Below are 72,089 nucleotides of genomic sequence, written 5' to 3'. Positions count from 1 at the left end.
TGGCACTTTACACATATGTTATATAACATCATTGACAAAGTAATAATAAATCTACATTCTGTATCTAAATTATATGCTCTTAAACAAACTTTGAAATAATCAATGACAATCCTCCAATAAATGCATGTTAATATATATCACTATTAGATTTGTTGTAACAAAAGGGCGCAAGAAACTGGAAAAGATAATTTCTCGTGCCTCTCAAAATTCTTATATTGAATAACTCAAGAACTGATTTTCTAATTCATGCAGTTCATTATGGACCATATGTTAAGAAGTAAGTCGTATTTCCCACTTAGTGCTGGGAGTAGTATGAAAACTATGTGTCAATAAAAGTAATTTAAAGAAAAAGATCTATTTTAGCAAAGGGAAACAAACTCAAAGATAAAACATTTCCATGTAAGTAATAATATAAAACATAAATTCACAAAATTCATAAAATTGATGTAAATCGAGAAAATAGTCAATTCGATAAGTTACATAAAATACTGTGTAAAAAAAGTATATGATTAAAAATGATATAAATAAACTTCACATATGTTTTCTTATGTTATTTTAAATTAGTGATTACTCTCAAGTGGCAACTTCTCCATTTGTGAATAAAAATAAAAGATTCTCGAAGGACAAGGAAATCTTGAAAAGAAAATCAAGTAGAAATTAGTAATGTTCTGCAAATACAAAGAAAAGTTATTTGTTGAAATAAGGAGGGAAATTATTTCTGTTGTTTGTCCTTTTATTTTCTCATTTGCTTAACAAATATTTTGAGCATTTGCTATTTGACAAGTCCCTTACTGCCCCCCATTGTGGTACAGAGGTTTAGTGACAAACACCCAGGAAGGGAACCATCAATTTTCATCACCATGTAAATTGTGGTGGTGGATGGATGCTTGGAGAAAGCTTTACTCACCTCACTGGGATTGGAAAGAAGGTCACTAACAGGGAAGTGATTTTAATGATTTATCATCAATTTTATATTGTGTGAGGTGGGAAGAAATTAGATTGGTGTCTATAGAGAGGTGGTAAGACCTAGGGTTTTAGTTTCCAGTGTGTTGAATGACTGTAGGAAATAGAATATTGGAAGGAGAAACTGAAACACTAGACTGAGGGTCAGAAAGCTGAATGTGGAACTGAGATTATGGGAGGAGACCGTTGAAGTCACCTTAGTCATAGCCACATGACTAAGATAGTGGGTGGCTGAAGTGAGGGTAGAGAACATCACTGAAGGAGAAAAGGGAAAGGAAGTAAGAAGTCAGCTTTTGGAGGATCTGCTTCATAGACTTTGAAATTGTCATTTCTCTAAAACTCATTACTACACTTAAACTCCACATGCTAAAAGCATTATATAAATTTTTGGGAACATAATGCTATATGCATGTTTCCTTTTAGGTAACTTCAAATTGATTTTTTTTTTCCAGGGCCGCACCTGCAGCATGTGGAAGTTCTCAGGCTAGGGCTAGGAGTCAGATTGGAGCTGCAGCTGCCAGCCTAGGCTACAGCCACAGCAATGCAGGACCTGAACTGTGTCTGTGACCTACACCACAGTTCATAGCAACATGGCATCTGTAATCCACTGAGAGAGGCTAGGGATCGAACCTGCATCTTCATGGATACTAGTGGGGTTTGTTACTGGTGAGCCACAACAGCAACTCCTAGAATGATTTCTTATACAAACTATTGTCCTGTTTTGCTGCATTATTAAAGATTTCTCAGTGTGAGTTTAGATGTCCTGAATCACATCAAATTGACACTAGATGAGTTCCCTTGTGGCACAGAGGGTTAAGGATCAGTGTTTTTACTACAGCAGCTTCGGTTGCTGTTGTGGCTTGGGTTCAGTCCTGGACCAGAAACTTTCACATGTGGCCAAAAAAAAAAATTAACATTTACAAAAACAAAATTTCCACTTTTACTTCTACTAATGAATCTTAATGCTTGTATCTAGCACTACAAAGCCATGATGTCCAGCAGAAATATAATGTGAACCACATACATATCTTAAAATTTTCCATTAGCCATGTTTAAAGATGTAAGATGTATTATTATATTTATTAAACCAATATAGCTAAAATGTTATTCTTTCTGCATGTAATCAATATAAAAATCATTAAGGAAAGTTTACAAATTTTTTCTTCTTGGATTGTCTATATACTTCTAACATTTCATATATTTTGCATGCATCTAGCATATCATCATTCAGACCAACCCTCTTTCAATGGATCAATTGCTACATGTGACAATTGGCTATAATAGTGAACAGCAAGGGTCTAAATATCATGTGTGATTTTTATGTTAGGTACAAAACATAAATGATGAGTCATTAAAAAAGTTTTATTTATTTCATTTGTATTTTCTAACTAATGTTAGAATAGTTTTATTTTTCCATGAGGGTCGGGGGGAGGGAGGGTGGGAAGGAGGAAGGAAGGAAGGAAGGAAGGAAGAGGAGACATCCTATATACACCCGCACCCAGGTGAATTAAACAAATAGGCGTATTTAAACCTTGATTGCCTCTGTTTTTGCCAGGTTTTAATTATATCAATAGTTCATCCTACTAGAGCTAGTTTTATTTGCTTCGTCCTTTTGGACTCCCATTGATGGAATAAGAATAGTTTTGTTTCTCTGCATCCTTTAATTCATAGCATTGGTTTTCTTGATTCTGTGAGTTAAACTAGAAAATACTGTGAAGAGTGTAAGTCAGTAAAAAAAAAAAAAGTCAACTAGGTGTGTTCCAATTTAATAACTGAATACAGATTTTTCTATTTTAAAGCCACCCCTTGATTTCAAATCATTCAGTGTTAATTTGGTGTGATTTTTTTAAGGGCACATTGGTTCTATACCTTTTAATTTGCTTGTGAATTGAATAAGGGGTCATTCAGCTTTTGCCTCAGTGCTTTAATATGAGACTCATATAATTGGTGAAAGCTACTTTCACTTTATCCACACTATGTTATTTAAATTGCATATGATAATGTATTTTTCTAGTATCCTATTTTCAATATTGTAGATCCTTTTTTGAGGCAAGTTATTCATGAAAAAGCTTCTCTAAGGTTAACTGCTCTTTCTATTATTTGAATATTTTCCAAATCTTTTCTTCCTAAGCCCATGAAATTGTTCTATTCCTTTTTAAGCTACCTATTTTGGAAGATAGGTATCTATATAGAGGCATCCTGGAGTTTTTAGTTGAGATGGCATTATTTACTAAAGCCTTTGTATCACTTCAGTAATTTCTTGGGTAATCTAACATGAGTCTTGCTAGCAACATAGATGTCCTTTGAGCCTAGCCTTTTCCTCATACCTGGCTTCTGTGTGATGGTTCCCCAGCTAGTCACATTATACCTTCCCTCTCTGTTATCTACCACTGTTTCCTGGGAAGATGAATTGACCTCCTCAAGTTATGTGGGTGGAAACACATGAGTTCACATTGGCATAAGAAGCATGTGCTACATAGAGAACCAGACACTTAGATAAAGTCTTCTTTTTTTTTTTTAATTTTTCCTTTTGCTTCTTCTTTTTTTAAACACCTAAAAGATTTAGAGCACATGCATATTAGGTAGTTTTTCAGACATTTAATATCAAGAAGTAATGTGTCATCCAAAGTCATCCATCTAAGAGAAAAATACTAAGAGTGGGATCCAGCAGCAAGATTTGGGATCTGAAGGCACAAATAGATGCCATTTTCTGTGGGCTTCTCTGCCTGCTGCATGGTATTTATTTCACACTTTTTCCTTTATATTGTTTTCATCAAGTTCTTAAAAGTCTTTAAACACTGCCTTTAAAAGTTGTTTAAAACATATTACTTCCCCAAGAAGTAAGAATGAGCAACTGCTCAACTTGTTCACTGAGGCTCTGATACTTTTCCAATTATTTTTTTTCAAGATTTCTGAATGTTCTACATAGGAGAAAGAAAATGGATGAACTTAGAAATAAAAATAAGAAAACTAACTACTTACACATGGTCTTTCATCCTACTTATTTGTGTAAATGTTTTACATTTTTTACTAGCACCATTCAGACTTTGTACAAAGCATAAGACCTTGAATATCATAGACTCCCAGTAAACACCTCATATAAATTGGTGTGAAATGACCACGAGTCTCAGGCTGCCTAGTCACTCTGATGATGTTGCTCAGTGCAGTTAACAAGATCAAGTTTGTATCTAGGACTTGCATTGGGAAATTATCAAGTAGATTTTTTGCCTTTGGCTCCTTCCTGTGTTTGGTTCACACAGTCTCTATCCTAAATCTTTGCACAGTCTTTCTCCCAACACTGGGTTTCCTGGTATAACTTTGAAGTGCAACACTTGTTCCTCTCAAACAAAATTAAAATAAATGTTTACAAACCACACAAATCCTTGCTCCTAATTATTAGAATAAAACATAACTGTGTGAACTAATCTACATCAAAGGAGCAACTGAAAGTTGAATTAACATTTAAAATTTGTTTTTAATTTAATATTAGTTAAATGAATTAAATTTCTGAGAATATAATTTTAATAAAGGTTTTTATTGTTGTTGGCTTTATACTTGATATATTCAAGACTCTCAAATTGTACCAAACACTCTTATTCTCAATATCTGATATAGTTATAGCTTTCATGTACCTCTGAAAACCTAGTAAAATAGTAAGAAAGCCCTGAAATTCAATTTCATTAACTAAAGTAACACGTTATTTCTTCAACTATAGAATATATTAGAATCAAGGTGCCCATTGCATTTAGGTCCCTGTCTTCCCACAGGGACTGAATGGGAGAGTCAGAGAGTGAATTCCCTGAATATTTGCATTTCAAAGAGTGGTTTTCCTCGTCCTTAAGGAAACAGTTTTAGGTGATAGATTTACATCTGAAAGGACAGAAAAAGGATTTAAAATTGGAAGATTTTTCAAGTAACTGCTCCAAGAGGGGGTTCAGAACTTGACCTGGCTGTCGTCAAGTTTTAGCTGGAACGAACAAGTTTTCCTGGCAGCACTGAGCTTTCTCAGACAGGCATTTAAGGGGAGGCCTGAGGTCATCATTGAGTCCAAGCTTCAAGCTCCTAGTACAAAGATTTGAACAGTCACTATCTGCTGGGAGTTCTGAAGTTCTCAATATTATAAACATTTATTAGATTTTTTTCTTCCTTTCATAGTATTTTATCTGATATATCTCAATTTTAGTATGAATTATAACTACAAAACACAAAGTGAATCTGATAATAGGTTAAATATAAAATAACATATTTGTTAAAACATACAACTGTCTAATAATTCTACACCAGGTATCAATATTTTTTCCATTTTTTATGGTTTATTTCTTTGATTAAACATTGCATTGATCGAATTATCATCTTATAACTAAAGTTGAAATCCAGTTTATATATTTTTATCCTGCCACGGTGTGCCCATAGGGTTTCAGCGTAGTGTGGGGGCCGCTGGTTGAAAAGGAATAGTACAGAGTTCTAACCAAAGCTCTAAGTTAAGTCATTGAGTGAACTGAGGGAAGAGTGTTAGTATTTATGCCTCTGCTTTTTGATCTAATAGATGAGGGATATTAGATTAGATGATCTCTAAAATACACTTTTAGGCTCAAAACTCTGTAAATTTATGAGCCTAATTTAATGACTTTATCAATGCCATCTGTATGTCATAAAGTACACTAAAGGCTATGTGGCAGGCAAGAAGAGGCACCATTTCCCCAAACTTTAAGAAGTAAGTAAAGCATAATGGCTTTATGGATATGCCTTTTGTGGGAATTTCTCACTTCAGAATAATTGAGGTCAGTCACAAGGATAACCTAAACTCCTTCAATTATTTGGAACATTCCCTTCTGCACTACCCAACATGATATAATTTATGTCCGAGTCAGGTGTTAACAGCTGGAATACAGCATTCATTCATTTGTGCAATCACCAAGTTCTTCATTTAGTCATTTTTGTTCCACAGCTTTTAAAAAATTTGTGATTCATTACACAATATTTTGTTGAATAAATATATAGAATTTGATGTGATAGTCCATATTTAATGCAACTGCCTGTATTCAGGAACACAGATAAAAATTAATATTTGGGACATAAAATATGGATAGTCACCAAATTAAATTCACTTTGGGCTAGTCATTTTTTCAAGTACTCACATAAGAAAGTTATTTTACCGCTTTCATTTTCAGTATTTCCCTCATCTAACAGGTTTAAACATAAGTATATATTAGTTTTTTTTTGGTAGCATATTATTTTCTGATTTAAAAAGCCATACATATTCATTGCAGAGCATTAGGAAAATGAGGTAAACATTTAATGAGGATATTTCCAATGAAAATATTAATAAAAAGTGGTAGTATCGCATTAACCATTAAAGATTTAACCATTAAAACCTTAAATGGTTAATCTCCATTTAATGGAATATTTTCCACTAATGGGCACCATCTGCAGAACACTATAATATGCTACTGGCCCAAAAACTGGAACTAGAGTCCCTAGTAAGCTATATCAAAAGAACAACCGGACTTCTAAGACACACATCTGATGTGTCAATTTATTCTGTGTATGTATGTGCCCTGACTTTAACTCAGCTGTAAAATTTTTACTTACATGAATTTTTCAATGTCCGTCTCTTTTCCAATATCTAAGCATCCACGATGAAGCCCATCAAGTTGTAAATTCTCTCTCTTGGATCTTTCACTCATCTTGGCCTTGTGCATATGGGTTTGGCTTTACTTGTCGGTAACCATTCAGTTAGCTTCAATCACAACTGCTTCCTTCCTTATAAACCAAGTCTTCTCAGACCTGGATCATGGACAGAGGTTTAACAAATGCTGTATTTTCTAAGGGTCTGATGATGAATCCCTAAGTCTTCTATAGAGAAGAACGAGGTCATGAGACAAAGAAAAACAACAAAGACCTTTTCACTCCTTAAGACAAGATGTAATTTCACCAGAACCTGAGTTAAGGAGCTTTAGGTAATTGCATAAAGTGGAAAATACCAGTTCCACTGGCATATCTCCATAACAAAATTTGGGTATGATGATAGGTTTATGATACTGCATATTTCATTTAGACAGATTTAAAATAATCAGAGCAGTACATATATCCTATTTTATAAATACATTTAAATATGCTTTATTTCCTTTTTCTTGTCTTTTTTAATCTTTGTGTTTTCTGAGAATCTTGGTGGGTCTTTGGGGGGAAATGAACCATTATATGATATACATGAGGAGATAAAATGCCAAAGAAATACTCAAACATGAAGAGACACTCAATAAAGAAGGACATGGTCTAGACTGCATATTTCTTTTAGAACTATTGTAGTTTACAGTGATTCAGAACAAAAGACAATATAAATAGCATTAATTAACTTTTAGTTAATAAATAGAACATAAACATTGTTCTATTTATTTTTTTGCTAAGAAAAGTCTCTCTTCTCTTACAGCATTTGATGTATGTATTGTATTACAACATTGATCATGTTGTATAACATATCTGTGTTTCTAATAACTTTATTAGATTGAGAGTCTGAAAATTAATAACCTTGCAAAAATGGAGTAAGGAAGCCAGAAGGGGGAGCTCTCACACAAGCACCACTTGCCCTCATTACAGAGCCCCACAAGAAGGGACACACCTTGCACCTCCCCCAGGAAGTAGCAGTATCAGTAGGAGTAAGAAAGGTTTTCTTCTTGCCTGGAGCACAGCCAATGAGCCTGTTACAATGCAGCCAATGAAAAGCCACTGTACTTTCAACCTCCAGTTTCTTTCAATGGACTTTTTGTTATAAACAAGTCGCTCCCAACTTTCTTTTCTCTGTAAAAGAGTTTCTACCCCTTTGCTTTATAGGAATTGCATGTGGTTCACCACAGTTGCATGTCCCAAACTGCAAAAGTTTTTTAATTTCTTAATAAATGTTATGTAAACAAGATTCAATTGTTGATTGTATTTTAGCCAATATCCATTTATCTATTATTTCATTGTTAACTTTTTTTTTTTTTTCAAACCTGGGCCTATGGCATGTGGAAGTTCCCAGGCCAGAGATCAAATCTGCCCTACAACAGCAACATGGGCCACTCCAGTGACAAAGTCAGATCCTTAACTCATTGTGCCACAGAGGAATTTCTATTGTTAATATTTTAAATTGTATTTTACTTTAGTCCTTCTACCTTCACATCTGTTTATTTTATTCTTTAAAGCATGCAATAGAAAAATTTGTGACGCTAAAGTTATGATGCATTTGACAGAGCAAAATATGCACCAGATGAAGTTGAGCAGGTAAGAAAGATTTTCATTCAAGGATATTGAAATAGAGAGAAAGAGAGACTGAACTCAACTCCAGTAGAAAAAATGTTGAGAGAGATTTTAGGACCTGGGATTGGAGGAGATCATAGACCATCTGTATTTGCTATTTGGCTTTACATAAAGGAAAAGTAAACTTCCACTTCTTGATGGGGGGCAGTTTTACAACTTGCAACAAGGTGTCCTAGGAAATTATAAGTTAGGCCACTTATTTTTTATTATTTTTATTTTATTTAATTAAAATTTTACCCATACCCACGGAATGTGGAAATTTCTGAGCCAAACCTGCATGACAGCAGTGACCTGAGCCACAGCAGTGACAACACTGAATCTTTAACCACTAGGCCACCAGGGAACTCAGGGTTTTTTGTTTGTTTTTTAAACAAGTTTCAGGTCCAAAGGAGCAGAGAAAGAATTTACAAGTTTTCTACATTAAATGCTCTAAGAAAAAGAGGTTGAGTCCCAAAGTCAGGAAAAAAGATGTGTAAAGTTCAGTCTGGCTGAGGGGAAAGTTAAGGCTGTGTTGATAAAAAAATTAATCAATAGTTGATCTAGGAAAGAAGTGGAAAATTTTATTCGAGCCAACCTGAAGATCATAACCCAGGAGACAGTCTTTCAGAAAACTCTGAGGATTCTTTTGCCTATCAGAAATCAAAGCAGTTATAAAAGTTGTTGAGACAAAGGGTTATATGTCAAGTGACATAATAATGACAGTTTACACAGTCCAGAGGAACAGGCACAAAGAAGAACAGGCACAATGGATTGTTGTGAAAATGTACACCTCAGGTTGAGACTCAAACCTGTGTGCTGGGACTCTAAACCAGGCTCAGATTGGGACTTGAACCCATGGGCCAGGACTCAACCTGGCCCAAAGCCAGATTGGAGCTTGAACCCACTGTTTTTTAATTAAAATCACATACCCAGTCCCAGGACTTATTGAAGTTCAGGTTCTTTACGTCTTAGCACAGAAGGAATTCAGCAAGAAGCAAAGTTACAAGTAAGAAATAAATTTATTAAAAGGTAGACAAAGGTGGGCCAACTCAAAAGAAGAGAGAGCAGCCTTGGGAGAGACACACTCCAGACGGAGTGTGGGCCATCTCAGAAGGCAAGAGGTAAGCAGGCCAGAGGCCCCAAAATACGGGTTGATGAATTTTATGAGCTGGGCAATTTCATAGGCTAATGAGTGGGAGGATTATTCCAACTATTTCTGGGAAGGGGCAGGGGTTTCCAGGAATTGGGCCGCTGCCCATTTTTTGGCCTTTTATAAAAGTTTGGCCTCAGAACTGTCGTGGTGCCTGCGGACATGTCATTCAGCATAGTAATATGTTACAGTGAATGTATAATGAAGCTCAAGGTCCACTGAGGATCAAACTATCCACCATTGTGGGCCTAGTGTGTTCTAACAAGATTTTTGTCATATCCTCAAGGACTGTGTCATTCTTTTAAGGGTTGTGCCCTGCCCCCATCCTTCCTGTTTGAGTTGTGATCCCTTACAAAATTAAGAAAGAAAGTTATCTCTTAAAGAGTGGTGACTCTTCGGGAGATTAAGAAGGAATGTTATCTCCTAAGGAGGTCTGGTTAATGCAGATGCAGAACACACATAGGTGGGAGAAGGACCAAAAGCATACACACACAAAAATGCTATGTTTAAAATGTTCTTGTTTGGCTATAACATAGGAATTTTATTTCATTGGCTGTCTTGATCATGTTTCCTGCAACAGAAAGTGCCCTCCTTAAGGACAGTGAGAGACTGACTATACAAAGGAACAAAGAACAGGTTATTTATAAAAACAGGACTCTGCCCCATAACCTCTACAGAAACAGGTTAGGATTTGTTCAATAATGGACAGCTTCCCTAATTTTTGCCCCCACTTTCATTTTAGCATCATTCAGAGAAACTCAAACACATTCTTCTTAACCCATCTCACAGGATGCCTCCCTTACTTCTTAACCAGCTCCAGCTTCTCCATCCTAATAATCTTCATCAGAGCAGACTGGAAACCTTCCCCCTTTTTTTTTTACCACCAAGCTTTCCCACCCCTCATTTGTGCCTTTTAGTCTCTAGCAAAAACAAGTGATTGTGGCTGACTCCCATGCTATACTGCCTGTGTTAAGTAAATAGTCTTTGCTTGTTCTCATTTGCTTGATCTTCATTTATCTGCATAGAAGCAGAAAATGAGCATCTAAAACTGGGGGTGATTAATAATATCAACTGAATCCATTACTAAGAGAGTTAGCTCCTATGTAAAGACCAGCATCATGGTTTACTAAAGAAAGAAGTCAATGATACCATTTAGCACTCAACCTGAATCATTTTATTTTTTGTGACTTTAGACAATTTAAAATGTAGGATCCTCTATTCTTACCTCTATTTTTGTAGTATTAATTCAGTTTAGGAATTATTTGCATATTAAGTTAGATAATGTTTGTGAACACCGTTCCCTGTTCTCTGTGCAGGAAGCCCAAAATTTGGAAGGAGCCACTGTCCCAGGGACTTAATGCTAAAAAGGATACAAATCAACCTTAAAATGCTGCTCAAAAATTTGGTTAACAATTCTTTGTTTCTATCTATAGAGACCGTGCCTGAAGAAATTTAAATTCTTGTACATTAGCTGAGAAGAGGCTCCAGGGAAAAATGGTCAAGAAAGAGGAAACGACAAAAAAACCCTCAGGCCAGCCATTGTTATGCAACTGAACCCAAAAGGGTGCAGATAACATTCTTGGGCAACAACCAAAGCCTCCTGGTTGTTCTACTGCTAAAGACTTATAGCCACTGAATCAGTATGCAGTTTTTGTTTTTTTTTCTTTTCTCCAAACTGTGTCTTGGTAGATAATAGAGCACATGATTCACAAAAGCAAACAACAGAAAAGTATAAAGAGTTTTGCCACATCTCTTCTCAACAACCCTCAAGGGTCCCGATCTGGGAATCCCATCACTAGAGATAGGCACTTTAATTCTTGTTTAACTTTCCAGGGTACATTTTAAACAGCAAAACTATATATTCATGCTTTCACTTTTTAAATGGGAAACATAGGACAGAATACCTTTTGCTGGACACCCTGCTTTTTTCACTTAACATTATGTTTTGGTGATCTTTACCTATCTGTACTTAAAAATCTTCCTCCTCCTTTACTTACTTGTGTATAGGTGTGTGTAGGACATATTTTTTAAAAATATTTGATTGTTAATATATGCTGCAGTTTATTTCACGGGTACCTACTCATGTGCATTTAAGTTGTTTCCAGGCTTTAGTTATTGTGAACAATGTTTCTGTGAATAAATGTGTGCATTGGTCGTTTCAATGCTGTGCACCCATGTTCCTTCCTAAAAGCATAATGCGTGTCTAATATCTCTAGAATTAATTCTGGTAGTGCAGTTATAAGTTATGTATAGTTAGAGACCCAGATTTAGACTTAGACCTAGATATAGATATAGACATAGCTTTAGATACACACACACACACACACACACACACACACACACACACACACACACACACACACACACACCCCTGCAGAGTAGAAGTTATTCTATGGGTTCGTAACTATCAAATTTCCTCATGTTCTGTCATGGTCTGTGCACGTGGGTCGGAATAAGAATTTTCCAGCATAGTGAGAGGAAAACAAAACAAAGAAGAGTTTATTGAGAGAAGGGATGCTGCTAGTGCAGTGGGATGGATTTCCTGATAATCAGGGAGAGCCGACCCAGACTTTTGGTCCTGTTTGCTTTTATAGCCCAGGGAGAGGAGAGGTCTCAAGATTCACCTGTTGACCTGCTGGTTGGTTGGGAAAAGAGGAGTCTTACTATACACTTGCTGGTTGGTTGGGGTGTATAATGCCCCTATAGGGATAGGGGTGGAATAAGGAGTGGGCCACATACCTTTCCTAGTGGAGGGTCGGAAGGAGTAGACCAGGTTGCTCAAGACGGGGGAGGAGGCAAGGAGATGGGTGGGGTGATGATAAGGGTTGGGAATTGTTGTCTTGGCCAGAGGCTTTGAGTTCTATCCTCTTGAAGAGGCCTTGAAGTCCAACATGTTCCTCTCAGCTTGTTTCTACACTTGGCCCAATCATTAGGTATTATTCAACATTTGTCTTTTACAAAACTGACTGGCAAAAATCAGTATGTCAATGGACTGTTTAAATAATTAAACAAAGAGGCCATTAGACTGAGGGGGCTCTAGTGCCATGAGGACTACAAAAGCAAACTCAAATCTAAACCTGTAAATGACTCAAATTTACAAAATCAAAACACTAAGGACAGTCAATTACAAATAGCCAGCTAGGCTATGATTTTCTTGCTTTGCTTCCACTCTTTTTCTGTATGTCTCTCCCTAAGCTCCTGTTACTTGGGCACTCTTCACCACTTCGGATTTGATGTTGCCCAATTTGAATCCACTTTTGTGCAAATAAGCTCTTAAAATTTTGAATATGCCTCAGTTTATCTTTTATATGCCTCAGTTATCTTTTAACAGTAATTTTAAATTGCATTTGCCTTATTCTGAGGAATATCCAATAATTTTTTTCTAAGTTTAATTTATCTCTCATTTGGGAACTGTGTTTTCATAGCTCTGTTCATTTTCTATTTTTAATAAAATAAACTTGTAAAAGCTCTTTATTATATTAGGAATAATAACATATATAATGAGTGTAGTAATATTTTCTATCAGTTTCTATAACTATAAATATATTTATCTACATTTATCTCTAGATAGCAAATAAATAGAATCCGACTAGGAACCATGAGGTTGCGGGTTCGATCCCTGCCCTTGCTCAGTGGGTTAATGATCCGGCGTTGCCGTGAGCTGTGGTGTATGTCGTAGACACGGCTCAGATCCTGCGTTGCTGTGGCTCTGGTGTAGGCCGGTGGGTACAGCTCTGATTGGACCCCTAGCCTGGGAACATCCATATGCCACCGGAGCGGCCCAAGAAATAGCAAAAAGACAAAAATAAATAAATAAATAAATATTTCAATCTTTTCTTTCTGGCTTTGGGGATTTTTCCTGACTCCAAGACTATAAAGGAAGTCTCCACCTTTTCTTCTAGCTTGTTATGATTCATTGTTTTCAATTTAAATACTTAAGTATTTTTGGAGTTTTGCTTCATCTTATAGGTTATTAACTTGACTAAGTTTTTCCGCAATGCCAATTAGTCATCTCAAATACATTTATTCCCACATATTGAGACAATATCTTAAACATAAATTGGCAGATGCATTTAGTTGACTTTATAAATTTTCTCTTTCTTCCCATTATTTCTAATTATGTGGCAATAATACACAGCTTTAATTGGCCAGTCGTTTTTGTATGTGTTTAATTCTGTCATATTGTAAGAATTTGATTTTTTTTTTTTTTTTGGCGCTTACAGTTAGATCTTTTATAGTGGTGATACATTAAAGTCATTTACTTATATTGGCTCTATGTAATTATATAGTCTCATATATTTAAAAAGGTCATATATTTTTATCTTAATAGATACAAATTATAAAGTGGTGGGTGTAGATGGAGAATAAAGAGGGGGATTTACCAAATTTGCTTTCTGATTTAGGAAAAAGAAAATATCATAATTTGTGGTGGTTGTTATTATAGTCATGGCTCTTAGAAAACTGTACAGATATTTATGATTAAAAATGTCAAAAACAATTTCTATTTAAAGGGGTAGAAATAAGTAAAATGTAAGGCTATTGATCCTGGTAAGAGTAGTAAGGAGTTTCATTTGCAGGTGCTTTACAATATCAGGTTATTGCACTTAGTGAATAACTATGCTTTAAAGCTCAAAAGTGTATTCACACTATTTCTCAAAAATGTTTTGGAAAGGAATAACGACAATAAGTGGATTTAACTTAATAAGATATATTCATTTAGAGTATAGAATTTTGTCAAAGAAAAATGTCCAAGTAATCTCTTGTGTTATACAATCTTGGTTTCTGATTGTATAGTATTGTAACATGTAGTGGTTTATAAAAAAGCCACTTTTACATTTATATGGACACTGATTCAGAGTCAACAAATATTGATTAATGCTTGCAGAATGGGTAATGTGGTGATAAGCACTTCTACATCTTTTATACATTTAAATCACTGTGACTCTGTGACAAAGGGAATATTTTCAATATGTTATAAATTATTAAAATAAACTAGGGAAGTTAATCACTAGCTCCCAAGTGGAGGAGCTAAGATTTTAATCACTGTTCTGGAATTTCAACCTTGTACTCACTCTCTCCACCACAAAGTTCCCTTTTTTTTTGGAAATGATTTAAGTGATAATAAATGTCATGCATTACTCTTTAATGATGCTTCAAGTAATTATTAGCATTGAGAAGAAAATATTTTGTTCATTTTCTTTTTTAACCTAGGCATTCTAACACTTAAATAACTGCATTTGTTATTTACTAGTCAAATAAACTGGGTGTTTTTAGCCTAGGGTGGAAACCAAAAACTTGCCCCTGGTGTTACTGTAGTGCCCAATTAATGGAATAAAATATATCTTTCCTTACCAATTCCACTTTAAAGTTAGGGATTTTGTGAGAATGTAAGCACTAGCACATTGTTTTTAGGTATTGTTTAACAATAGCAAAATGTGAGAAAATTTTAATATATTTAGAATTTGTAGTTGGTGCATTCAAAGGTTGTCAGCTATCAACATGTAAATTTCTGTTTGCATCCATGTCTAAGGTCTTAGACACAGATGTGAATAATTAACTTTAGATGTTGATCAAGTGTGTGTATGTATATATACATAATTTTTTTATAATTTAATATTTGATTAGGTTATATATTTACAAAATTCAAATTCAAAATAAGTAGTAAAATGTAATCAGTGATGAGTAGAGTCTCCCTCCAACCCCTGATGCTCAACCCACAGTTTGAGTTCGATGAGAACTGAAAGGTCATCAGTGCAGAGCAGGGTCTTCCTCCAACTCTCATCTCACAATCACTACCAATTATTAATAATACATCTCTTTAGAAAATTTGAAATTGTAAATATATATTATATTTAAAGAAAAAAGTAGCATTCCATATACACTCTTTTTCATCTTATTCTTTGAAATTTGCTATATATGTTGGAAATTTACCCATGTTAATATATGAGAATTTTTTTGGTTTTTAAGATGATTGTATTCCACTGTCCCAATATGCTGTAATTATTGAATCCATTCCTATTGCTAAACTTTTGCTATTACCAAAAAACAGAAAGTTAAAAAAATACATGTATCTAATTACCAAAAATTACAAGTATCTAATATAACTGTAGGATAAATACTTAGAATTATAATTGGTAGATATTCCCAATTACCCTGAACAGGATTTTGTGCCAATTTGTTTTTAATTCAACAGTTAATCAAAGTGCCTAAATAGTCTGGCCCACTAAAAACTTAATCAAACTTTTAGCATGTTGTAAAACTGATTGAGTGCATGTATATATGCATGTGCTCTATGTATAATGCATTTTAGCTTAAATATTAATTGATATATACTAATACACTGAAAAATTAACTAAAATCTCCTTATAATTAGTGAAACCGAGTATTTTACATATTTTAAAGAGCTACTTGTTTTTCATATTTTGTGCAATGTCTTATTTATGTAGTTTGCTGGTATTTCTACTGAGTAGTAAGTCCTTTGTTTATTTGCTTTGTAGATATGCTTTAATTATTAAAGAAGTTAATATTTATCTGTAACATATGATTCAAACCTATTTTTCTGATTGTTTCTTGCCTTTGATTTTGCTCGTGATATTTCTTCAAGTTTATATTAGTTGTTTCCCCATTCCCCATTACATAGTCTACTTTTCTAAGCTTTTCTTTCTTTAGTTTGTGGAGTTTTTTTTTTTTTTTTAATTTTTGGTATGTGTTTTGTGGTGGGTATCATAATTGTGAACAAGTTTTTTATAAACATAGGTTGGTAAATTCTGCCTCATGGGACAAATCTAGTTCACCACCTGTTTTTATAAATAAATTTATTTTTGAAACACAACCATACATATTAGAATATACATTATTATGCTTCAGTGGCAAAGTTGAGTAATTGCAATAAAAACCTTATGTCCTGCAAAGTGTAAAATATTTTCTAACCGGCCCTTTCAGGAAAAAAAAAAAAATTACTGTCCCTCACTTTTTGCAATTCTATGAAGTTCATATTATCTTTATCCATATTTTGCAAAGATAAAAGTTCCAGACTAGGGGAGGCTAAGAAACATTTTCAGGAATTTGAAACATTTTCAAAAAAAAAATTTTCAAAAGGGAGATCTGGGCTTTACTCAGGTCTGTCTGACTCCAGAACTGAATTTTTAGTAACTATGCACTTGATCCCATTATCTAATGATTCATTTGTGCCCTTAAAGTATAAATGTATTCCATTTGGACATAATAAAACTCACATCTTCCCACATAAGTCTAACATACAATGGAGGGTTTATGGAGTTCACACATTTTTGTACAAGTGTACAAGCAATTTGAAAGTTATGGGTACTTTTTGGCCATCTCTGCATGTCCCAAAGACACCTAAAAGCCTGTATGTATTATTCACCAAGAAATGTTCTGAGACATACTATAACTGTAGCATGTCAAAAATCTCAAATCCATATAAAAACTTGAAATAATAACCTGTGGGATGACTGCATGTATATCAGGCATATGACCTTAATAATGGAATGGGAAATGAAAAGAATTGAGTTTTCATACATGATGCATAAGATTGGCAACAGTAGCACTGTTTGATGAATTCTTAGTAAAATTGTGGTTGACTTTCATTATTTTCTGTAAAATGTACTTTGCAATAGAGAATACTTTCTGACCTTCCTAGAAAAACACAATAAAATAGATCAACCAAACAACTAAAAAAATGCTTTTTTTCCTAAATACTCTGTTAGTGGTAACCTCTAATTAACTGAAAGGCAAATCACAATGTTACTGAGAATTCTCAATCTGTTAAATATTTCCTGGAATCCATATAACTGAGCATGAAAGCATGAGAATCAGTAGTGCCCATTATTCAACATTTCTTTCAAATTGGAAAGTAAATATTTTTCAGCGTACATTTTGGATGTACTTAGCCTGATTAGTTTTTGTTTTTGCTTTTATCTTCTTTAATGAATTAAAACCTTTATTCTCAATAAACTTAAATTGAAAAAATATTAATGTTCATGGGGCAACATTAGAATAAAAGTATTTCAAAGCAGTTATTAGTTTTTGATTGCCAGGTTCCAAATTGTTCATGTGGAAGATGCATATTTGTACATTGTAGCAAAAAAAAAAAAAAAACTAAGATGGAAGTTTAGATTGAAAGCACCTCTGCTATATTATGGGGTCTCTATACATTTGACAGTGTTGAAGTTGATTATTCTTATTTTTTTTCTCAGCTCATCACATTAACTTCATTATTGGTAGAAAAATTACAAATTATAAAGCACTGAATAATTATATGGGCATGATAGTCCACAAGGGTTTGGCACAACTCTGAAATCACCTCCATCAAAATAGATTAAAAATGAATGATGTATTGCTTATATCAACCAACTATTCTGCAAATGAAGTGACTTGGTTTTTATTAGGAACATAGTAATCCCTATATATTTTTCTCTTAATTTGCCCCACATTTCTAGGAAATATTATTAAATATTTATATGATTTCCAAGATCAAAAATATCCCCTTTAAAATCAATTGTATCTTAACTTATATGTGGAATCTAAAATAGGCCACAAATAAACCTACCTATAAAACAGAAACAGACTCATAGACATAGAGAACAGACTTGTGGTTGCCAAGGGGCAGTGAGTAGGGAGTGGGATGGGCTGGGAGTTTGGGGTTAGTGGATACAAACTATTACATTAAGAATGGATAAACAACAGGGTCCTACTCTATATTGCAGGGAACTATAGCCTATCTCCTGGGATTGACCATGATGGAAAAGAATATTATAAAAGAATGTGTGTATATATAACTGTCACTTTGCTAAACAGCAGAAATTGGCACAACATTGTAAACAACTACACTTTAATCAGAAAATTAAAACAAAACAAAACAAAGGAGCAGTTAGGATCATTAGATATTATTCTAATGATAAATATACTAATTACAATAAGATTTTAAAAAAATCAATTGTATGTTGCCTTTGTGGGTGTCTGTAAGTGTGTGTACGTGTGCATGTGTGTTTTGCTTTTTCGTGTGCCTTGTAATTTTTTTTTTTTGAAAAATGGACATAATGGTCAGGTGATAGGAACTGAGATAGATGATCTTTTAATGTAAAGTTTTATGTTTATCAGTCTAGGAGTTAGCCTCTGTTTACTGTTTGCTGGAACTGTAAGTTTCAGAGGTATCTCTTTCCTTCAGAGTCCTTGTTTGTCTCTTCTGTTGTTTTAGTTTTCCCTGGAACTCCTTCTTAAATAGAGTCTGAGCCTTAAACAGCATTCAGTTACATTCCTCTGTTACTATGCAGGATCTTTGTTGATGTATTGCTAAGATACTGGGGAAGAGGAAGTAGCCAGTAAACCTATAAGTAAGGGTTCAGTCTTTTAATGGATATATGTCCTGTCCTGTGACCTTCACAAATGTTTCTTGGGCTTTCTGTCTCTCCTTAGTTGAGACAGGAAGGCTAGGGGAACTGGAGTCAGGTAAGTCCCCTTCCCTGAGTTGGATCAGGCTCTAAAGTCTTGTCTTTTTCTAGGTTGGTTGTGGAGAATGCTTTGGTCTTCTTTCAAAATTGTTAACTTTCTCATAGGTATAATTTGAAATGACTGCTTTATGCCCTTTCCTAGCTAAACAAAAGGGGATTTTTTTCTCTGATCTTAATTGGGAGAACTTGGTGGGATTCTTGGAAGTAAAACCTCTAAGTGTAGGGCACCTCCGTAGGCTGGGCAACCAGGGGTATTTAACTCTCAGGCTAGTCCATTTCAGCTTTTAGAAATTCATTAAAGTTGCCATTTGAGGATCCAGCAACTTCTGCTTCAGATAAGCTGATCTGTGTTTTCCTGATTTCACCTATCTCTCCAGTTTTCAGGGTGGCACCTTGTCCTGTGACCGCAAATCTCTGATAGAACTAAGAAAATTTGTATTTCAATTTATTCAGTTTTTCTTCTTGTGAGAGTAGAAAAAATGATTTGCAAACTCTTTCATGTTGGAAGGGAAACAAATCCAACAGTGATGTTTTTAAATAACTTGCCAATTAAATTGATTACTTAAAAATTCAGAAATTTTGTTTTTTAGTTAAGTATGTGAGGTGTGTTCTCAGAATTTTGTATGTTTTTGCATTCCTCTCATTATCCTGAGGTTACCTAAATCATGAGTCTTCAGCATCAAATTTAAGTAGATATAATAGTATATAACAATTATTGACATATTCCATATGTACCAGTTGCTTACTTGGGACCACTCAAGAGCAGGAGGTAATGTCCAGGTTGGTTCTAGAGACCATTTTTGCCCTTGAATCCTTGAGTTTTATATATGAATTTTGGGTTCCATATTGACTTCAAATAAAGGAAAGGACTATGCTGAATATAAGAGAAGATATTGAAATTCATAATGAAACCCCAAAAGTATCCCCCAAAGCATAGTAAAAATGCTGTTTATTGATTTTAAAAATATATGATTATAATAAATACTAATACATTGCTGTGCTTAGGACTATTTTATTCCAAAGTATAGAAATATCTAGTTAATTCCACACAGAGACAAATTTCTTCATGAATCCAGGAGTACAAATGCTTAGTGGGCCAGAAGAAAAAAAAAAAATGTACTAATTTGCTTATTATACAGAATACCAATTAGAACTCACAAATAACTTTTCTTAAAATTCAATCTTATGAATTTGCCTTAAGACTTCAGAATTAATGAGACCTTGCAAGTCCTTATTAACCACTTTTTAAAATTATTTCTTGTGAAAAAATCGACTATTTCTATAGTCCTACAAAGAGTAACTAATGAGTAAATTATTTCTGTTAAATGTGATATTAGGCTAAGTTGTAATATGTATGCAGTGCTATAAACATTACACCATAGAGTTTGCTCATCAATAATCTTAAGTTTTGTTAATAATCGGAGTTTTAAACTAAAACTATGAATTTTAACTTCCACATTCAGTACCAAAAAATAAAAATTCAGTTTATTTCTTATAAGTATATTCTTTCTAGGAAATTTGCACTTACTTGGCAAAGATAGTATTTATTATAATCCTTACTGGTTTGAAGATTCATTTTTCTTGTTAGAATAACAAAAATCAAGAAATGTTTATTTGTGGAGTTCCCATTGTGGCTCAGCAGGTTAAGGACCTGATGTCTCTGTGAGGATGCAGGTTTGATCCTTGGCCTCATTAAGTGGGTTAAGGATCCAGTGTTGCCACAAGCTGCAGCAAAGGTCACAGTGATGCTAGTAGGATCCAGTGCTGCCATGGCTGTGGAATAGGCCCTAGCAGCACCTCTGCTTCAGTCCCTAGCCCCAGAACTTCCATTTGACACATGTGCAGCCATAAAAAGAAAAAAAAGAAAGAAAGAAGTATATATATGTTTTATTAATGAATAAAGACCTGCAAAAAACATTTTAAAACCTGTGATTCTGTAACAAAAAGATAAAAATATAGAATAATTATCTTATTCTTAATTCTAAGACCATGAATATTTCAATATATGTTAAGGTCTATCCTAAAAGATAAATTAATAAATTTTGAAAAAGAGGTTTTGCTTTATAATACAGAACATGGAGAAATGAATATTAATTTGTACACAATTAAATTTTGGTGATAAATTATTGTCTTAACAAATTTATGTTTAAAACAGTTTCAAAGAAAAAAGTATATCTTCTCATCATTTTCTTTCTTTCTTCATTTCCCTGTAATTTTCAGAACTAGAATCAAGAATAATGCATAAGAAAAATTTTTTGACAGTGGCATATGCAAGTTCCTGGGCCAGGGATAAAGCCTGTGCCACAACAGCAACCTGGGGTGCTGTAGTGAGTAGGCTAGCTCCTTAACCCACTGTGCCACAAGGGAACTCCAATGAATTTATATTTTTAATGTTTTGTTTTCATACAATTAATAAAAGCCCTCATTTCAAATTTCCATTTAGAATTTCCTCAGGTATGCATTGATTTTAGGTAAAATGTTGTTCTCATTCTCTTGAATTTTCACCAGATAATAACAGAAAAGATAGAAACTCTTAAGAAGGTGTTTAAACAAATGATGATTAAATTTATACATCAATCATTTAAATAAATAAAAACCCCAACAACCTGAAATCAACCTCCAAGGAATAAAAACCACAATGGATGAGGTATATCAGTTTTGCTGAGAAAAATAGCAAGAAATGCAAATAGAAAAATAAATTAGTCAAATCATAAAATACTTCTATGCAGATTCCCTGTTAACCTTCCTTTATTACAAAAATAATTCATTGTGTAGTTATTAAACATGGATCATTTTGAAGCCTAATGCCACAAGAAGCAAAATTTTAGTGTGCATTAATACAATATTTCTTGAAAGGCAAAGAGAGGTATAGAAACTCTTTCCAATATTGTCTTGATATCTTTCAACTCAAAATGTAGGTATGGAAATCTAACCTAACATACCTTTACAAGTTTATGAAGATCATTAAATATTAGTAACCCTTAAAGGGATTTAACTCTGAGCTTTGGTAATAGCATCTCAATGGTTATAACTTTTCCGTATTATGGTAAGACCATTCAAAACAAATCCAAAAATGACTCACATATCATGTGAAGAAAGTCCGGAAATGTGACTTCTAACCATCTGAGGTAAACAAGAAATATACTGAGGAATTAATTCACTTTGTTTCTGTATCTGAGCCTTAAAAAGACAACTTTGTGTTGTCTTTCATGTTGGATGCTCTTTCTAAGAAAAGATAGAGTTTTACAAATTATTCAAGATTGTCTAAACTAGTCTGATAATATAAATTCTAGGAACTTTCAATATAAAGTAAAAGGTCAGTATACTTCTTTTTGAATAAAATTCTTAAATTGATCTTTTAATTTAAAGTCTATGATTGGGAAATGTGATGGTTAATTTTTTGTGTCATCTTGCATGTGTCATCAGGATGGCACTTAAAATTTTTTGTCAAACACCAGTCTAGATGCTGCTGTGGAGGTACATTTTAGGTGTGATCCACATTTAAGTCTTCATGTAAAACGTATTTACTTACATAATGCATATGGGGCTCATCCAATCAATCAAAGGCATTAAAAAAAACCAAAAACCAAAAAACAAAAAACCGAGATTCTCTAGGAAGAAGGAACTCTGCTTCCAGACCTACTTTGAACTTAAACATCAACTCTTAACCTGTGTTTCAGATCTTCTGGGCTGCCCTACAGAGTTTGAACTTTATAGTCTCTGAAATTGTGTGAGCTAATTCCTTAAAATTTCTCTTTCTTAAAAAAAAATATGGATATATGTATAAGTACATACATAAATATGCATACATACATAAATAGGTCTTATTTTTCACTGGAGAACCCTGACTAATTCAATAAGTTCTCTGTCTTTTATAATTTGAAAGTAATGTATTTATTCCTTTCTCAATCTCACATGATAGTATGAGATATAAGTAGAGAATTCCAGGCTACCATTTTTACCTCCATATTTTCCGACTCTAGGATTCTGAAGGCATGTATTTACTTCAATATCTTTTAGATTCTATGATTTCTAATAAGAAATTCTATCAACTTGCCACTATTTTTATAATTTTACTGTCATTTTTCTCACTAATCTTACAGTTAATGCATTTAATTGCATTTAATGCAATTAAATTTAATACATTTAATTGCATTTAATGCAGCTTACCATGATGGTTAGATATGTCTTCATTATTTCTTCTTGATATTTTGTATCTTCAAAATGAAAATTCATATTTAATTCTGAAAAATTATCAACTATTATTCTTTTGAATACTGCCTCTCAGTAAATTTTCCTTCTCAAAAAGAAATTAGTCCTAAAATGGACATTAGCATTCTCTCCTCTGTATTTCCTCATGACTTTTAGGTACTCATTCATATAGTTTTTTAATAAAATGTTTTTTTCTTCCAGTTTTATTGAAACATAATAGACATATAGCCTTATATAATTTTAAGGTGCACAGCTAATGATTTGACTTACATATGTCATTAAATGACTACCACTATAACCTCCATGTTCATGTGGTGAACATCCACCATCCACCACCTCAGTGTTTCCTATTTTCAATCCCTCTGATGACTGGGCAATATTTTCTCTTTCAAATGCGTTCAGTTCATTAATTCTCTCTTCATCTATGTCGAATTTATTTTATAGCTCATCTGTTGAATTTTACTTAAGTAATTTTTAATATGCAGGACTACTAAAATGCTGACCTTTTCTCTAAGTGGATTTTATTCTTACTTTTTGTCCTATGAATTTGAACACATTAATGTTTTATTGTTCAATTTTCATGCCTAATTGAGAAGCTGATTTCTCTTCCCTCTCTCTTTATAATTGATAACTCCCTTCATATTCAGTTATTTCCTTGTATGTATTGTAATTTAAAATTTTGAGCTCATCATTGTGGAGAGATCATTTTCTAAATTGAAATCATATCTCCTATACCAGGAAAGTGTCTCAAATAGCAATTTCATGTTTGCTATTCCTGTAGCTATAGCAGTTCTGATGGCTCGGGCATAATTTGTATGGTAATTTCCTAATTAGGTTTATGTTTCATACAGTTTCTGTAATTGTCATGCATTTAGATGTAGAGTTTAATTTCTTACAAGTAAGCTTTTGTTAGCATCACTTTTGAAAGATTTTCTCTTCCTATTCATAGTAACATACATCAAGACATATAAGAATTATTGTGATCTCCGAATGTATTGTAGATCATAAAATATAGAGCTTAAACCCATATATCCACCATCCCAAACAAATGTAATAGAAAGGTGGAAAATATAACAATATTTTAGACATATCTAGTACTAAAATAAAGACATGGAAGTCCCCATTGATTAGATATGAAATGGAAACTAAAAATCAAAGAAATAAACTGAATTACACACCACAAAGGATCATGGAGTTGGACAGAAATGTAAGTCTCAGGTAGATAATGGTGAAGAATACTTTAATAATGTTTCGCAGTAGCAATTGCGGTCTTTGTCCAAGTGATCTTGGATCTGGAATTCCGTACTGATGTGTGTTCTATAGCTTAAAAATGCCACTTTAATCTTGAACCAAAACAAAACATAAATACAAAACAAAAACCCCAAACCAAAACAAATTTTAAATACTATGACAAGCAATGTAAGTAAGAAAAAAAAAAGAGACAGCCATCTCTTTTCCTATAGACGTAGAAACAAGAATCAAAGCATATCCCTAAAAAGAAAAAAAAAAAATTTTAAATATGGCTTTCATTACTATTCAGGTATGATAAAGCCAAAATATCAGAAGGGTACTGCCATTGAAAAGAGAGTTTGTTATGTTCACAGATCCCATGAACAGGGAGCACTCCATATCTTAGGGGCGTCACACAGAGAAGCACTGGGCTGAGTTTAAAGTTAGAGGGATGGAAGTTAACAGTGGGAAGAGCCTGGATTGTGGTTTCCATGGGAAGGAATAAATGAGGCAAGGTGAGCAGGTTTAGGATTGCTTAGTTTGAATAATTTCAGTGGACTCTATAGAATGTAGGAACTGTCTTCCTGCTGCTTCCAGGATGATTATGGCAGGTAGATTATGGCCTAAACGGTGAGAGCCTGATAAAAGAGGTGTTTGGAAATAGTAGTGGCTAGTCATAGAGGCTCTGGAGTGGTTGGTTTGCATTTGATAAGTGTTCTTGGTGAGTTATTTACTATCTCCAGGAACTGGGTAACCCTGGGAAGGGTAGTGCTTCCAAAGTCTGTAAGACTCCAAATGTCAAAGCATCAATGCAGAAAATAAAAGACCTGATAAATACAGATACATTGTGCAATGCAGACACATTTTCTTTCCAAATGAAACAGTTTATGTTCTTAAAATAAAATATTACAATTTATGTTCTGTATGTTTTGTATGTATGAATCTGTATGTTATGATTCATTTCAAGCAATCACTTGGGTTTAGTGAGTCCTGCCACTGGATGATGGCTGTTTCTTCATATGTTAACACATGCAGCAACAAACATTTCCAAGTTAAATGTCTTTGTAAGGTTAATGAATAGAGGGTAAATGTATATTCTGCATGTTGTAAAAATCAATAAACTGTATTACATTGCTGCCTTAAGTCACAATAAAATTCCAGAAGTCCATTGTTGAAAATAAAACATTTAAAATAATATTGAATTTAATTAGACTATGGTTTAAAAAAATAAAAGACAACAATAAAAATAATTGGATAGGATTTGACTACAGAAAGAAATATTATTCAGATAATAAGTTTAATATCCCTTAAATACTAGAAAATTCTCTACCTTGGTCCTAACTCCTCATATTAAGATCTTAAATTATGGATGCTCTTAATTTTTTTTCTTAAAAATCTCAAAATAAATGAAACATAGACTACAGAATCCTATAATTTATTGATGAGATATGTTTTATCTGTACCAAGTCTCCCCTCAGCCAGATACAGTTTCACTGTTGCCAGTTTTATAGGTATCCTTTTCTAGGCCACATTCCAAGTCATAGTTTCCTCATTCTTCTCATAATCCCAAAGTAAATAGGAGAATTCCACAAGTTTTTCATTTTCTTTTGTACAAGTTGTATTTTTATTATTTTTTCTTCATGATATAATGATCAATACTCTGAAATTAATGTCACTTTTTTAGTGTTTCCTACATTATACAGTGACATTGCAAAAGAAAACTGTGTAACTACTTTAAAATGTTGGCACAAAATACTGAGGTTTATAAGAAAATATATATTATTTTTGATATTATATATTTTATTTTTGATATTAAATAATTTTATAGAGGTAATTAAATTACTTGGTCCTAAAAGGAGAATAATTGTCCAATAATTATTTATGGGCTTCTATAATCTATAATATTATTGACTGATGTATATTTGTGGTATTTTTAATTCAATTTTATTAGAGTCAAGAAAATGGGCTAATTACTCTTAGCCATCTCTTCCAAGCAAGTAAATATGATTTAACAGCTAATTAAAATTACTATAACACACATTCAGACATCTTGCTGTTGTGTAATAAAGTCAATAGGAAGACATCTTTTTGTGAAGATTGCTACTATATAGGGTCTACACTTAGCTAGATGCCTAACTTCCTTTTGCTTTCTGTTTAGAAATGTATGTAGTTTAGAATACTATATATATATTTTTTTTTTTTTGCTGATGCATGTTGAATATTTGGCAGTATCAGTCTCATTTATTAACCTATAATCAACTTTATAAACATTAGTAAGATTTTTATGAACATTCTACTCTACTGCCATTCATTCACCCATACTGGTATGACAGATGCCAGACCTTTTCTGTATAGCCTCATGATTCGGTGGTCGTTGCATCCTTTTCCATTGATGAATGCTGAGATATTAGCTGATAATCTTCTCACATGTAAGATGGTGTATAATAAATCCCATAATGTTATCATTATTTTGTTTGCTTTTAAATTCATTTTTCTTTAAGAGAAATATTTAAAATATAATGAAATAATTTAACATTTTCCTTAGTATTTGATAAATATTATGGGAGACTGGCTTATGGCAAATAATAAAATGATGTTCAGAACTTAGTTTGATATATGCTTTCGTATTTATGATTCTTACAGCTAAAAGAGAAATATTTCCCATAGCATTTACAGTTTACATAATGCGTAATCTTGTTTTGTAAGAGAAAGAAGCCCCTGGTATTCAGACAAACCTGAGACCAAAATTTAATTTGGTTTTTTGGTTTTCCCATGAATTTTCCAATTGTCGTTTAGAAATAATAAACATACTTCTCAAGGTTGTTTTAACATATGAGATAATATTGCATATAAAATATAAATTTCTAAAAATAAATTCTTGACACTCAATGAGTGGTGCATTTTGTGTGTGTGTGTGTGTGTGTGTGTGTGTGTGTGTTTATCACAGTCTTCATAGCTCTAAAAATAGTTATATACACTGGATATTATTTCCTGACTATTCTAGTAATTAATATTTTAGCATCTCTTACTTCCTTGGATTAAACATTACCTCCTCAGAGATGGCTTCCTTAGCTTTCAAATATAAACAATTTTGAATAACCTCTCACTCTATTTATTATTTTATTTTCATATAATTCCTTCATTAATTCATTTAATTTCTAGATGGTAGCACATGGCTTACCTGTTTTCATTCCATTACACTGCCACCCTCCATTGATAAAGATTTTGTTTGACTTCTTCATCCAATAAATATTTCAATCAGTGGATAAAAGAAGGAATGGTGTTATCCTCATTTTAAAATGAGACATAGGGATGTTGCTAGCTTTCCCAATGTTCCGTGCTGAACAGGTGAAAGCTTACCTAGGAAAATAAACTTATATCATACTGTTTTCCTTTTGAAGCAGGTGTCTCATGATGCATTTCTTTTTAAACCCCATTTAAAGCTATGTACTGAGAACTTTTTAGCTCATTAAATATTTGTGAACTGATCATTTCAACATTAGGCCATTAAAGGTTGATGAAAGTAGAACAGAAAGACTTCGGTATTATTTGAAGTGTTCTGAAATTTCATCTTTTGAGAAGCTGTATTCTGTTTGAGAACTGAGTCTTGAGTAGGTATTTTAGTACAATCTATCAATATCAAGAATGAATGACTCTCTAAGGGGCAGAGGAATCTTTAGTTTGAACTTGCAGCTAAAGGAGGAACTGCTTATCTATATATTCAAACATTTAAGACCTCTGAGTTTTTCTTCCACCCAAATGGAATAAAAGATATATTTTATCCACCTTCTACAGAATTCAGTCATTTATTTGAGTTCAGACAGGGAATTTCTTTGTTGTTCTTACTTCAAACATTTTTAAGCCTCATTTTGGAAAACCTCAGGTAGTACAGGACAACTGTAAAGTAAAAGCTTCTATATTTATTCATATTTTCTCATGTAAAATATTCCTGAGAACTTTTTCGATGCTGACATTAAGAATCAGCATGGGAAAGAAAACATAGTTAACATAAATGACAAACAGCAAAACCCCAGAGTTTCATAATTGGGCTTGTACTTCAGTGTATTCTATTGTTAGTACGGCACCTTTAATGCAATCTGCCAGTCACATGCATTACAGTTTCAAATGCAGGTCATAGAATGATAGTCTCTACACTATTTCATTTTTTCATTTTTAATTAACTCCCACAATTAGCAAACTCTCTTCAAACAAATACAATAATTTGTTAGGCAGAGCAAGGACAGGAAAAAAAAAAAGAACCTGCATTCAATATCATTAAAGAGCCAACAAATCACCCTTGCTTACAATCCAAGCCTTAATTTTATTCACCACTCAGTTGACCAAAACACTGAACCATGACTTTTCCCTGAATTATATTTTGTCATCCATTTTGAAGCCTGTTATTTTACTCCAAACTTCTTTCTTTGCAAAACAAATTAAAACAAATACTCCAATTGTTTATCATAATTTCTGCTTACCAGAATGAATGTGTGCAGATGTACATACATATGATATAGCATGAAGAGAACTAGACCAGTGTTCTTCAGATGTTTCATCATACATGCATATATATTATGTGAGAAATATGTTCAACAGCAGAGTTCGAGTCAGTACATCTGATATCTAAGATTCTGTATTTCTGATAAGATCCCACATATGCTATTAATCCAAGGACAAGAGTTTGAGAAACAAGGTTGTCAAAAATTTTCTTGGTTCAAATTTCTGTACCTTTTTTATGGAAGTCCTTTAAATTTTTGAAAATGTAAAAATTCCTTGACTGTAAAATGGGAATAACAAAATCACCATTATTTTTATAATATTTTTCTAAGCATCAGTAAGATATTATTCCAAGATATATTTTATAAACCATGAAGTTCTATATAAATTAGAGATAGTGGCAGTGTTTTTTTTATTTCCTTTCCTTTCCTCTCCTTTCCTTTTTTCTTTTCCTTTTCTTTCTTCTTTGCCTTTTTAATTCTTTTCTGTAACCCACTTAAAGCTATCCCTGACAGATTTGCATCAACTAGCAAATTCCTGAGAATATATTTTTGGATTTTGGTCAGATTAATAGGCCTGAGAGTAAACCATGTGGCTTTTGAGTCTTATATTGTACTGATATGGATTTTTGAATAGCCCAATATTATCAGTAGAAAGTATTATTGGACAGTATTATTGAACCATGATATTTTGTTTACCACCTTCTAGCATAGTTCCCTGCTCTGAATAATTTCTCAATACGTTTGCTGACTAAAATGAATAGCCTATTCATTCATTTAGCAAAATTTTATAGGCCAGTTACTACATAAAATAGGTGATAGAAATTGAGCTATGCACAATTACTATCCTTAAGTAATAATGGGATACAGAATCATTCATAGGTATTATTACAATGCATTGTGAAAATGCAAAATAAAAACCTATATAGGATGATGCTGGTGCACAAAAGAGATGTTCTCTGTCATGTTCTCATGGTTAGATTGTTCAGTAAGATTGAGACAGATGATAAATTGCCATGTGACACTACAATCACAAATTTTGTCAACAGTGGTATAAAATAGTGATTTATATAATGAATAGTTAAACCTTGCATTTTCAAGTTCCTTTCCAATTCTGCAGATTTATGAATCTAAAATCTTTTTTTTTCTTTTTTTGGTGAAAACACATGAGAAACCCAGAGCATTAACAATATATGATATAAGAAGCTTTTGTCTAGGCCCAAGTAAAGAATTTGGTCAATGGAAAAGAAAAGATTAGTTGTGAATGAAATACATTGTAAAGGATTAAGTAACAAGTTTAGACAATAATTTTGGAAAAGGAAGACTAGTAAAGAGGTTAAGACATCATCCAAATCGACCTACTGGGACTACAAAATTGCCACAAATACAATACATGCAAATATAAATATGGCAAATATAACCACCATAATAACATCACTATGTAATTCACTGACTTCTTTATTCCAAGGACTTCACAGAGCAAAATGATGTTAAATCCTATTTCCTTCAGAGAAGACTATAAATATGAACAGACAATGATTTTCAAAAGAACAGAGTGGTGTTTTCTCTGACCTCATCCAAGGAATTATGTCAAGAACAGTGTTCCTGAGCCACGTCTCACAGCAACACCAGATCCTTAACCCACTGAGTGAAGCCAGGGATAGAACCTGCATCCTCATGGATCCTAGTCAGTTTCGTTAAACACTGAGCCGTGAAGGGAACTTCAAGAACAGTTCTTTTATACACCTATTGAAAATATTTCTAAAAAAAACAGTTGTGTTGCTCTGTTTCTTGATTTCTTTTTAACTCACTGGTTTAGTTAGATGAGATAGTTATTTGTGTTTTATGCTACTGGGTTTGAAATGACATATCTCCTTGGTACTTGAACTCCTCTATGAGGAGTCAGATGTGTTTATTTAGCTGCCATTCCTCTCTTGAATGAGAGTAATTGAGTTCCCAAAGATAGATTTGAAATATGAGAGAATATACCCTATTTCTGTGTAAACCGAAGCTTTTATTTCTCTTTTACCTATCATCATGTTCTTTTAGCATGAAAAAGAAATGACTTTTTTTTCCCCCTCCTGGGTTAATGTTGAAGATATGTTTATTTTCACACTGCAACTTTTTCTTAAAGGGATCATGTTCATGTTTTAGATCAAAACATTATAAAAGGGTATGTACTGATAAACATAATTCTTTCCTCAAGGGAATTAACTTTTATAATTGACCTAGCAACAAGACATCAAATTAATTGTTTTTCATAAGGGCTGTTAATCATGATAGTGACAAATCCACACAATGAACCCACTAGTAATTGAATATTGCTGTTCGCTTTAAGTATAATTTAAATCATCAAGCGTGTTTAAATGCTGCAGACGGAAGAGGTTCTAAGTGGTTGGAGATGATCCATAAGCTAATTGCTAAGCAGTGGTGGCATTTTCATTTATTATAGACCTCTTAGCCATTAATTGTGTATGTTGATACAGTTCACTGGAGTTTCTCATTGAACAAGTTGCAAAGGTTAACTGGAGCCAAGTCAAAAAGTCAAAACTAAGGAAGAAACATGGATCCTATCTACTGCCATGCATATAAGCAATAACAGTTTTTAAAACTATAGAAGCTACGCAACAATTTTATAATGATTATTTATTTTTCTGTGAAGGGATATAACATATCCAAATTCTTGAGATTAAAAATTATAATGCAATTTGTTATTTTTATATATATTCTCATTTGAGAGTGTTTGAAACGCTCTAACGAAACTAACTCTTTTGAATAAAAATGACTCATTTAATATGCCGGCATCTCAGAACCAAAGATATTATATGATTAATTATAAGATTGGAGGGAGCTGTACATCATTCTTAGGTATTTTGACATTCTTTCTTGTTATTTTGATTGCCTTAAGTACATGATATATTCCCTTACTATTGGAAAATATTTCATAGGTGGACCTTCATTCCAAAGCCTTTACTCCATTTCTTCCATTGTGATTAATCAGATTGTCTTGAAAGTAAAAATATTATCACTGTTTCTTAGGATCTCACTTGTGATAAATGATTAGGCGTTCCCTCGTTATAAGAATATAGCACTTTGGATGAACTTCACTTGGCAGCAGTTTTACTGGTGGAAAAATCTGTCATGATTATTTCTTACTGAAAAGAATGCACACATACTTCACCAGACACCAAACTGCCAGCATCTAAATCTTGAACTTCCTGGCCTCCAGCACTCTGTGCAATAACTGTTGTTTAAACTATCAAGATTATGGTATTTTTTTACGGCAGCCTGAATGGACTGAGAAAACCCCCAAGTGCATCAAGTTGTTGTCATTACATAGAATCTGTCTTTAGTATTTTTATACCTATTGTGATAGTTAATTTTATGTGCCAACTTTACTGGATCAAGGGATGCTCAGATCTCTGTTTAAATTTATTTCTTACATGTCTGTGGATTAGGGTGTTTCCAGAAGAGATTAGCATTTGAATTGTTGGACTGAGTCAAGTGGATTGCCTTCCCCCATGTGGGTGGGCATCATCTAATCCACTGACAACTTGAATAGAACATAAAGGTGGGGGAAGGGAGAATTCACTTGCTTTGCCTGGAAGCTTGAGGCAGGACATCAATCTTCTGCCCTCAGCGGTTCAGATTCTCACCTTCAGTCTTCTGCAAGCCACCTGTCTTTCCACTTTTAGGCTCTTGAACTGCACTCCCACTTTTTCTGTGTCTCCAGTTTACAGATACCTCACTGAGCCAGTACTTCACTTTCCAATAGAATGTAGCGTATATATTCTTTTAGGTATATAAATAATAAATATACAATGCATAACAATATATAAAATGTTATATTAAATTATATATTTCATATTAACCTATTGTTTCTGTTTTTTCTGGAGAACCCTAATACACCTAAATTACTTTTTTGGTGACTGCTTAATTCATACAATAGCAAACTTTATTATCTACTTAGTCACCCTCACTGATCATGTTTTATAATGTCTTCATATGTTTTGCTCTTCTGTTAGGATATTTTCTTCAAGTGTATTTTCAAGAACATTCTTTGGTTAAATTTCCAAGGTTAAGATGGCCCTTAATACTTCATAAATTCATTTTGTCTCATATATAAATTATAGTTTAACTGGATATAAAATTCTAGTTTTAAGTTATTTTCCTTTGACATTTTGAAAATATTACTTCACTGTCCTTTTACATTCAGTATTTTTGCTGAGAAGCATGTCAGTATAATTCTTATTATTTGTGGTTTTTACTCTTCTGAAAGTTTTGGAATTTTTGTCTTTATATTTGATATCTATTTAACTTGACTGTATTGTTTTTAGCTGTGAATTCTTTCTTATCTACATTCTTTGGCATACCAATTACCTTTTCAATATAAAGTCTTACACCTTTCTTTTTTATTCGTAATTCCTTGTAATTATTTTTTCAAACACATGTGCCTGAATATTTATTTTAATTTACTCTTACCCTTGTTTTACATGTATTAATACATTTATTTCTATCCTCCTTACCTCTTCTTCTATTCCTCTATTCCTGACGCTTCCTGATTGAATCCGTGAGGTTGTATTCTAGCTCACTAATTAATTATTCAGGGGTATTCATTTTGTTTTTTGACCCATTGAAGGAGTTTGTTATTGCAAATATTACATTTATATGTATAACTGCTTTTTCATTACTCTCAAAATTGTTGCTAATTTAACTGATCCATTACCCTCTATCTCCTTTCAAAGAAATGTCAGGTTGGATGAGCATGGGGGAGAATCTGTGATGCATACCACTTCATTACATTAAAAGCAGTAGAGTATATTAATTAAGAGAATGGAATCTTAGATTTGGACTTAAGACTGGATTGCAAATACATATATAATGTAATTGTGAAAATGTCTTGACTTCTCTGTACCTCAGTTTCCTTACATGTAAAAAGGAAGCTGTTAATACTGACTTTATCGAGTTGTAGGAAGTGGGTTAATATCATACAGGACTTAAAATAGCACCTGATTCAGAGTTCATGTTTGAAGAAGTGTTAGCTCCAATTAACATTAAGTCAGAAACCAAAAGTTATTCTTTGAAAATTTAAAAACCATTTCTTAATAGTATTTGTTTTTACCTGGAGCTCAAAATCACCTAATCCATCTCAGTAAAAACATAATTTGTCAGTTGCATCAGAAGATATATAAAACTCAACTTGGCCCTAAAATTAATTGTAGTAATCTGTTAAAAGGCAATAAAAAAGGAGGTATCCAGTTTGCGTATTGAAAGGTGGCGGGGGGGGGGTTTAAAAAATTTCCTGGATATCTCAGTGTTTTCTGTAAAAACCTCCAGCCTCCTCAGATTCTTCACAAAGCATGAGATTTCCTTTTGCCATTTGTCTAGTTAATTAATTTCATCCAAATGGATAATAAAACTTATCCCTAGAAGACCTTGATTACACCCCAGTAGGCTCTTAGGTCAAATTCCCAGAGTGTCAGGGAGAGTGAAGCTGCTCTTTTTCTGAGTATTTACTTTCCAAGGACCAATGAAACCAGAGAAGTTAGAGAAATCTTATGTGCCAAAAGCAGAGAACAGGGTGCTATCTGGCTCCTGGAGAGATTTTAATTTTATACCAGAGAGCTAGAGTTGGAAGTAGACTCTCAGGAGAGGAGAGGGACAGCAACTTGTTTTTCTTTATAAGCAAAATAAAATCATTCTTCCTCATCTCTCATATATATATATTATCCAGTGATTTGCATAGGACCATTGACCTGGCTCTCATTGCATTTCTCTAAGGGTAAACATTATGGCAACAGAGGGCAGGGGTGGGTAGAAACTTAATATTTACTGTGATGTATTTAATAAGAACTACAGAGAACCTCTGATACAGAGCTCTTTCTGTACTTTCAAGGTAAAATGAATAAAGACAGATGTTAAAAATCCCAAAAAAGATCTATAGTGGAACAGTCTATACCCCAAATTCACGCAGTTGATTTTTACTTCTTTGTAAGTCAAAATAGTAATCGCTATGTTTCAAGAAGAGACAACCTCAAAAATCTCAGTGGCTGAACATTATAAATATTTATTCTACTTTCATATAAAGCCTGACGCTGTTCCAAAATTTCATGAAAGAAACTGTCCTTCATGCAGAGTTGAAATTCTCCAGTTGACAAGAGGTTTCACCCTCCTGCAGCTGCACTGTCTGGAACACTTAACCTCTCATGTTGATGAAGCAGAAAAAAAGTCATTCGGAGGGTTGTGTGCCTGTGATCCTATACTTTGTCCCACAAGTTACATGTTACTTCTACTCACAGCCTATTAGCTAAAATAAGTCATATGATCCTACCTACCTCAATGAAAGGAATCCGAGGAGGGTAAAATTTCAGTACAGTTAGTTCTTCCTAAAAATCACTCTATATAAAATCATGAAACACAAACCACAGGACTTACATAAAGACATAAGATTAGGGGAACAACATTCAAAAACTTCATCTGTGACATAAAGTTTTTTAAAAAAGAACATAATAAAAATAGTAGCAAAGTTTTATAAATACCACAAGAAACAATGTCACTTTACCTAGAACAGATCTTAAGTTCACTTGCAAAAGTGAGCACGGGAATGAACACATCTTGGGGGTTATTGGGAAGACGTGAAAGGAGGGTTATCTGAAATAAGGTGGAAAGTTCTAAAACACTCTGGGAACCGAGGGAGCAGGTAGAAATGTTAGAAGGTGTGTACAGTTTGTATAATTCCTACCTGGCTTGATAAAGCTAGGTACAGTTTTCTGTGTTCAGCTGGTGTTTCTTGATGAGTTTGCATGTAAATAAATACAAAATTCTCATTTTGGGAGTTCTGCTATGGCACAGTGGGTTAAGAAACCTATTGTAGTGGCTTCGGTCACTGTGGAGGCTCTGGTTGATCCCTGGCCCAGGGCCCAGCGGTTTAAAGTATCTGGTGTTGCTGCAGCTGTGGCACAGCTGTGGCTTGGATGGAATCTCTGGCCCTTTGGCCCAAGAACTTCTACATGCCATGAATGTGGCCATAAAAAATGTTTTATTTTACTCAGTTTCCTACTATATCAATCAGGTGGGAGATAATTTGCATTTTCAAAACAAGCATTTTAGCACAATGGACTATACCTAGAAAGGAAAAAGAATTGGCAATGATCACTAAATAAAGCCTATAATACCATTCTGTTAAGCTGTTAAGTACTAGATAGTTTAAATATGAATAAAATATTAGTTTTTGTTATTTTTATCTCATTGTCATAATATATCATCACCATAATTAGTAAAGATCAATTACATGAGATTAATTAAAACCCTAGTTCCATGTCTTTGATATCAGTGCCTTGCTTATTTACCACAGTTGTCTCTCTTTAGCACTTAATACATTTAAGTAGCACTTAATACATTTAACAAAACATAATAATTCTTTACTTTTTAAATCACTGCAGGGATCCCTTGGTATTTCTAAATACTGATGAACCTGATCACAGGAAAAGGACTCACTTGATTTTAGATAATACTTTATCTTCCTTCAAAATAAGACCATTGACAACAGGACGCACAAAATCCTCTAATACTCACACACACTAGATTTCTTCCCTCTGGTTATTAAAATATTTCAGCCCTTATGATGCATTTGACATTTTTATTGATTTACATTCTGGTTTCTCAAGTGTTAGGCATGTGATTAATATTCCAGGTATGTATCCAAGTGTGTAGCTTTGTGAGGTTAAACCATTGCCTGAACAAAGGGATGGTGCCACAGGGATAGGTGGGAAAAGATATAAAGTAACAGTCAACTGATCAAAGCTGATGAAATTAATTACTTTCCTAATATCATCCCTTGTCAACAAGACTCTCATCCTGAAATAACTCTGTAAATCCCCTCATCTGACCCAATCTAACTCCTCTGGACAATAATGAATCTTTTAATCGTTCATTGAGATTCATGCTTTTTCATCAGCAAAATTTTTTGTGTCAGCATTCTGTTCCTTCACCACCTTGTTATAAATAAAATTGTTACAGTGCCCTGAGACTTGACTTTCCTTGCAGCTCTCTAATGATGGCTGTTTTTCCTCCCAAACATAACATTGCCTAGAGATTGAATGGGCATCTTCCTCACCCTTCCTTGTCATTTCCAGATGACCCCCTCTAATCTACAAAACTCTTTTGAAAATCATAGACATCTACAGTTCCCCAGTTTACTTCTCTTCCTAATTTGAAGAGTTTAGCCCCTGAATGACTGCCACTCTATTTCTCCTATCATGGTTCATAATCGCCATTCTTGTAGAATATACTTCTAATATTTTCATATAATTCTCTCCCATACCCTATCTCTCATTGTCACATCCAATTATAAGCCCTTTACAACCTGACCCCAGCCTCTGCATTTCTACTTTATTGTCTGGTCCCTGACTCAATGTATTTTTTAAATCCCAGTGAGACTATCAATCTGTTAACCCTACACATTTTTCACTGTCACAGAAATTTTTGTCTTTATATTCTTTCCTATTAAGCTTGTATTCCTATCAATTTTATAATCACTCCATTGCTTATTCCCTTAACTCTGTTGCCTCCTTCACTTGAACCTTCCAGGAAAAATTCTAAAGCAGTTAAGTTCAATTCCCTTCCTATTTCCCACAGGCAGAAGAATCAGACACTGATTACTCTAACTTTAAAATCATGGCCATAACTTTAGAACTAATATTAAACTATGTTAAATACTCTAACTCTAAAACTGTAACTCTCAAGAGAGACTTTAGTTCTACTCAACAGTTTTCCTCTAACTAGTAATTTTAATTTTCCTAATGACTTAAAATAATATGTCACCTTTTTTTTCTCCTTAAACCTTTGACCCTACTATAGCAGAGACGAACCAGATGCTCACTAAAGCCATTTCCTATGCCTGGTGATAGACCTAAAATTATAGTGCTTGGCCTTGTCACAGTTGAGTGGCAAAAAGTGATTAATTCTTGACACTGAAATGTAAGTACAAATTATGAGTCACTTGAGAATCAAGGCAGTTAAGAACTGATGTTCCTTTTCCACACTCCTCCTACTGACCCTTCTACTGACCCTCCTACTGACCCTCTGGATGAAGCCCCATTGGAAGTCTATGGGGGCCAAATATTAGACAGAGGCTGAGTCCATGGGCCACTTGGAAGATATCCACCAAGTAGATTAGCTTAGGGAAAACTATCTAGACAACTGATAAGAAGTCCTTTCCCTGTGTTACAGCTCTGAGATTTGAGATATAATCATTAAAATTGTTTAAACGAAGTACCCTTATTTTCACAATCTCCTCCTCAGTCTTCACTCTCAGTTGGTAATCTTTTCTTTTTAATTTCACTGTGAAAAAACAAAAGCTAACAGAAGAGAATTTCTACATGTTACCAAAATTATTAACTACTGACATACCTGGGTCTTTACCTATAACCCAGTCTTTCTTTCTTTAAAAGTGATCAAGCAGAAGTTCCCATTGTGGCTCGGCAGTTTAACAACCCAATACAGTGTCTGTGAGGATATGGGTTCAAACACTGGCCTCACTCAGTGGGTTAAGAATCTAGTGTTGCTACAAACTCTGGTGTAGGTCCCATACTTGGCTAGGATCCAGCGTTGCTGCAGCTGTGGCATAGGCCGGCAGCTGTAGCTTCTATTGGACCCCTGGCCTGGGAACTTCCAAATGCTGTGGCAGTAAAATGAAAGAAAGAAAAATAAAATAAAATAAAATAAAATAAAATAAAATAAAATAGTAATCAAACATTTTGCTTTTGCTTTGTATTCATAGCATCAAATCCTATATTTCTTGTTTAAGAACTTCTTGGTTACAATTAACAATCCTTTCCTGCACCATTACTATTTCTCTCTATACCTGATATGTTAACCTCAGCACTCACTGGAGTCCTTTTCAGTTTCTGGTGAATTCTCATGTTCCCAGTTTGTAAATGACAGATGCGTACAGTGATCAGAACTTTGATATCTTATTTTTTGTCTGCAATCATTTTTATTAATCTTTTCCAAAACCATGACTCTAAATATTCTATATTTTTATGACTCCCAAATAGAGGATCACTAGCTACAATTTCTTCCATGAATTTCGGTCTCATATTTCTGGCTATAGGTATTCAACCCAAGGACAATAGTGAAAACTGGCTACTTTGATTAGTCTGTATTTTTTTAAACAGAATTATAACATTATTAATTTCATACTTTTGATAACTGTACTGTGGCTAATTAAAATATTAACATTCAGAAAATAAAAGAAGGATAAAATGATTACTACATTTGAAACTTTTCTGTAAGTTTAAAAATAGTTTAAAATAAAAAGTTAGGAGTTCCCGTCGTGGCTCAGTGGTTAACGAATCCGACTAGGAACCATGAGGTTGCAGGTTCGGTCCCTGGCCTTGCTCAGTGGGTTAAGGATCCGGCGTTGCCATGAGCTGTGGTGTAGGTTGCAGACGAGGCTCGGATCCTGTGTTGCTGTGGCTCTGGCGTAGGCCGGCGGCTACAGCTCTGATTAGACCCCTGGCCTGGGAACCTCCGTATGCCATGGGTGCGGCCCTAGAAAAGGCAAAACGACAAAAAATAAAATAAAACAAAATAAAAAGTTAAGCAATTACAAGGAAAAGTTGATGGGTTGAGGAAATATTTCGTAAAAGTAATGGATTTTGTGATGACCTGAAAAATTCAAGGAGATGCTATGGAAAATATGGGTAGGTTCTTTCAATAGTATGAAAAGTTATGAAAAGCACAAAAAAGAAAAAAATTGGCTATGCTTGAGGAAGGGCAATTTTTTTAAAGCTCTGGGTACACACGGGGCACATTTGTGATGAAGTGATGTGTTAGGTTGGTACTGTACAGAATTGAAATGAGGAAGAGCAAAAGCTTCTCAAAATATTTTAAACGAGAGAAGACTACAAACCACCCATCATTCTTTTTCTAAACAAGCTTTCACTGGTCATGAGATGGCATTAAAAAGTCTTTTGTGTTTTCAGTTTTGGCAACTGCGTCAACTTACATGGTGTTGCGTCTGTTGTAAACGTTCATGATATGAACAAAATTATTTTCTGTTACTATTGTCTTTGATTTTTATATTCAGCTGCAGTAAATATTCCATCACTAAGAAAGAACTTAGCCACATATATGCATCTAACCTTAACTGCTAGTTGTGTATATTTGTGTTTGCTTGTTTTCAACCCACTGTTCTTTCACCTTTAATCTTTGATCATTGCTTTGGGTATAATATATAACACTGAATAACAATGGCACTTCAATTATAAACTCTTGACAGTAACACTAATTTCATCTCTGAAATATTACAGAGAAAACCACACAGGTGAAAGAGTGGAGTGCATTAGGAAAAGTCACTCTGTTCAAAACCCAGACAGCATCTTTTCTGAATAGCTTCCACTCACAGTGAATTGCAGAAATTGGCCTGACATTATTAGCAGGTCAATAAATCCCAGATCCAGTTAACTTCCTAGAAGCCAAAGGCTTCTAAGAAATAAAGGTACAGTCTTCTATAACTTATGCAGTCTCCTGATGCATTTAGTACATCTTGATTTAAAAATAATTTAAGACACAAAATGTCTGTTCTATATATAAATAAAATTTCATATTTCAGATACACATACAGAGCATGAATTTATCTAAAATTTAAATCAGTGGATCAAATGTTTTCATTTCAAAGAAGCATTATAAGCTGTGAGATCAAACATATAAACACACTGGTATTTCCTGACATGACCACTCAAACACCAAGAAGGAGGGCATAAATGCTGTTTTAGAGAAAAGTTTTCAAATTATCAACAACAGCATTGCTGCATAATGTGCATTGGCCCACCAAATGCACATTATATCATCGAATGATAATAACAGAAATGATAATAACAGAAATAAAATCTTATATGTCATTTTTAAATACCGTTTTTTTAAAACAATACTATGAGAAATGACAAGATTTATAGTTTTCCACCTACGTTTCTATGACCTGCTCCATGGTAAATGACTTAAGCTATAAATCAAGTTACTTATACCATTAGTTAAGTTTTTCTTATTTTGTTTATGTATAGTAAATTAAAATTTCTTATCAAAGAATTAAAAATACCCAGGAAGAACAGAAACTGCTTGATTTAGGAGATAAAATATGCAAGGAAGAATTACAGATTTAGTCTTTTCTAAAGATTAAGGTTAAATTACACACTAAAACCAGAAGCATAACACCTTTCAAGTTTGGATGTTTGCATGTATCAACATGGCAGATAGATGTAGAGTGAATTTCCAGTATACTCTTGGATTCCTTGGTCTTTAGAGAATATTTTGTCAATTTTTATTTCAGAATTTGAATGTAAATTTAGCAGTGCTCAGTCATAATAATAGCCTTTAATTTCTTTCTACAAGGAGTAAAGAAAATAATTAACTGATAAGGAATAATGAAAGTCTCATTGATTAAACTATTTGAAACATTTTCAGTCTTAAAACAAATAAACCAACTGACAAATAGAAACTCAGAAATCTATTTCTGCTGATATAGCAGCCTAGTTATCTGGCTGATCCCTGGGCTGAAACAATGAATAATTTTGGATAAAATATAAAATATATCTGTTTAGAGTCATCAGTTATCTGAAAAGAATGTCAGAGACCTGAGTAGAAAGGGCATAAAAGTGTTTCCCTGCAGTGATGCTTTTTCTGGAGGTCTCCCAAACCCTTTAAACTTGAAGTTGGTTATGTAAGGCACCCCAGCTAGGGGTGCCTAGCTGGGGTGCCAAGAATAGACCATCCACACTGGGATGCCAGAGGAGCTCCTGAACACCTAAGCTAGGATCTCTAATGTAAGTGAGAATATCAAATGCACTTCTGGGCTATTACATAGATTAATTCTTTTGTAACTTGCTGCCAATTGGAAAATCCAATACTAACAAATGTAATAAATGAAAACATGTAAAAACCACTACTGAAAATTTATATTTACAAAGTTCCTCTAATGCAGGTTTATAGCCAAAATTCACAACTTGTATGAAGTCAACAAGTCAAAAATCATAAATTGGAAATCTTACAGAGTACCTCCAGGGGTTGGCAGATGCAGACGCAAAAGTCACTTGGGGGAACCCACTTTTACTCAAGGTCATGAAGAATTTCTAAAATAAATTTCCAAGGAAAATAAAAAGGTGACAGTCAAAATGGATTCAAACAAAAAAATAAGAACACATGAGTGAGAACCTGCACAAAAATACAAATAGCAGAAAGAGACACAGATATTTCATATCATTGCATTAAGACAAGGATAACAAAAGGAACATAGTTACATGTTTAAAACTTAAAATTATGTGTAAGGACTTATAAATCATAAAATACACAAATCAGAAAACAAAATGCTATTTTAAAATGTAATATTTGGCTTTTAATGAAAATTATATAAAATTGAGTAAGCAAGAATTAATGAGTTGGATAATGTAGTGGAATCCTTAGGGCCTGAAGGACATTGGAATGATGGGGGTGTCATCAAAGCTATTCCGGCTATTTTATATCTTTGGAATTGTGTAGAGTGGTAATCATTTTATTCTTAAAAAGGCACATATATATTTTCTGCATTTTTTTCTGGAAGAATTAAATATTTCACAATATAAATACAATTGTTATATATCCTATTATCTTTTTTTTTGGCTTTTTACTTATTGGCTTTTGAGGCCGCACCCCTGGCATGTGGAGGATCCCAGGCTAGGGGTCCAGTGGGAACTGTAGCTGCTGGTCTATGCCAGAGCCACAGCAATGCTGGATCCAAGCCGCATCTGCAACCTACATCACAGCCCACGGCAACACGAGGCTGTGGGATCGAACCCTCGTCGTCATGGATGCTAGTCAGGTTTGCTAACTGCTGAGCCATGACAGGAACTCCCTTGAACATAACATTATAATTTATTTTGAAATTTTATTATCTCACATATAAAATATATTGATGTTATGCTTGTTAATTAAAGACTGAAAGATTGAAAAAAAATTTCACGATGTTCACTTGACAAAGCTTTTAGGATCATCAGAGGTTGTCCTTTTTAACATCATGTTTCATGAAGAAATATTTTCCATATGTCCATTTAAAACAAATATACCACAAAATCCACAAAATCATAAATTTGTATCTCATTTTTATCTTGATACACAATTAAATTTAGAGTAGAAATGCATACTTTTATAGTTCCCATCCCTTTCTTCTCATTGGTTGTTGAAAAATTACAATACAATTCATTCATATTAAAGTTTTCAAAAGCTACTCAATACAGAATCAAAATTGCATAGCTATTTTTAATCTCCATTGTTCTCTTTCAATAGATTGAAGATGAATTGGCATGCAAATATTTCATATCTCTTCTAGTCATCATCAAAACTCACAAAATAAATTTTAATTTAGAAAAAAGTCCTTTGCATATATATTACTTCTAGGCTGGGTATTGATTTGTACACTAATTCATCAATATTTCTCCCTGTTGTGAAAAGGATATCTTATTGCAGTGCAAGAAGACCATGGTATTGTTTTTCAACATTAAAGGTCATTGTCTATATACTTTTTAATTAGATGGATTTCCTATTGTTGCTTCTGCTCTCTTTGTGGGCATATTTTTTATCAATGTTGTGACTGGATTTACAAGAATCCCAGCGACAAGATAAAGCATTCTTGTTTTCCCACACATATTACAACTCTTAATTATGTCTTTGTGGTTTGAGCTTTATCATCTTTGTGGATAACATTTATAAATTTCACAAAGTACTTGATCCGGAACAATCTCTATTGGTTTTTCATAATGGTTACTGGGCTCCTGTTGAACATACTGTGATTCAATCAATAACAAAATAACACCAGTTGATAATAGTTCACAACAGAAAAGAAACCAAGAGTCCTAAGGTCTCTTGTTCAATTGTTAGGTATGCATTATTATGCTCCATTTTACATGCCTGTGCAAATCATTTTATGTATGGATTGCCCTGTCTTTGTGCATATAGATTCACATTCTACAATAAAATTGGAAACCAGTGTTTTAGGTTTAATTTACATTTTAGTTAAGCAACTTAGAGCCTTTAGTACACACACACACACACACACACACACACACACATAGAACATGCAACACACTGAAGCAATAATGGACATATCACTTGACAGTATACAAGCCATGATAAACACCTGCTAACTCCATGTAATGTTGACATTAGCTAATCCATGCAATTCTTGCAGTACATAAAACTGTAACTTCTTAAAAGTATGTAATAGTCATGACATCACAATTAATACATTTCAGAGATACGGAATTATTTAGAGAAAATATTTCATTTTTTCTCTGAAGAAAGGACAGCATGAAAATTCTTGATTTACTGCTATAAATTGCAGTGAAGAAAGTGTTAGACATACTGTGACATTTCAGTGGGGCTAAAGTGAAGCCATCATGTGGACACAGACAAGGATGGAGAGCAGAACATAGCTTATATTATTCTGTAGTCAAAATTATATCATCCTTAGACATTTCTTATCCCAAATGCTGATGTCATCTTGATTTATGTGAAATCACATGATTATAATTTTGCAATATATACTATTTATTGACCTCTAGTATTGGACTATTTGAAATATTTTTATTCAAACTTATACCTTTCAGATTATTTCTATAATATGAAACTCTTTTCAGCTGTCCTCAACATCTTTTGTTACAGCTTATTTCACTCTTTATTAGGTCTTTACTTTATGGGACCACATAATGTAAATATGTATTTTTTTCTGTGAATATCATTGTGTACCCTCTCAGCAAAATTATGGAAAATGGCATATTTCCTTGTATTCAAGTATACTTTGTATAATAGTGATACTCTACCAAGTTATTTCTCTCTTTGCATTTGCTAAAAGATCAAACTTTGAAGTATAAAGTCTATAGTTGATAAACTATAAATTCTAGTTCTAAATCATCTTATTCACATTTTTTGCTGAAAAAAAAATCCGTGAAGTCTGAAAATGTGCTTATCTTTTATTTTATTTTTTTTCCGCAGTGATGGTGTGGGGGCAGCCTTTAAAAACAACCTTTTTTGAAGGAGAGAATAACTTCTAACTGAGCCATATCTGAAAGAATGCATTGCACTTATTTTCTCATGTGGCTTTAATTCTTCTAAAAATACACATATAAGTGTGTATTGCAAATGAGCCTTATATGTGTATTGCAAATGAGCCTTAGCATTTATAAAATTTTTTGCGAGTTTATTAAATGTACCTTGGTCTTGAAGAGAGAGGACTTAGGAAGTGGCCACATGTCTTAATTCAGGGAACCTGAAGAAGGACTGTGTGCGTGCACACACACACACATGCACACACACACACAATACACACAAACAGATATTTGCATTTTAACCACTGATCCTTCCCCTGTATGAGCTACATTGATAATATCTGATTTATTCCTCACAGTATCAAGAAATCAGAATTATTATCTTTAGTCTGTGCTTCTCTGCAAACATCAGCTTAATTCATTGCTTCAGCAGAATGTATTTCTAAGTTTCTCTGGATCCTCACTATCAATGACACATTTATATGTTTCATCTCCAGTACCATTTAGAAGCCATCCTTCAATCCCATCATCAAAATTCCAGATTCTCAAGAGAGAGCAAGTAGTCTTTTAAAATTGTTCAGATGTTCATCCTCTACTCCTGCATTCACTGAGAAGATATCAAAATTCTCTGAATAAACATTCCTGAGATCTGCTACCATGGTCATTGGCAGGGGAGGTGACTCCTTGTAAAAAATGTGTGAATTTTAAGTTTGATTAGAACCGAAGTATTATTTATTTATTCATTTTTAAAATTATAATTATGGAATTACTGGCATAGCACATGTGGCTTTGAATGATGGGTATCTGGAGAAACTGGTGAGATCTTCATGAATTTTGTCTTCTAATTTAAAATTGGATGAATTTTCCTTTAATGTAACTTTTCTTTTTAATAAATCTCTGAGAAATAGATAATTGTCTTAGACTGTGTTTTATGCTCTGATCAATTAGAAAAAAATGTATACTAAGAAATGGTCCAATATCAAGGAACTAAGCAGAAACATGTTCAAAGAGCTTGGTTTTCTAATTGTTAAGTGAATGAATGTGGTCAAAATGAGTGAATTATTACACTTTAAGATGCTATCTGTCTTTGTCAATTCCCAACATATATATATATATATATATAAAATTTTTTTCCATTATAGCTGATTTACAGTGTTCTGTCAATTTTCTACTGTATAGCATGGTGACCCAGTTACACATACATATGTACATTCTTTTTCTCCCAATGTTTTATTTATAAAGCAATTACAGAATTAAAATCCTACTTTGCATTGGAATACTGAATTTGTAATATTGTATTTGGGTGAATTTAAGTAGGATAGCTGTTTGGAAATTTGGTGGGGATTAGGTATTGGTATTTATGTGTTTGCAAAAGAAGATTACTTTTTTATATACCACCTCACTAGGAAATGAAACTATTGAGAAACTAGTCTTGGGAAAATGCTAATTGATGTCATGGAAAATAAATAGGTTGAAAACAGCTTGATAGTTAAAAGCTTTAAGTGATTCCTCAGCTCAGCCCTCAGTGGGATGCTTTCCTCATTCAATGACTAGATGAACTCATCTGATGTGCACCACTTAATGCAATTTGAATTAGGAAATGCTTTGCTTAGACAAGAGACAAGATATAAGGGATGAGAAGCCCCTTATTTCCTTTCCTTCTTGAGCATTAAGAAGTAAACTGACTGCTCTTTAGATTTGGTAAAAATTTTAAGAGTGTATAAATTACAGAATCTCAGATAATGTCTCTCATTAAGGATAACAGGTCGTAATGTCTTTCTGAAAGTAAACTCAGCTTATTTAATTATTTATTATGATGATGATTGATATTATTAGACACACCCACAGCATGTGAAAGTTCCCAGGCCAGGGATCTACCCTGAGCCACAGCTGTGACCATGTTGAATCCTTAACCACTAGGCCACACGGGAACTCAGTGGAAGAAGCAAGTTAAGATTTTAAATAGGCCCATATTTTAAATTTTGATACATTTCAGAACACTATATTGTTTTCACTATTGATACAAAGGGATTTCTAACTAAGCATTTAGTGGTATTAAAGGTAAAAGCACAATACTCCAAGATAGAAGTTACACTTGGTTATCCTTACGGGAAAACATAAACTTGACTCCTACTGTACACTATTGCCCAATAAACTTGCACTATGGAGCTGTACCAATTTAAAATATCTTAACTTCTTAAGGAATTGAACTATCCATTCACACATTGTCTTATAAATCTCTTATAAATCCAACCGATATTTCTTAAGCAGTTACCACTTACTAAATTTACCTTATAGTTGTACTTTGAGGTCCTGGTAAGAATCTGCCTTATTAGGTGACTTTTATTGTGATAGTGCAATTGAGAAAATAACTTTTGCATTCATTTCCTGATATTTCCAATGCTATTTTTATAGAGATGAAAATGTTATCTGACAGCATCCACCATTTTGTTGCTTTCTTATTAAATACAGTGTAATTACAAAAATGGTCAAGGAAAGAAAGGACAGAGGCAAGAATAAAAGTAGAGAATGATTATAGATGAAGCAGAGAAATGAAGAGCAGAAAATGAAGAAAAGTTCCTTGTTTCGTTCCTTAAAAGTACAGAGAATTATGAATAACAATAAAACCATTCAAATTTTTATTGCTGAAAAAAAATTACACTATATTAGTAAGTATTTTCTAGCACCATTTTATATAAATGGCCCAGAAATTTTAATTGTAATGAGGAATAGGGACTCTAATATAAGGGCTCATAGTCTTTAGTCCAGTATGCCTTCTCATCTTTAAAATTATGATGCATTTCAACTACAGAGAAAAGGTAAGAAATGACATATTGAAAACCTACCTACCACCCAGCTGGGATACAACTATCTTGTCATACTTCCTTTCGTTATTTTTATAGGAATGAAATACCATAGATATAATTCAAAATATTTATGTATTTCTCTCCATCCCAATATATCTCTCATCAGATGTAGCCACCCTCTAAAAGATGTATTTATTATTTTTTCTATGCCTTTTATACGTTCTTTTTTTTTTTTTTTTTGCCATTAAACAACATGGCAATGAATATGACAGTCCTCATCTCATGGGCATATGATTAAGGATGTTCTTTAGGAATTCACCTAGGATTTGAATTGCCTGGTGAGAAATACATAACTTTAATTTTACTTGATCTTTCCAAATTGCTTACACTTTTAAAATAATATTCAATCAGTAGCTGCTAGGCCCTTGTCCTGGTTCTAGGAATATAGTTGTAAACAAAAAAGAAAATTGAAACTTAATGAAACTTACATTCATTGATTTAACTGATTTACACCCACCAATAGTGTATCAAAGTTCTTTTTGTTTTAATCTACATACTTATTAATGCTTGGAATCATCAAATTTTTATATTCATTTATTTTTTCAATCCAAGCTAGGGGTCGAATCAGAGCTGCAGCTGCCGGCCTGCACCACAACCACAGCAATGTGGGATCCAAGCCACATCTGTGACATTCACCACAGCTCATGGCAATGCCAGATCCTTAACCCACTGAGTGAGGCCAGGGATCAAACCTGCATCCTCATGGATACTAGTTGGATTTGTTTCTGCTGAACCACAATGGGAACTTCCAAACTCTTAAAATTTTTAACATGCCTCAGATCATGTTTGACCAATATGCACTCAGTTTTGTTACTTTTGTCTTTCTACAAAGTGTTCTTCTAAATCTAATTCTCTCTCTTTTTTTTTTTTTTTTTTTTTTTTTTTTTGCCTTTTCTTGGGCCGCTCCCACGGCATATGGAGGTTCCCAGGCTAGGGGTCCAATCAGACCTACACCACAGCTCACAGCAACGTCGGATCGTTAACCCACTGAGCAAGGGCAGGGACCGAACCCGCACCACCCTCATGGTTCCTAGTCGGATTCGTTAACCACTGCCATGACGGGAACTCCCTAAATCTAATTCTATTTAATCCCCTAAGAATGTGTAGTAGTATTTGTTGTCCTTTAACTTCCCTTTTCAATTGTATTGAGTTGCAGGAAACATTTTTTAAATTAGGTTAGTATGCTTGCTGATTCCTTGCATTCTACCATGGCATTTACATGTAATATTAGAGAAGTTGCACATTTAAATAGATATATGAGAAGTTTAGGAGTGCCGTTGTCAATTTTAATTCAAAAGTTGGGCAACTTTATAAAAGATACAGCATATTTTTCTGAATTTTACTATATCCTTTTTGCAGCAATGCACTAGACTGAAAGAGGACTATATGTTTCAAAAGGAAGTTAATCTCAGATATTTGAATTTAAATTTCAATACTTATAAATCCTTACTAAATACAATACTGTATTTAATTGTATGATATAAACTAATGGGTGGCAGATATGAATGTAAGATCAACACAGTTGCAACCTGATAATCTTTTAAGGTCACAGACCCTTAAAACAGACTTTTCGGAGTTCCCGTCATGGCTCAGTGGTTAACGTATCCTACTAGGAACCATGAGGTTGTGGCCTTGCTCAGTGGGTTAACGATCCGGCGTAGCCATGAGCTGTGGTGTAGGTTGCAGACGCGGCTTGGATCCTGCGTTGCTGTGGCTCTGGTGTAGGCAGGTGGCTACAGCTCCGATTGGACCCCTAGTCTGGGAACTTCCGTATGCCACGGGAAAGGCCCTAGAAAAGGCAAAAAGACAAAAAGACAAAAAAAAAAAAACAGACTTTACAAGTACTGTTTACGGTATTTATCTGAACCATATGACTGAATGAGCTCATTTGCCTTGTACTTGTTGACAGCATTTAGCCCTGGATTTTTTATTGGACTACCTTCTTGTGATTGGATTTGCACTTTCAATAGTTCACTGATATTTGACCATGACCATGCTTTACATTTTATGTGAACTCAAATTAATATATTTTCCACAGTGTCAAATTCTTGGTCAAGGCCACAATCTCATGGAAAAAGAACATTTGGAAATATGTATAGCAAGCAGTACTAATAATTGGAGAATATAAATATTTGGAGGAAAAGCAACCTATAAAATAAACACATTTTCCTAGGTAAATAGTGCTTTTCTTCCGTAAGTTAAAGAATTTAAAATTTTAGTTTAATATAGTTTAATGATCATGAAACACATATAATTTTAATATTGACATTGTTTCAATTGCCCTTAGCAATTATGAAAGTACTTCTAGAAGAAATTTATTTAGAATTTAAAGTTAAAAAATAAGTATTAAGAAAAATACTAAAAAATTAATTAAAACATTAATACAAAAATTAATTTGACACTGCGAGGACATTTCAATAACAAATGAATCTTTCAATTATGCTTATTATTCATTAACCTTAAATTAGAAGACGTAATCCCAGATTATGGAATTAAAACTAAAATGCTTCAACAATGATGATGTAACATTCAAAGGTCATTGCATAAAACCAAATATGTATCACAAAATTATATTGAATTCCAGGAATTATGATTGCCTCACAAAAAAAGGATTTATATAGCCATAAAACATATAACCTATTCCAAAATTAATGTTTCAAATGGTGAATTGAAATAAAAACTGAAAAGTATGTAAATGTAGTTCATTTTGATTATAATACAATGTAAAGCATTTTGAGATAAAGTTGATAATCTGGATTATCAACATATCTTTTAATAATATGCAAATAAATCATGCTTAGGAAATTTTATAATGCTATTTATGATCCCATTAGCAAAAGAATCCTTATAATAAGAATTTTATAAGGAAATGGGCTACAAATTCTAATATGATTTTGATCATTTTTTAACCAATAATACTTCAGGGCATGGAAAATGAATGCAAAAATTTAGAAAAAGTAATGTAAAAAGCATATATGTAGATTTAACAATAATAGAAATTAATTTTGATTTGATAAGAAATAAAAATAGATACAATATTTATAGGTAATTGATTACTCATGTTCAATGATTTTAGTTTTGGAACAAGGAATAAATGATCCAATACTTATATTATAGAAAAATAGAAAAGGACATTTTATGTACAAAAATCATTAAAAACTCGCTTTAGCTACCACCTGTTTCCCAGTTTCTGTTTATGAACAGGAAGGAATGGAAGGTCACTGTGTAGTCTATACTAAGCAGGGTGGAGCTATGCTCCACCTCCTTAAGGCTTTAGTATCTACATACAATTTTAGAATTCTGCATGGGTAAGTTGTTATTTTTCCATCACTTATTTATTTATTTATTCAATCTTTTTAATACTAATATAACCTCATGAATATTTATTTTATATTTGGAGATATATCCAATGCCACTTTATTTTGTTGCTCAGATTGTAACAGTTTCACCCATTGGCTGCTCTTTACTTGGCCCCTCGATTCCTTCAACATATTCCCATCATTGTGTGTGTGTATGTGTGTTTGCTACTTCTTTACTTTTTGGCACAACAGAATGTTCTAGGCTCATCTTACATATTTTCTGCTAAGTCCTAAGATCAGCCGTTTCTCAAAAAAAAAAACAAAACAAAACCCTCTAGTTCCTCTGTTGGAGAATGGTATTAGACTAAGATTTGCTTCTGCTTTCTTTTATAAATGAAGGTTATTGGAGCACAACTAGCTCTTTTGTTTATGTAATAGCTGTGATTGTTTTTATGCTTGGTTGCACAGAGACCTTATAACCCACAAACTGCAAATATTTACAATCTGACTCTTTACAGAAAAAAAAAATTTACTGACCCTGCTGTATCACACAATTGCTGGCTTAAAATAAACCTCAATTAATTAACCATTTGTTTGGTCTTTATAAAGTCAAAGTTTCCTCTTTCTTTTTTTTTTTTTTTGGGCATTTTAGGGCCGCACCCACGGCACATGGAGGTTCCCAGGCTAAGGGTTGAATTGGAGCTACAGCTGCCAGCCCACACCACAGCCACTGGAATGCCAGATCCAAGAGCCACGTCTGTGACCTACACCACAGCTCATGGAAACACCAGATCCTTAACCCACTGAGCACTGAGGGAGACTAGTGATTGAGCCTGTATCCTCATTGATACTAGTCAGATTTGTTTCCCCTGAGCCACAGTGGGAACTCCTATAAAGTCAAAGTTAAATTGAGAATTATTTTGTTATTGAATTTCTGAAAAACCAGTTTTAGCATTATGTATATAATATGGAAATATCTATCATACAAGTCATATAGACTTTTCTTGCAAATATCAATTCTAAATATTATTAAAAGAGAAATATCAGCTTTCACTCTAAGTAAAGTATATTGGCTTTATTTTAAAACTGATTACTTTCTGACAACATATTTTGAACTTGTGAAAGAAAAGATCTTATACGCAAATAGACAATTGGAGTTTAAATTTAATTTTAAAATAACCTCTTAATTTTTATTAATTTTATGATTGTGCTAGAAATGTTACTTGTTGCATTAAAAAAGATTCAAGAGCAAGTAATGAATGCTTCCAATTTAGATATCAATTTAACTTTCTAGAATTCAGCCCCCAATTCTATAGAGAGCAATTAAATTTCTTACCTCTTTTTGTCTACCTAACGTGTTTTTCACATACGCACAATGATTCCTCATTAGTAAACTGACAAGTGTCAACAGAAACATTTTTAACAAACTTACTCTCTTTGTGTTCTAATAAATTGTTTTGCTATTACTGAAATCACATAAAATATTCTTAGTAATTGTATTCAGCCAAGTAATCTTCTGCTTTGAACTTTGTTTTTCCTAGATGATTTGTTAAAGGTGATATATATTGAACTACATTTCTAATATTTCTAAATAGTAAAAAAACTTGTTATAAAAGCTTTTTTTTAAAAAAACAAACAAGGCTCAGAACATGTTAAACGTAATTCAGAACTTAAAGAAAAAATGTTTTAAAATATTTATATATTTTTAACAAAGATGTGTAGTTTCTTAGAAATGTTTTAAAATTACTTATCTCACTATTTGGTAGAATATTAGATTCATAGATAAAAAATAATTTGAGTCTCACATTTTTCATCAGTTTTATTGTTGTTAATCCTGATATTCACTAGTAGAAAAAAGATTTTCAGTGATAGATGCAATCTAAAATACTAATGACACATGGCTAGTATTTCAGGAGAGTCTAATTCAAAAGATCGTACATTTATTCATGTTATTTATGAAGAAAAAAGAGAAAAAGCATATTTAACAGCCCGATTTCTTTCTTCCTATAGTATGTAATTCACATATAAGTGGCTCTATGGTGGGGGAGGAAAAATAAAATGTCCCACTGTACATATTTGCTTTGCCTTTCCAACTACAGAAGCTTCTTTCTCAGAGGTCTAGTAGTCTGAAAGTTTGATTTCTTTTTTTAATTGAAGTAGAGTTGATTTGCAGTGTTTCAGGTATAGAGCAAAGAATTCAGTTATACAAACATACCTACATATACATTCATTCTCTTCCAGCTTCTTTTCCATTAAGCTGAATATAGTTGAATACAGTTCCCTGTGTTGTACAGTAGGTCTGATTTTTTTTTTAATGGATCAATATGCTCGATCTCCCTCCCATATAACCCATCTCATGAAATTATATGGTAATTTTTGCGAATAACCAAATATTTACAGAGCGCATGAAAAAAATAACCCAACTCAATTTTTTAGATTTATATGTAAAAGCTCTTTTTGACTGCATACTGGAATTTTGATAATTAATTCACATGATATCTGAAAAAAAAATAACATGAAAAAATTGTGTTAGTGAAATCAGGCTGATTGGTCTCAAGTAATTTATTAAATGTTAAATGGTATATTTTAGTGTGTGTTTGTAAGAATGATGAAAAAATAGAAACCACTATTTTAGTAGTTAAAAAAAAAAAAAGCAAAACTGAAAACAACAACAGCAAAACCCAAAGAACTGGTCACTTGTATTTTTGCCAGGAATCATTCTAGGCAATGGAGGTAAAGCAGTAAAATTCCAATCTTGTGGAGCTTTATTCTTAGGGAGAAACATACAATTCATGAACAAACAGTTAAAATATATGTTATGTAGTTTTATAATTACAGTGCGACAGAAAAAAAAAGGCAGGATTAATAATATAACATTGTAGTCATGAGAAGGGAAAAGAAGAGAGAAGATTAAGCATCATAAACCATGGGAGAGGCAGTCGCATCCTTTTTTAGTTGATCTGGTAGCTTAGGCTTGTAGTTACAAGTCAGTGCCTCTTTTTCTCTCCTCATTCCATTGTCTCTTTACTCTGGATGAAGCTTCTTACTCAATGGATGGATACAAAACTTCATTTGTATTGGTTCTGAATTCCTGGTGTACAGCTCCTATTAATATATAACTTTTTCTTCTAAAATATTAAATTTGACTTAATTCTAAATTATTTAAAATTTAAATAGCTGAGTTTAAAGTGTTTAAGTAAACACCTTTTAGATGTATGGCTTAATATGGTGTCTCTCACAGATATAATCTATCTTTGAACACATTTTTCCTCAATTTACTTGCAATTTACTGACACTTGAATACAGCAGATGTTATGGTTACAATCTGCTTAAATTGAAGTATGGTTAATATTTCCACAAATCACTCATTTTTTCAAACAGTTTTGGGGAATCATGAGTTAGTCTTGAATGAGTCTAATCATTTTTGCATTACTTTCAGAAATTTTAGTTTCCACATTATTCTTTACTTTTCATGTTCAGCTGATTATTAATACTTTTCATTATTTAGAAAAGAGGAACAAGAGGATTTCCCACTGTGGCTCAGTGGGTTAAGAACTCAAATAGTATCCATGAGGATGCAGGTTTGATTCCTGGCCTCATTCAGTGGGTTAAGGATCCAACTGTGGTGTAGGTCACAGATGCAGCTCACATCCTGAGTTGCTGTGGCTGTGGTGTAAGCTGGCAGTTACAGCTCCAATCCAGCCCCTAGCCTGGGAACTTCATATGCCACAGGTATGGCCCTAAGAAGAAAAAAAAAAGAAAGATTAGAAAAGAGTAACAGCAAAATTTTTTTATTAAAAAAAGGTAATTTGTGTAAAAACATATTAAAATTTTATATGTATGTATAGATACATAAACATTCACATATACAAATATTATATACACACACTAAATTACATGTACAATGTTTTAAATTTATATGAAATGCATATTACATTGTTAAATATTACATGAATGTATACAAAACTGGGATAATACTGATTGCAAAATATGTGCCAGCTACTTTTCCATGTATTTGACAAGTATTAACTTGCCTTACAACTCTGTGAGGTAGGTACTATTAATAGCTCCTTTTTACGCTTGAGAAAATAAGAGATTAAGTAATAGAGTAGCTATTTTTCCAAAAGAGCTAAGATTTGAAATGAACCTGTCCTTATAAACCCTCAGCTATTCTGTTTATCTAGAGGATATACTGGGAGGGATTTCCATCTCTGGGGAAGAGTAACAGGTGTTCTTTATGTTCTTTTGTTTTCTATTGTTTTTCTGTGATGAATGAGTGTTAGTTTTGTAATACAAATAAATAAAACAACAGATAAACTTAGAAAATAACTTGTAAGGATTTGAGATTATTTTTAGCATTTATCAACATTCAACCAAATATTTCTGTTCTACATTTTTGACAATTATTAAATAAATTACAAATCTTTAAAGTTTGTTAAAAATAAGCTAATTATCCCAACTCCATATCTTGATTAGTTTTGTAAATATAAAATCTGTTGCTTTAAAACCTGCCTTAATGTTTGAACCAAAATAAAATTGTAAAATATAATAACATGAGATAGTCATATTGCACCCTCTCCAGACATTTTTTAGATGTGTTGTTTTGAGATGGATTAACACAGTATTTTCAAATTCCAGTTTGTGCAACATTAAAATAAGTTTAAAATAAAATAATAATATACAAATATTTTGTAACTTTTTAGAAGGTGACAACTAAAATTTTTCATCATAAGTATAAAGATTTGCAGGAGTAATTTCTGTGGCATTATATTTCCATTTCACTTTCCTCACAAGTTTTCATCCTGACAAAATGTTTCATACATGAAAGTATTTACTGAATTCCATATCATATTCTACACATAAAATAATGTAATGTGAAATATTTCAAAGTGGCCATAAGTCTACAATGACTAAAAATGTATTCTCAATTTTAATCAGTAAAAGTATTTGTATCCTTATTTTTAAAGTTAAAATAAGTTAAAATAAGCTATTTTGCTATAATAGATGCAGCTTATTACAAAAATGAGGCAACTTGTAGGATCAATCATGAACTTATTTTTTAAATTTAAGGGTGTATTTATACAACACACATAGTTAAACCTGAGTTATTAGATGGGAATATGTTTATATTTTATTTCAATTTCATGAAGCTTCAAGTAGAATTTTAATGCTAATATATTCTTTTTTTTTATGACCACACCCATGACATATGGGAGGTCCCAGGCCAAGGACTGATTCTGAGCTGTAGCTGTAACCTATGCTATAGCTGCAGCAACACTGGATCCTTTAACCCACTGTGCCAGGCTGGGGAATGAACCTGTGCCTTTGCAGCGACCCAAGTCACTGCAGTCGGGTTCTTTAACCCACTGTGCCACAGCGGGAACTCCCAATATATTCTATTTAATAAAATCCGGGTGATAGATCTGGAGTTATACATATCTAAATATAACTTATGGAAATAATTAGATAAATATAGCATCACACTGCACATCTCTAAAAAGTCTAAATGATTAAAACATATAAACAAAGAGAAATACAAAAATTAAGAACAAAAATTGTAAGGTATTTTATCACAGTAAAGATACACAACCATATTTTTACACTATAATATTATAACACAAGGATGACAAAACTGATTTAAATTGTCTAGATGTACCTATATCTACCTCTACCATTTTACTCCAAAATTATGGAATATAAAGGAAAGATTTTAATTGAAACAATGATACACCACTGGAAAAATAATTATAATTGATTTGGTGATCATATATATATATTTCAGTAAGTGTATAATAATGTTTCATATTATAATACTGACTTATACCACTCAGTGCCTTTTAATTTGTGGAAACATAGTTGTTTCAACTTCCTTCAGCAATAAATGACACTATTATCAAAGATAATCTTAGATTCATTTCAAGAGATAACACACATTTTAACGACAACATACAAACTTATTTTCTATCACATAAAGGGTGGATAGGAAGGCAGCTAAGTTTTCTGTTACTTTCCATCATTTCTTGTATCATCCACACTTTGCTGTGTTCTTTTCTAAGTTGTCTTGCCCAGTCATAACCCCAATATTCCTGACAGTGGGTGAGAGTATAGAACAGAAAACGCAAGTTTGTTTTTTTCTGTAAAAGTGATGCAGTAGAGATTGTATGTACTTTGGCCAGGCCTCGTTGAATCAGAAGCTAACAGATGCAGACTTCAGTTGACTAGCCATGTGTTCTCAATTAAAACTTCCAATATCATTGGAAGGAAAACCTTACTTCAGAATTCGAATTGTTTTATGCAAAGTTGTCCAACTATTATTAAAAATAATTTTTAGATGAGAGAGAAGCACCATATATTTTAATACAAATGTGTATATTTATGTGTGTGTGAGAGAGAGAGAGAGAGGAAGAGGGAGAGAGAGAGTGAATGAGGAGACCTATTAAAAGGATATAGTGGTCCCAAGGCAAAAGTACTGAGTTAATTTTTTATAGGACTCTTCTTGTTCTGAGTAACAATTTAGTTTCACACTGTTTTTTTTGGGGGGGGGGAGTCAGCTGAGGCTATCATGGGGTGTGCTGTGCAGCTTGATCACCCCTTCTGCCCAGTCTGCTTCCTGACCCTCCCTAACACAAGGGTTGATCCCTGATAAATCTCGTGCACACCAGACTTCACCTGGGTCTGTTTCTCAAATACCTCCACCTGCAACCTCTTCTTTGTTGGCCGCTGAATTGGGTTAAATGGTTCTTATTTCCACTCATGCCATGTTTCCTGAATAGGTTCCATCTATTATGCAATATATACTACAGTATATAATTTAGAAAAAGAGTTCAATGTATTAAGAAAATATTCAATAGATTTAGAATATATACATATTATATATATGAGACTACAATCTATATAAATTTATTTTGGTAGTTATACTATATTATGTATGCAAAGGTATGCATATGCATATCATGTTAACTTGAAACAAGTATATGTGTTAATGGTTCAGTTTCAGGTTGAATTATGCAACAACATTTGGTCTCTATAAAAGTTTTGAATTGTAATATGCATAAAATATTGTCAAGCCATCCTGATTTTACCATTTCCTTATTATAAAAATAAGAGAAAATGATTAATATGAAGCATATTTGAAATGAACAGCTAAATTTGGGAGAGTTTTAATAAGTCTTACAAAAGTATGTTTTGTTGTTTATTCTCAGTAATAATTAAAAGAGTGTAAATTAAACAACCCTAAGTTGCTATTTGTTCCTCATAAAATTTGAAAGACATAAATAATGTTTAGGGTTTACAGAAATGCTTTTTTTTACACTACAACCATGGTTAAGATTTGGTATGTTGTTTATGGAATGCAATGTGGCAAATCATTTGAAGTGTATCTACACAGTCATACACTTTATAAAAGTATTTCCATTCATGTGGAACAGAAATTACTATAATCATTTTAGACTAAATTTATTATAAACACTGGATAAATTGAATACTTATAGTAATTAAAAGTAAGTTTAGGAAGAATTCAAATTGAACCTACTGTTATAATGGAATGTTATAAAAACAGTTATAAAATTTGATACTTTATATGGAGATAAAAAGTACATATGTATTATTTATTGTGGTGTTTGTTTCTAGGCTTTTGAGTTTTGGGAAATAATTTTATCCTTCTATATATTTTTGTTCTTATTTCCAAAGATACCTTAATAGTTAAAAGCAAACAAATACAAAGCAACTTAAAGAAAACATGAGTACAATAACATCATAAAAATTAAAAATAATCATTACATATGTTGCATTGGTAATTCTCTGATAGTGGAGTACCTGCCATGGTGATGTGGGCTAAGAAACTGACTGCAGTAGATCAGGTCACTGCTGTGGCTTGTATTCAGTCCCTGGCCTGGGAACTTCTGTAAGCCTTGAGTGCAGCCATAAAATAAGAAAAAAAAATTTTTTTGTATTTTCTAGGGCCACAGCCACGGCATATGGAGGTTCCCAGCCTAGGGGTCTAATTGGAGCTGCAGCCGCCAGCCTACGCTAGAGCCACAGCAACGCGGGATCCAAGCCAGGTCTGTGACCTACACCACAGCTCGCGGCAACGCCAGATCCTTAACCCACTGAGCAAGGCCAGGGACCTCATGGTTCCTAGTCGGATTCGTTAACCACTGAGACACGACGGGAACTGCTGAAAATTTTTTTTAGAAAGTAAGTCTCTGGTAGCTAAAGGCTGTTACAATTAAAAAGCAGGAGATGAATTTGCCATGAAACCCCTGTTTCATAGAACTCTTAAAAGAATACACACTTTGGAAGGATACTTAAGTATAGTTATGTTTTCTACGTACTAAATACCTCAAACAAATTAATTTACTAACCACTATTGATTGCCTTTTACATCTAAGACAATTTGCTTCAGTCATCTACACATTAGTTTTAATAACTACAAAGCTCATAGGAATTAAAGCAACAAAGAATTAAGTAATTAGGAAAATAATATATTGACTATTAGGAGCCATTTACTCTAGTACCAGCTGTGCCTGTAATTAGCATTTAACCCTTCAGAAAAGCCACCCACCTGCTCTTGGCCACGTTTTTCTCATCTGTATAATGATGAGGTTTAGATGGAAAATCTCTAAAGTCTTCTTTTGTTGTAACAGACCATTCATGGTTCTAACAGAGCATTTAAAATGGAAGGGTTTGGTTGAGTGTTCCTAACTCAAAATAGGTATTGAAACCTCTAAGCAGCTATACACAGGCTCTGTTCTCTTTTTGTTGTTATTAGTGACTGGAAGCTGATATTAGGATTCCCTGAAAATTTGGGCAGAGAAAAAATGAAGAAAGGCTCTACTTCTGTGGATCGCAGGTAAGTGCTTGTTTTTGTTTTGAGGCGGTTAATAGTACAAGCATGAGGGGAATATCTATCTCCTTTATCTGAAGCATGTGCTTTTGTAAAATACTACCATTTCTAAGAATTTGAGGAGACTTACAAAGAAAAATGATAAAAGATATTGTGTTGTATATATTGTGAGTTCTTTTCTGGACTCAGTAATGTTAAACTATTTGTGTCAGAAACAGTAAAGAAGTAGTAAGGATGTTTCTCCCCAAATAAGTAATGTTGTTGAGGGAAGTCATTTGAACAACAAGAAATAATTTTTTACTTTTAAGTCTAGTTTAACAATTTAGCCAATGGGTTAAATGTAGAAATTGCTAAAATGGGTTAAATGTAGAAATTGCTAACTCCTGTGGGTAAAAATCAAAATCATTTCTCAAAGGAAAATGATGTTGAACAAAAGATATGTGTGTACAACCTACTCCTGCTATTATGGAGATAATACAAAAGGAAGTTGGAGTTTATCAGGCTGAACAACCCAAAAAATTGTTATTAAAATCCATATTACTCAAACTTTTAAGATGACTTTCTGAGAAAGTAATTATTTTTACATTTCATAAGCCAATGGAATGCTGCCATTTGGGGTATCATGCTCAGGAAATTTCCAAGCTGTGGTCACAATAGAGGTAACCCATTTTCAAAAGACAAAAAACGAAAGGACTAGAGTTTTGTGCCTTATACTCTGAAGCAATGTGAAACACACAACCTACCTATGAAATACACTGACCCTTAAAACTGAATATAAATCTAAACAGGCGTTGTAACTTTCAGCTTAGAGAAAATACGGGAAAAATAGAAACAAGAAATTTCATACCTCCAGAAAGTATTTGGTCAAATGCAGAGTACCAGACATTTTAGGAAAACTGACCTCATTTTTTTTTCAAAAGCTAATATCAGTGTGTAAAAAAGGGGATGGGAGAGACAGGAATGTTCTAGATTAAAAGAGATATAGAAGAAATAACAACCAAATAAAATGAGTGTGCTTTGCTTAGATTTAGACTCAAGTCAACTAACTTTATAATGAGAGAAATTTGACTGAGTAGGAGATAACATTCAATTATTTTTGTTAATTGTGTTAGATGTGATAATGGTATCATAGCTATGAAAAATAGCCTATTATTAAATGCACATTGGAGTATTTCATGATAAGATAATATGATGCTCTGGAAGTGCTTTAAAATACTGCACTACAAAAAGGAAGAATGGATGAAACAAGAATGTGTGTCATTGTTGATGGTGGGTAATGGAAAAATGAGGTATGTTGATTACTTTTTATACATTTGTATATTTTATATAAAGCTCAAAGTCAGAGTAAGCAGACACAAATACCTATATTCTAACTACAAAAGAAAAAAAACATTATACTAAAGGATTAAAAGAAATATGAATTCAAAGTGGGAGAGACCTAGAAAGTTACCCCCCAAAAAAAGATATTTCAACAAAACTCTTAAAAGAAAGTGCTTGGGTGTGGATTTGGGTATCTATCTATTGATGGGTGAAGGAAACCGGTGGAGTGTTATATAGATGTCTTCATCTTGGCTTCTATGTTATCTGGAAAGTAAGAGGTAAGTAATTAAGTGTGGGTTGGTGGGTAGGGACCCAAGTCGGTAATTTGAAGAAAGTGGACATGTTTCCAACTATTTCCTTGAAAAAAAATTGAAATGTCTGGTAGAAAACATTATTCTATTGGTTTACAGGTTTGCAAACTGGAACTGGAGCCAATGGCTCTGAAAATACAGTGTTGTTAATTTAAATAGGTATCTGATTTTTATTTTCATTGAGGTATTCGACATACTTGATAATGCTTTGGAATATCAGTGTTTTACCCAATCAGGAATGTATTTTAGCCAGAGGGGCAAAATGGAAATTTAATTTGAAAGGATAAGGACATCTAGTATATTGGCAAGAAAATGATAGAAATATGGAAATAAAATCAAGATAGAAAGAAGTTGGTGAATGAGAAACTTCGAGGGTTGTTGAACTGGAGGCATTTTCGAGGTCAAGATTTTGTAGGTTTGAAGTTACAAAATAATCAAGTTGTACAGGTGTGGTTCCTAACTCTAAGGTGTATGATTTGTTGTTTTAGAGGTTTTGTGGTTCTGGATAACAACAGATGAATTAAAATGTTGTGTTAAAAGTTTCTCTAGTTATTTCTGGGTTAGGTGTTTTAATTATTCATGGGATTATGTTACTAATACAACTTCCTACCAATTTCTTTGTTATATTATCTTCCAAACCTTCAAAAAATTTTAAAAGTATTCTTATAGAGGCATTAATTGTGTGATCTCATTGTAGGAAATTAAAAAGAAAAACAGAAAAATAAAAAAATACATAAAAGTCATATGTAGGATATTCCAAAGGGAAAATTGTGTTTATTAATTAGTTATATTTGAGACCTTTTATGTTGTTTTATAAGAGCTTTTAAAGAAACAGAATTTATATGTTAAAAAAATCAGAATCTTTCATTTTCAGAAAATGGTACATTATGAGATGTCATTGCATGATCTTCAAAAAGTCTGATTATTAAGAGCTACATAATTTTCTGCAATGAATATTTTTTTGCCAATATTTCTAATTATTCCCTTAGCTTAAAAGTTAGGAATATTAAAATAAAGCTGATTCTGGATTCTCTCCCAAACACTTTCTAAGATTTTTTATCTCACCCACAAATTGTCTTTAAGATAAACTGATTATTTTCCTCATCACAGCATTTTAATTGTTTGAGAAGTAGGATGTTTACAAAGGTAAAATTTTTTGAATACAAAATTATATATGCTGCTTAAACCATGGAGTGAACCCAATGGTTAAAAGACTGATGTTAAAATTTTTTGTATTAAAAACGATTTTAGTTTTTTAACTTGAAGTTATCTGAACCATATTGCTAATCATTAAAAACATCTGGGGCAGTTCTGGTATCCAAAATTCTATGAAGTTTATTTATATTTATGTATGTATGTATTTATTTGGATTTTTCTTCCAGTAGTAAGATATAATTGACATACAACACTGTATAAGTTTTAGATGTACAGCATAATGATTTTCCTTACATCATGAAATGACTACCACATTAAGTTTAGTGAACATCCATCATTTCATAGAGACACAAAAGAAAAGAGAAAGAAAAAATGCTTTTTCCTTATGATGAGCACTCTTAGGATTTACTCTCAACAACTTTCATGTAGAATATATAGCAGTACTAATTATATTACCTATGTTGTGCATTTCATCCCTAGTACTTATTTATGGCAATCTGTACCTTTTGACCGCCTTTATCTAATTCCTCTTCTCCCAACCTCTACTCCCACCCCCGCCTCTGATGACCCCAAACCTGATCTATTTTTCTGTGAGTTTGGTTGGTTGGTTGGTTGGTTGGTCGTTTTTTTGAAGTGTAATTGACCTATAATACTATGTTAGTATCTGGTGCATAAAACAGTGATTGGATATGTCTGTACATTACAAATTGATCAGTACTGTAAGCCTAGTTATTTCCATGAATTGTAAAACCAAGTATAAAATGTCTACAAAACTTTAAGAGACTCTTGTATATCTAATGTTAGTACACTCGTCCAGCCTGGGTAAAGAGTAAACTTGGCACACTCTGGATAAGACAACAAGTGAGCATATCTTTTTTGGCCATTATCTTTTAACACCGTACTAGTGATACTGGCAAGTTATGATTAGAAGACAGAAGTTTTACGGTTAAACTAAAATAAGTGTGGAAGAAATCTTATTTAACAATGTAATAACTGCATTGATATAGCTAAAGCATATACACTTAAATATATTTAGTTAGATTTTCCCAGAACTCATGCAAGTTTGAATTAGTACATACAGAGAGGAGCCATCGGCAGCGACAAAGGCATTGTTCTAAGGAGCATTATAACTTATTTTTATCCTTGCATTTTATAACTAGGTTATACACAGTTCTGAGTATATTACTTCTTTTCTTATCTAACTCATCTAAACGTATTTCTAAATATCAGATAAAATTTGATCTTTTAATAAGAAATATTAGAATTAACTATATTTCTATCCTAGAGAAAATAAATAATTGCTTTATATGAAAAGGCCCATAAACACTTTTGGAATAGAAATATGCTGCAACTGGTCATGGAAAATATGCATTTTTAAATTATATAGCCACAGGATATATACTACATATTATATCTACAACGGAAAATTTATTTTATATTATTTACTCAGCACTTTGAAGCTAAAAAAGGAGATATTTCCAGTTATTCTATTTGGAGATTAATACGTTTTTAATATATTTCAAACTCTAGTATTTATAAATATTTTAATTACATTTCAGTTATAGCCGTACTATTTAAATTTTATTTAATGGCCCTTAGATTTCATTAAAATCACTAATGGTCTTAAAGCCATGTTTTCCAAAGGTAGGTAGTGTTATTTAGTTTTTCCAAGAAAAATCCTTAAGTGCATGACGGAAAAGTACAGTGATAATTTTAGTTGACAAAGAAAGTCAATATGATAGTTGTAAGAGATTACTAATATCCATCCCTTATTTCGGATATCTGGGCATTTTAGTATTTCCACATTTCACTTCTAATTTCTCTGTTGCTTCTATTATCTCCTATTTATCTTAAACTTCATCATCTTCATCTTTTATTGAAACATGGAGTTGGATGGACAATAAATATAAATGTTATGTTTTTTTGGTCTTTCTTCATGCTGGAGTCTATTATTAAGACCTAAGATAAAATATAAAAGAGAGTCATTCAGAAAGCAACAAAAACAACAAAAATCGTGTTTTTAAACCTTGAAATGGTGTGGTAGCAGGTTTTAACATGAAGATCTTTCTTATGACACACAACACATGTTTTATTTGGACTGTACAGACAGTTTATGCATCCTCACTGAAACATCTGGCTTTGTTTTAATTGTTGTTGTAAAATCTTTATGTATTTACAACACAAAACGATCTGTTGGCCCTGTGATGGTCTTTGAGGTCATGCTCACTCCTTGATACTAAAACTTGTCAATAGTAGCATCCTTGAGTTAAAAGAACATGTATTTAGAGAAAGAAAAGCTACATTACCATATCTTCTGTACCAAAAGCATTTGTTAAACAAATTAAATTTTTCAAAAGAGGTTTGTATTCCATCCCAGCTGTCATATTTATAATCAAAATATTAGAACTGAGAGATTTTTTTAGAGGGCATCCATTTACCCATCCAAAACAATTCAACCTTTCCTGTAACAGCGTTAATTAAAGGTATTAACCTAGAGATTATCTTGTCTAAGGTTTCCGTTACACTGCCTTTTCCAGGGAAATATAGTTAAATTGTCTTTCTCTTGTTTTATATGTTTTGACCTGTTTCTGTTATTTTGAGCAAGTCAACCTTTCTCCCTAAACAGATTGTATAGGAAGTTTATGCTCAGACTAAAGAAAATTAACAAAGACTGTTTGAACCCTGATACCCCACTTGTAGCTCAGGCGATTTGGCATAGGACTCTGCTGAGTAGAGGAAAACCAGTTTTGTTTGAGAAGGGCAATAAAAACATCTGGGCTGAATTAAGAACTTTTGAAATCTTATGCCTTGGGAAAAAAATATAAACTGATTATTTGAAATGAAGATAACACTACCTCATAAAGTAAAATTTTAATCTTATCAAAAGCATACATAGACAAGCAGTGATATTTAACTCACTCACACTTTTGGACTGTGAGAGTCCTATCAACAAAAAGTTGATAACTAATTGTGTAGTTTACATATATCTTAAATCTATGTAATATATATCCTAACTCTTAGATTTCAATTGTGTATGTTGTAATTAAGGTGCCATTTAAGAAATATGTTACAGATGGAAAGGTTTTAGGGATGGGAGATTTTCAAAATCTTTGTTGCTGGCACAGGACTACTTAGTTCCAGTCGTGCCCACAGCTGTCTAGTCCTTGCCCAGGAAGCAGGTGCTTTTTTAGGCTATGTAGCAGACATAATCAGGTTTGCTGATTGGTGGTAATTCATTATAATTTCTCATTCTGAAAGGAAATCAAACTGAAATCAACGAAGCAATGGCTGACAATTCTCTAAAAGCTAGTCATCCTCAGAAAACTTTGTGATTGTTATTTCCTCGCTTTCTAAAACAGTAAGTTCTGCAATGTTGCAAAGATCATTTAAAATAAACTCTAAAATATTTTAACATTAGAATAAGCTTCTTTTTTTAGGTACAATTTTTATTCCATGGCCATCACCAAGCATTTATTCCCTATTATCTGCAGATTCATACAGATTAAAAATGCTTCCATAGCATAATGATGAGATTACATGTCCAAAGAATTGAAAACTGAAAATATTAGGCAAATATCAAGGTTGCTATTAAAAAGCACAAGTGAAACATGCAGAAGTGTATATATTTTTACTTCAGAAGCACCAATAGGGAAGCATTTTCATCTCTAAAATGTACCATTCCCTAGGCTGCTCAATTGAAATACTCCTAGATCAATTCTTCCACATTTACCTGTTTACATCAATTTCTTTGTGATAAAATTCTTGAGGGAAGTGACTATCTTGCTCACATTAATGTCCACAGCACTTCTGATTGGTGGTTGACTCTCAATAAGTAACTGTTGAAGGTTAAGTAAATTGTGATTTTCAAGACTTCTGTTCAATAGCTTTGAGGATTTTTGCATTTTCTTTTGCAATCAGTTATTTCATATTAGATTGACTTGTTTTATGGACAAAAATAAACATCTGACTAATAGTGTTTCAGAGGACAATCTGGAAAACTAAGAAAGCTCTTACCACGTAGGGTACAAAAGGATCAACTAGGAGCTGCTTGGGGAAACTCAAACCTGTAAGCACCACAGGAAAAATGGCAGGTGGGGAGTGAGGACAATGCATGTTTTGTGACATCTAAGCCCTGACAGTGCTTGATGGTAGCTTAAGGTATGTTATACACTGTAGAACAATCAGTACTAACAAGGTTTTATAAACCCATGTGCTTTTGGTGAAAGAATGTCATGGCTGAGTAAACTTCCTTATTGAGCAAGCGTTTGCCAGGCCAAGCACTGTTTGCATTATTTTTAACTAGTCATAGTCAATAGTCGTTCTGTTATTTTATGTTATTATTAGTTCAGCACAGGTATGGTGCTATTTCATACCTAAGAATATCCATAGATGCTATATCATTGACATCAGTTCTCTTGGTGATTGAACTGGTTTCATTAACAAATTCTTTAGGCCTAGTGCCCTCTCCTTGGAAATATTTCTAGATCAATACATTTCTGTTTGTGTATTTATCACTCCATCTACCTGTCTAATTTATCTCTGCCTTCCAAATGATGCACCTCCTAATCTGAGGTTAAACTAGAGAGAGCAAAAACCCAAGGACCAGCCATTTATTAATTCTCAATCTAATGTGATACTACTAGTTTACCTGTATTCACCTTGACTCAGTTCATAGCCATGTTTTGGAGTGGAATTTTAATCCTGGGAACACAGACTTCTAGTGATAAAATATAGAGTTTTAGAATGAAATTTCCTGTTTAGGAGGAAAATCTTTGTTACTTATCTTTCTCAGACTTTGTTCTTGTACTTATTTTTCATTGTATTTATGTATAATTATTTTCTTATTTTCTGATATCTTCTTTCTCATTAAATTACTTGGTACATTTCCTTCTCCTATGCTACCAGTTTTCTGAGAAGCGTTATTTATAATTCTTAAAAGACACAGTAACTCTAGCCAGGAGACATGCTGGCCAAGTTGTTTTCATTTTTGTTTTTGTTTTTGTTTTAATAAACAAAACAATTTTCTTGCAACACACCCCACATCACTTCAATACAGCATAGGAATAGAAAAGAAAATTCTCACATGTTTAATTCCATTGATGTAATTGATTCAGTAAAATTATTTGCAGTGAATGACCAGCGAACACACAAATAACCAAGAATGAGACAATGATAGCACAAGATACAATTATCATTTAGAGCCCATTCTATGAATATAAGTTCCAAATATGAACATTATTTTTAAATATAAAAAATTTTTTGTGTATGTTTTTAATCAAGTATCCTCAGGAATTTTATCTTGGGCTTTTATAAATATAGAAATAGTCCATCCAATATGAGAGAAGTGATTTCTTTTCATCAAAGGTGAGCAAAATGATCTAAAAGTGTAGTATTTTACTTTGATTTTTCCCCTTCCAGGGAGAAAAATAGTCTAAAATAACATAATAAAGTTCTTTCAAATTATTCTTACCAAAATTCCCCTCAAAATAATGCTTCCTGGGAATTCAGAGGTCATTTAAACTTTCCTATTAGTCATCTTTGAGAGAGAATGCCTTCATCTTCCCTTTAATCTCTCTCCTTTTAAGATGTTATTTTACCTCCCTACTTTAACTTGAATTGGTATGTAGATGGCAATTTTTATACATAAGGGCAATAAAAAAGAAGTAAAAATTCAAAGAAGTGAGAAAAGATACTGCAAAGGGACTTGGACGGTATATTGTTTTGAAACTTAAGACCATAGAGTCAAATATAATGGAGACCTCTGAAGTAATTTTATAATCATAATGTTTCTATTCCCATGTTTAGATTGTTGCCTGCCTTGCATGGTATCCCCATTTATCCCCTAACTTTATTGAGATATAATTGACATATGATATTGTGTAAGTTTAAGGTGTACAGCGATGATTTGGTATGCATATTTATTGTAAATTGATTACCATAAGGTTAGATAGCACATCCCCACCACCTCAAATAACTAAAATTTATGTGCGTGTTGTGAGAACGTTACAGATCTATTCTCATAACAATTTTCAAGCATATAATACAGTAATAACTACAATCATAGTACTGAATATTAGATGCCCAGAATTTACTCATTTTATTACTGAAAGTTTGTCTCCTTTGACTATCTACTTCCTTCAACCACCAGGCACTGGCAATCACCATTCTACTTTCTGTTCCTATACATGTGTCTTTAAAGAAAATTCCAATGTAAGTGATGTCATACAGTATTTGCCTTTTCTGACTTCTATTTCACTTTAAGCATAATTCCCTCAAGATTTGTGTTGTAACAAGTGGCAGGATTTCCTTATTTTTAAGGTGGAATGATATCCCATTGTGTATATCTACCACATTTTCTTTATTTGCTGATGGGCACTTAGGTAATTTTTGTATCTAAGCTATTGTGAATAGTGGAGCAGTAAACATGGGAGTGCAAATAATTCTTTAAGGTAGTGCTTTAATTTCCAGATATATGCCCACCTTCAGATATATATCAGATGTCAGAATGCTGGATTATATAGTATCTCTAATTTTAATTTTTTGAGGAAAACTGATACTGATTTCAGTAGTGATTATACCAAATTATATTCTTGCCAACATTGCACAAGGATTCCCTTTTCTCCACAGCCTCACCAACACTTGTTATTTCTTGTCTTTTTGGTAATAGCCATTGGTTACAGGTGTGAGGTGACATTTCATTGTGTTTTTTTTTTTTGCATATCTCTGATAATTAGTGATGCTGAGCACCTGTGTTTCTTGGACATTAATGTTTGCTCTTTAAAAAATATTGATTCAGTCCTTCATCACATTTTTTGTTTATTTTTTTGTTGTTATTGAGTTGTGTGAGTTTTTACATATTTTGTACGTTAGTCCCTTATCAGATATTTGATTTGTAAATGTTTTCTTCCATTCCATAAGTTGTTTCTTCATTACACTGATTGTTCCTTGTGCTGTAAGGAGTTTTTTTAGTTTGATGTAGTTCCACTTACTTATTTTTACTTTTATTGCTGTCATATCCAAAAATATTTGCTAAGACTAATATAAGAGGGTTTTTTTGTTTTTTTTTTTTGAAATTTTTCATTCTGGAAGATATTATATTTAAGGTTTCTTCTGTTTTCAGATCTTATATTTAAGTCTTTAAGTTAATTTTGTGAGTGGTATAAGATAGGGGCTCAATTTTATCCTTTTCCTGTAAATATAAATGACATCCACTTTTAAGTTATATAAATATCTTAACAGCTTGTTAAACTCTTCATGGTTTTCCTTTGAATATTTGAATTTGAGATAATATATAACTGTTCTTGATTTAATTCTTAGATACAATGAGGCAGTGAAAATTATGTAGACCAGGGTTTCTATTTATTTGTACATTGTTTTGTTTAAAGAAATAGTTTGGGCTGTCTTTTATGTGAAAGACAAGTTTATAAGTTTTTTTAAGACATGAAGAAGTAGAATGAAGGAAACAAAATGAAAAGAGGGAAGGAGGCTGAAGAGAGTGTATGACATTGAGTTGGTTGATTGAGAAAATTGAAGTGATAAGAGAACTCAACGAAATCTGGAGAAGGGATATGTAAGTATTTTTTTTAATTGTTTAACATGAGTCAAGGTACTTCATTTGCCCCCTCATGTCTGTGTTCTTTGTTTAGGGTCTTTTGGAGTAAGGGCAAATGAAATTAAAATTGATCTCTAATTGAAAGCAGTATGCTATGCAAAAGAATGGAACATACAAAGTTGCAAAGGCATTGGGCTACAAGAGGGAAATGTCGTTTGTTCTTCATCATTGTGCTCTAATTCTCCCATTTTATTAAGTCTACACCCTCCTCTGTATTTTAATGTGTTACCTTATGCTATTTTTTTCCCATCAAAGGCAGAGAATGCCATTGCTTTACTTTTAAAAAAAATATTAAAATTGATTTACAATGTTCTGTCAATTTCTGCTGTACATCAGTGACTCACTCATATGTATAAATATGTATACATATACATATATACATTCTTTTTCTCACATTATCCTCCCTTGTGTCTATCACAAGTGACTATATATATAGTTCCCTGTGTTATACAGCAGGATCTCATTGCTTTTCCACCCCAGATGCAATAATTGGTACCTACTAACCCCAAACTCCCATCCCACTTCCTCTCCCTCCCCCTCGGCAACCACAAGTCTGTTCTTCATGTCCATGAGATTGTTTTTATTTTATTTTGTTCTATAGATAGGTTCATTTGCGGCATATATTAGATTCCAGATATAAGTGATATCATATGGTATTTTTCTTTCTCTTTCTGACTTACTTAATTTAGTATGAAAGTCTCTAGTTCCATCCGTATTGCTGCAAATGACATTATTTTGTTCTTTTTATGGCTGAGTAGTATTCCATTGTGTGTATATACTGTAGCTTCTTGATCCATTCATCTGTCAATGGACATTTAGGTTGTTTCCATGTCTTGGCTATTGTGAGTAGTGCTGCTATGAACATAGGGTGTGCATATTTATTTTTCAATGAAAGTTTTTTCTGGATATATGCCCAGGAGTGAGATTGTGGTTGTTGAAATTCTTCTTGCCAATTTTGAACACTTTGAGAGAAAAAAAAAAATACTTTAAAAGTTACACAGGATTTATTTTGTGCCTATTTTTGTTCTATGCAATTAACTATTATTAACTCATTGCATAGTCATAATAACTTCATGAGATATACTACTGTCATTAACCTTATTTTACAGGAAAGGAAACTAAGGCATATAGACATTGCATAACTTGTCCAGGGCTTATAAATAGTGAGTGGTAGAGGTAGAATCAAGCCATCTTAGCTCTAGAAGTTGAGATATTATTCACTATTTTAGTTGCCTTACCTTTTCTTAGTTATCTCTCTCCATTGTTTTTGTATATCCTTTATTCTACTTACAAGCATAAAAGTTAAATTAGAATTTTCCCAAATAACCATCACTGAAATAGAGAAATTTTGAAAATTAATAAATATTTTAAAGACTTGATGATTTTCATTTGAAATTTTATTGGTAAAATTTTAAGTTAAAAAGGAATTTAATCTAAAAAATCAAATATTGTAGCAAAAACCCAGGAAATACAAAGGTAAAAACATCATAATCTTTATGGAATATCAAGTAGCTTTGTAATATTACTGTTATTTTTATATTATCTACAATACTTAGTTTAGTTAATGTTTATTAAACATTTGTTGTGTGACTGCCAGCATAATAAACATTTTCTCTTCATCATTTAATTTACTCTTAATCATAATATTATAGCATGAACTATGCCTAAAATTGAGTTGCCGCCCAATCCATCTCTCTGTTTTTAACTGGTAGAGGCCTAACAGGGGTCCAGTTCTCCCTTTCTCTGTTGTTAACAATTATGCATTAAGTAAATTCTATTCTCTGAAATTATATGTATAGTGAAGAAAG

The sequence above is a fragment of the Sus scrofa genome, chromosome 8, assembly GCF_054392235.1.
Source record: "Sus scrofa isolate SSC_HxYL_T2T_F1_AM1 chromosome 8, Sscrofa_HxYL_maternal_Yorkshire_Landrace_v2.0, whole genome shotgun sequence".
Lineage (NCBI taxonomy): Eukaryota > Metazoa > Chordata > Mammalia > Artiodactyla > Suidae > Sus > Sus scrofa.
Note: the sequence above shows the minus strand (reverse complement) of the source record.